Source organism: Dipodomys spectabilis, unplaced genomic scaffold, assembly GCF_019054845.1.
Source record: "Dipodomys spectabilis isolate Male_0828 unplaced genomic scaffold, ASM1905484v1 ptg000095l, whole genome shotgun sequence".
In the NCBI taxonomy this organism is placed as follows: domain Eukaryota; kingdom Metazoa; phylum Chordata; class Mammalia; order Rodentia; family Heteromyidae; genus Dipodomys; species Dipodomys spectabilis.
In genome coordinates this window covers 29,544,863-29,616,951 of record NW_024870772.1, presented here as the reverse complement: position 1 = coordinate 29,616,951, position 72,089 = coordinate 29,544,863, and the positions used below count along the sequence as shown (strand labels likewise).

The window sequence follows — 72,089 nt, the reverse complement described above, 5'->3', positions numbered from 1 at the left end:
ATTAGTTAAATTGTAACCTTGGAAATAGGAGCATTAGACTCCCAATTTGTCAGTTTGGCTTCCTTTATAAGAAACCACAAAGAAAGCCATGCTGCCTGAACCTAACTCTCAAGATGGCAAACGTGTCAGGAACCACTGAGGAATGCCCTTTATGTCATATAATTGCATGTGTAGCCAGGCACTGGAGACTCACACCTGTCATCCTAGCTACTTAGGAGGAGGAGTCTAGAGGACTAAGGTTAGACACCAGCCCAGGCAGGAGAATCTGTGAGACTCCACCTCCAGTTAACAAGCAAAAAACTAGATGTAGGCATGGCTCAAGTGATAGAGCACCAGCCATGAGCCAGCCATGAGCCAGAAAGCTGAGAACATGAGGCCCTGAGTTCAAGCCTCAATACAAGCACAAGAACAAAACAACCACCACCACAACAACCAACCACAACAAAAAAATCATGTAACTTCGAGTTGGGTACTGGTATTCACACATGTAATCGTAGCTAAGGTTCAAAGCCACCCAGGAACGCAAAGCCCATAAAACACTATCTCCAACAAATTAGCAAAATAACATGGCTGGTGGCATGGCAATCGAGTGCCAGTTGAGCAAGCCAGCAAATAGAATGGGTCTGAGGTCTGAATTAAAGCTCCAGAACATGCATACATACATACGTACATACATACATACATATGTATTTAAAAGTTAGGGTGGGCTGGGAAGATGGCTCAATGGTAGAGTGCTTGCTTTGCAAGCCCTGGGTTCGATTCCTCAGCACCACATAAGCAGAAAAAGCTAGAAGTGGTGCTGTGTCTCAAGTGGTAGATCACTCCCCTTGAGCTGAAGAGCTCAGGAACAGGGCCCAGGATCAGCTTTCAGGCCCTGCAACCAACAAAAAACAAACAAACATACGAACAAAAACCTTAGGGCAACATTGTGTGGACACACACAAAATATAACAGTTTCTAGACATGGATAAAAAGTAAATTAATAATCTTATAGAAAAGAGAAAGAAGGCCAAGACCAAGACTAACAACCATGGGATTTCACTCTTACACATCTGATGCTTAATTACTCTTAAATAAGTAAATAGTGAAAGCTAGCCAAAGAGAAAACTATGACCTCAATCTGGCTTCAAAGCAGAGAGATGGGTTTAGGCAGGGACACCGTGATACCAGAGTTCCCTCTTCTGTGTTCTCTGTCAGCATTGAGTTTAAACTTCTAAAAGTCATACTCCACATATTTTTTCAAACAGAAACAACTGAATTGTCAGAATCTAGCCATAGAAGAGCTGGTGGTGGTGCAGAGACTAATGTGGCTAGAAGTGTGTCTTGGCCCCTAGAGCAGGGTGCATGTGACTAAGCAGAACAATGATAGAAAAAGCATTTTCCAGAAACCACATGGAAAGGTAAAGGGGGAGAGAGCCACCCATCCAACATGAAGGAAACGAGATGATCAACATGATACCCACACAACAGGCCGGCTGCCTCTGTGAATCAATAGCTCTAGGGCTTGGGGAAGGCTCTTTTGGAAACAAAGAAATAAATTTTTCAAGGTCTTATGAATGCAAATCAGAGGCTCCTTGAGAGATGAGGTTTAAGCCCACCTTAAGAGAAAGGCTACAGAGATGTGAGGCTTCTATTAAACTCATCCTGTAACTTTTCATATTCATCTAGAGGGGGCAAAATCATTTCTAAGGAATAATTTTGAAAAATGCAATTTCTTCTCCTGATTCTCCTTTAAAACCTCAGCAAAATGTCAAAGCTGCAGGAATCCTCTGGGCTCAGGGTCCAGAGGCAACCAGGCCATGGGAAGCACTTTCTCCTTCTGAGTTGTAGAACTGTCACGTCCACACAATCCAAGGCTGTGGTCAGGATCGGAACTTGCTGGAATGCTAGTATAATAGATTGAGAGTCAAAAAGGTCAAGGATTTTCTTCCTCCATTCAAGCACACGAGATGGGAGAAGAGGACCTCTGACTCTCTAGGCTTTATTTTTCTCTGGAAATCAGTTCCTAAGTGTTCCTACATTGCTCTGAAGATCACAAGCTGCTGCTCAGCAAGAATGACCAGTGTTCTCCTAGAAGGAGAAATGGCAATCCTAATGACAGTGCCACACACTGTGTCTACATCGTGCATTTACTTTGTCTCAAATCTCTTCCATCCAAAGTCTCATCAGCCCTTTCTTCCTAACATCGTTTGGTTCAACAAGAAAACTTCCATACCCAAAGAAATGAGTGAGTTGGTCCCCTAGTGGAACATGGTTATACTAGAGATCCTAAGCTACTTTGCGTTCTATGCCCCAAGTTGTCTTCATGTGATCCAGATTTCATGTTAAGGTAAGGTAGGCCTTATACACATGGACATACACCAACTGCCTTTTCCAGTCACCCAGTGTAACAACCACCAATTAAAAAGCTTGCTTCCACAACAGAAATGTTATGAGGAAGCTTCAGGTTTCTTTTCCTAAAAAAACTAGCTTTGCACCTTGTTCAATACCCGTTGTGAAAATCCCCAAAGCAAGCACTTCATCTTTTTTTACAATTGTGGTTCAATAAATAATATCTTCCTTCCCACTCTGGTCTCTGTGGATAACAGTCCTCACCAAGCCAACTTCCTCAGGGGGTGAGAGGAAATGTGACAGTTCTGTCATCATGGGGGGTCGGGAAGGACTGTCACCAGGCAGCTTCTGGATCCAGATGGACAGATCAAAGGCACAGAATGTCTAAGGCCAAGTCATGGCCCAAGCACACCACTGCTGCTATATTAGAGCAAATTCACCTGTTCAAATGCAGGCCAGCCTAGACCCCAGTTCCCACCCCTCCCTAACACCCATTGGCCCAGTCCCCACACTCTATACCTAGGGACCGATGGATGTGCTAGCACTGGTAGCCAGGGATATGCCACAGAGGCTCTTTCCTTAGTGTTGTCTATTATCCACACCATGTACCTAGGAGCTACTCATGAAATGAATGAATAAATGAAGACACTTAAGAATCTGAACCTCTTCAACTGTAGCCCAACTTGGCCACAAAACTTCAGAGTACCTCAGCTCTGGGGGTCCACACACAGGAAAGAAGGAGAACAAACACCTAGGAGGGAAGGAGGGAATCCATGCATAGAGGCAGCTAAAAGTAAGAGGCAGAAAAGGTATGGAAGACATTGGCCACTGGCCAAGCCAACACTCCCAGAGAACATGGCACAATCCATGAGTATTAATCTGTTGCAAATTCTCAATGCTTTTTGTGGGAAGTAAATCAGCATTGAGTTTCCCCATGGGAAGACTTGGAATCAAACCACATAGTTACCGATAAGTTCTAAATCTTGGGAATCACACTCCAGGGCCCAAGGCTACACTTGACACATACTACACTACCTCTTCTGGGTACCCAGATTAAGGTGCAAAATCAGCACAGAAATCAATGTTCCAGCTAGGCACTGGTGGCTCACGCTTATCATCCTAGCTTCTCAGGAGGCAGAACTTGGGAGGATAACTATTCATAACCAGCCCAAGCAAAAATTGTGTGAGGTCTTGTCTCAACAGCTAGAGTAATTGTTCATGCCAGTCATCCGAGTTATGTGGGAATCTGGGAGAGGGAAGAGGATCACCGTTTCAGGACAGCCCAGAAAGGAAAGTTCAAGAGACCTCATCTCAACATTGAAAACTAAACATAGTAGTATGGGCCTACTCCCTAGCCATGGTGGGAAACAAAGAGAGGATCACAGTTGAGATCTACAGCAGAGGGGGGCGGTTGGGGGAATAAACAAGACCCTATCTTAAAGTTTCCACTTCAAAACAAAAGATAGATCGTCTGCCTAGCAAGTGTGAAACACTGAGTTCAAACCCTAGTACTACCAGAAATAAACAACAGGAGTTCAAAGGCAAAGCTGGAAATGGACAGGTGGAAAGTGCTTTCACAGTTAAACATGTCCCGGAGCTTTAATGAGCATTATGAATCTCCAGATGACCAGAGGACCTGCCATGAGAAGAAGCATTAGCCTGGCCAGGCTTTAGGCTGGCTGCAGGAAGGAGACAGGAGACCAGGGCAAAGTGGCAGAGGTCCATCCAGGAGCCTGCAGGGAAGAAATCTGGTCTACATTCACCCACCACTCCCTCCATCCCAGAAGCCTGCCTGACACTCTCTGCAGGAACACACTCTTCCTTATGGACTTTACACAAAGGAAGTCGGGCACCTGAGTTCATCATGGTTCTCTTCAATTTTGAACTCTTTCCATCTCTACTATGAGGTTTTAGCATTACATCAGTGCAACACAGACAAAATGTTAGACCCTAAACTCTGAAAGAAGCCCCTGAGAACCTGAAGCTGACAACTGGGGCACACCAATGACTCCCTCCGAGCCTCATTTTGGAGTCCAAGGTGAACACTTTGCTCTGATGACTGATGACTGACACTAACTAAGTGACAGCTCCATGAAACCCTGTTGTTCAATGTTCAGCAAAGGAACAGAGATTAATGACTGCCCAGTAATTAGCTGTGCCCACCCACACCCAAGACAGGCAAAACTTCAGGGCTCGTCAGAAGCGGAGCCATGCCTCTGACCACCTGTTACCACTACAGCCCAGGACTCCAACATGGTGGATGACAGGATGCAGAAGTGACCCCATCATCCTACAGGAGTGTGTCTGACACCTCTGGTCACACCTATTGAGTTACCAAACAAGATCCTCTAAAATTAAGCACCGTTATCATGTTACTTACCTGCTCAGAAACTTCCTGTGGCTCCCCAGAGCTAAGAAAATAGAGTGCAAACCTGGGAGACAGGTATGGAATACCCCTACATCCCGCCTCAGATGGCCTCTGTGACAGCACTAAACCAGAATGCCCCAGGCTGGGCCTTCCTTCCTCTTTTTTCTGCCCTGCTGTTCAACCCACAGCCCTCTGAAAGCCCCTGCACCCCAAAAGTAGGCCATCATTGAAACTCTTAATATGCTTTTCAGTTGAGGCCCCTGGCGGTATCTCATCATTTCTTAAGGTATTCATAACAGATCTACTTTTCAATTTTCAAGGGTGAGGCTCCCTCAATGTACCAGCTGCCACTCTCCAGAGAGAAAGCTTCTTACCTCAATTACATAACATGTGCTTTTCAACACTCCATTTCTGTCTAACCAAACAAAGGGGAGTAATCTGTCACACCCCAATCAGGAAAGGACAGCCACCTTCATGCCTCTCATCTCCAAAGAACATTAACACTAATAAAGAAGAGCTTTTGTGTTTGTTTGAAAGTCTTGAAGAAGAGAAAATGTGAGCCTATTACTCACCATCCCATTTCCCTCTCTACCTAAGGGAGAAAAAAACAACTAATCAATTCTGAGTAATTCTTGGTGAAATTGCTTTCCCAAGTAAGGGCCTTGTTAGGAGGGGTGCTGAGAAGGGTTCATTCAGCGGGTCTAGACAGGGAATTTGCTGTTCTGCATGGATGAGTACTTTTCATAAATGAAGGTTTAACTCTCAAAATCTTTTGGTTAAGCCAAGTACAGGAGCTTGTGCAGTGTTTCTACCTACTCAGCATATGGAGATTGGGAGGCCTGTTTCAAGCAACAAAAAGCTGGACACTACACTGTGTGTCTGTTACCTCAGCTAGTATGCATAACATATAAATCGGAGGATCATGGAACAGGCTGGCCTAGGCAAAAAGCCGGACCCTACTGGGGAGTGGGTAAGAGGAGGCAGAAAGGGTCATGAGCATGGCTCGAGAGATAGGACATCTGCTTAGCAGGCACATGTCTCTGAATTCAAATTGTACTACTGCCAAAAAAAAGTTGGCCATGTTTCATGGAAAATTACTAAATTATGGTTTCATATTGAGTTACTATAATGCTTAAGAGTTTTAAAGGAGTCCATCCTGAGAGACTAAGACATCTGTAGCCCAGATAGAGGAAAGCTCTCTTGTATATTCCTCCTCTTTCTCTGTCTCTGTTTCTCTCTCTCTCTCTTTCTCTCTCTCTGACACACACACACACACACACACACACACACACACACACACCACAGTGACTCCACCAGTCCAATCATGATTCTCTGCATGGTCCTACATCAGATCTATTAGCCTATCCTATCATTTGTGTGGACTGGTTTCTCTCCCTGCTCCTGCTCCTCACCCTGACCTGCTCTAGGGCAGGCATTCCAACAATTCTGCTCCCTTCTAGTAGCTGGCTGGGGCTGTGCAAACAGTGAGAGCTCCATGAATATCCATGAATGAATAGATAGGAGGAGGCAGGCAGGCATGAATAAGTAAAGCATTACACAACTTCCAGGCATATGATAAACTTGTAGGTGAAAATTTCACTATCAGCTTGGCAGGTAGGTCTGTTCAAAGCCCTTGTCTGTTGAAAGTGGCTGCAAGGCCCACTCTGGCCATGAGGGTTACAGATAGTGGGCAGGAGGAGTGTTTGTAAATCCAGGCACAGGTCTCTGAGACAGACCTCAAGATAAGGACAGCTGGAAACAGAAGGCAGAAAGGGCATGTTCCACAATTTCCAGTGCTTTCTTTAAAGTCAATCACCATAGCCAACACTCAAGCTGCACACGTTCCTAGAAGTACAAACCCTCCTAGACATGCTGTATAATAGTTTTCCTCTGGGTCAAAAGAGCTTTGGTACATACCTGGAATCCCAGGGATGTGTGGGGTCAGGGCTAACATGGCTCCAGAGGGAACAAAGACAAGAGGGAACAGATTCACTGTGGTTCTCCCTGAGTCTTACGTCACACACACATAAGGCCATGGTGAGTGATTTGCATCACTCAACTGGTCCTCTTCTTGCTGATGTACATGGACAGAGCCCTCACAGGACCAGACTTAACCCCATGCCATCAGGGCGCCAACCTTCAAGCAAGCTTCAGAAACCGTGAATAAGTAATTTAACACATGATATCAAAATGACCCTGAAAAACATCTTCCAGGAGTAGCCTTTTTTTTAAACAAAGAAAGCTTCATTTTTATGGTAACTTAGGCACAATAGAGTCCAGGAATAAAAGCGCTGGATATGGCCCACAATTCTTTTTTATTTTATTTATTTATTCATTTTTATTGTGAAAATACTGTACATAGTGGTTACAATTACATGGGCAAGATAATGAGTACATTTCTTATCAATCATTGTAGCCTCCTCCTTTGTTTCCCCTTCCCATCCTTTCCCATCTTCCCCCTGCCACCCAATCCTCTTTCCCCCCAAAGTTGTAAAGTTCATTTTGGACATAATGACTTGTACATCTCATTGTTGCAATGGGTCCACCTATATCCCTATTTAAAAGATTTGTTTTTCCCCTTCCCCTCCACAAATTATACCAACATCAAATACAGTGAAAGCAGGGGTTACACTGTGGGGGAGGGACATACAAAGCAACAAAGAAATAATCTTATAAATGTGTTAGAAACAATCACATGAAAGAAAAAAACATTTGAATACAGATCTTGGGGTAATTTCCCTAATATCACCTTATCTCACCTTTTCTGCTTGACTCAGACATACACTAGATATTGCAAATAAGGGAAACTATGGGACCTATGTTTCTTTGGGCCTGGCTTACTTCACTTAATATAACTTTTTCCAAGCCTCTCCATTTCCTAACAAATGGGCAATGTCATTCTTTCTGATGGAGGCATAGTATTCCATTGTGTATATATACCTTGATCCATTCATCTACTGAGAGGCATCTGGGTTGGTTCCATATCTTAGCTATAGTAAATAATGCTGCAATAAACATAGTCGTGCTGGTAGCTTTAGTGTGGTCTTGTTTGTAAACATTTGGGTAAATGCCCAAAAGTGGGATTGCTGGGTCATAGGGGAGCTCTATGTGGAGTCTTTTGAGGAACCTCCATACTGCTTTCCAAAGTGGTTGAACAAGTTTACACTCCCACCAACAATGCAGCAAGGTTCCCTTCTGTCCACATCCCCTCCAGCATCTGTTGTTATTAGAGTTCTTGATTTTAGCCATTCTAACTGGAGTGAGGTGGTATCTCAGAGTTGTTTTGATTTGCATTTCTTTTATGGCTAGGGAGGTTGAGCATTTCTTCATATGTCTATTTGACCCACAATTCCTTAGGTAAGTATGATAACCATTTTACTATTAAAACAATAAAATAGGCAATCAATCATAGTATTGGTCAGTTCAATTTTTTAATGGCTTAAATATATACTAGACACAATCTAGACAAATAACCAAGTTGAGAAAATAATTTCTACCATTCCACTCAATTGAGTCCCCACAGTCAAGCAAATAAGAGAGCTAGCTGGCCTTAGTGAGAGCTTGTCAGGAAAGAAAAGCAGGACAGCATTTCCCACAAACCAGACGGCAAGAAAAGTTACATCTGTTACCTTGGTCATAGGGCCTGTTGGCTTTCCAGTTCCTGAAATAACCACCCTACAAAAGCAAAAGCAGACAACAAACGCCTGGTTTCAGAAGGCTTCTCAGAGAACTGCCTACAAGCTTGCCTTTTCCTCCATTCCCCAAATACACAAAGTCAAACACGGCTTAGAATTCTTTGCCCAAGCAGGCATAAGCATACAACCCAAAAGATCAATGTATTTGTCACATTCCTATCTTTCAAACCGAATGAATTAAACCATTTCTCATCAACACAGAAGCAGCATCGCTCATCATGGTTTGACACTGATTCCCAGACACCTTCTCAGTGCAAGTGGAATTTACTATCAATTAGACCTCAGGTAATACCTGGCCACTCTCACTTGAAATTAAGCCTCTGTGTCTGTAACAGAGATAATCCAACTGTCACATTTCTTTCACAGGGTGACTCATATCTCCCCATGCACAGTTTCCCAGCACTCACTGGATCTAAACACAGAGGACCGTTCAAATGCTATAGGCATCCATAGCATGTTAATGATTTAATATTAATATCCCTTAATATTAGTGATTAATTACTATTAATTCTGCCAACTCAATTTTCCATTCTCTAGTGCCTTCATCCATTTCTTGAAGACTGTAATTGGATAAAGTAGGCCCCTCCAATTATTACTGAGGGTTATTCAGGGTATTGTGAATTGAAAAGCCTAATTTTTAAGTGAATATTAACTATAAGAAGTGGTATATGGATGATATTTGTCAGGTGCATACACTGAATTTTAATGAAAAACTTATTCCGTTGCTCTATTCTCCATTCCTCTGTGGTTTAAAAACCATTTTATTTGCTATCTTTTGATGTATTTACTCATCAATAGTCTTTTATCCATCTTTTCCTTTTGGATCTTTTCAAACCCCCCAAAGTGGCAAACAAGTTCTATGTGGGAGCACACACATAGACACACACATACAGTATATGTATGTATATATATGTATATTATGTGTATGTGTGTGTATATTTACATATATACATATATATGTCTTTAATGTACATATTTCACCAGTAAGTGAAAATGTGATATTTGCTCTTTGAGCTTGGTTTACCTCAGTCACCGTGATAATCTCCAGCCTTATCTGCTTTATTGTACATGATAGGATTTCAGTTTCTTTATAATGGAGTCATATTCTAAGGTATATTTGTTTTACAAGTCTTTACCTATTTTTCAGTTTCTAGGCACTTCAGCTGAATCCACCATTTGCCTGTGCTAAACAAAGCTGGAATAAACATGAGTATGCATGAGTCTTTTTTGTATATTGATTAGACTTCTTGAGATATATCCCCAATAGTAATGTGACAAGGTCATTTTTTATTTATATGTATTTTTATTGTAAAGATTCTGTACAGAGGGGTTACAGTTACATTGGCAAGGCAATGAGTTCATTTCCTATGGAGCAATGTTACCCGTCCTTTGTTTTTCCCCTAATATCCCTTTCTGCCCTACCTCCCCAACTCCTTCCCCACCCTACCCCCACCAAGTTGTACAGTTCATTTTCAACAAGGTGTTTTTTACATCTCATTGTTATAAAGGGCCAACCTGTATCCTTGTTTCAGCATTTTGTTATTTCCCTTCCCCTCCCCAGATAAAAAAATGTATATACAAGATGCAGGGCACCAGAATCAAATACAGTGAAAACAGGGGTTATACCATGGGAGAAGAACATACAAAAGAAAAAAATCACATAGTACATTAAAAACAATGGCAGGGTCTTAAGCTAAGTCTATTTGTAGTTATTTTTAGAACCTTCATACTTCACCAGTATATTTCACACATGCATACACTATGCTTGAATTAGATTGACCCGCCTTTTCTTACTCTTCCTCTACCTGGCATTTTTTCAACAGCATTTTTTTAGTGAGTCCATGCTGCTCTCTTCATTCACAGAGACAATGTGTTACAGGAACTTGCATCATCTAACACTCTCTTTTCTCACCTCCTGATTTCATAAAACAATCTGACAGAAATGTCGTATCTGTATGATCCCATGTATTTTATGCATATGTTTTCGCACATATGAGAGCAAACACATGACTTTTCCTTTGTGAACCTGGCCTGAAAACAATATAACTTCATCTTTATGGATGAGTACTACCCAAGAGTGTATATATGCTGCATTTCTCACTTCATTCAATGGTTTTGGGACAACTGTTTCTGTAGCTCAGCTCTTGTGAAAAGTGTTACAAGAATGTGGATTTGCAAGAGCCTCTATTATATGCTGATTTACATTCTTTCAGGTACACCCCCCAAAGTGTTATCACTGTATTGTGTGGTAAATCTATTTTCAGATTGTTTTTGTTTTTTGTCTGTTGTGGGGCTTGATCTCTGGGCTTGGGCACTATCCCTCAGTTCTTCAGCTCAAGGCCAGCACTCTACCACTTGAGCCATAACTCCACTTCCGGTTTTCTACTGGTTTATTGGAGATAAGAATCTCACAGAGTTTCCTGCCTGGGCTGGCTTTGAACCTCGATCCTCAGATCTCACCCTCATGGGTAGCTAGGATTACAGGCATCAGCCACCATTGCCCAGCACTATTTTCAGATTTTTGAGGAACCCCCATATCAATTTCCATAGTGCTTGTACTGGTTTAGATTCCCATTAACAGTGCATCCTTACCAGTATTGTGGTCATTTGTGTTCTAGGTGATGGCCATTCTGATTGAGGTTAGATGAAATCTCACCTGTTGGTTTGTATTTACTTAATGGCAATGGATTTTTGAATACTTCTTCATGCTCATACTTTTTTCAAGGTATGTCTCTTCAGTTTATTTGCCCATTTGTTCGGTTACTCAGATTGTCCCCCTTTCTAATATTTTTTTTTCTCGGTCATCTGGGCCTGGGCGCTATCCCTCAGCTCTTCAGCTCAAGGCTGAAGATATTACATCCATCTTTTGCCTGCCACTGGAGCTTGAGCTACAGCACCACTTCTGCTTTTCTAATGGTTTATTGGAAATAGGAGTCTCACGGTCTTTCTTGCCCGAGCTGGCTTTGAACCAAGATCCTCAGATCTCAGCCTCCTGAGTATCTAGGATTACAGGCGTGAGCCACTGTCGCTTGGCATTCTGGTAAATTTTTAATGGAAATCAGCAAGGAGGCATTTCTAGTGCGTTTTCAAAGTTTTATTTCATTAATTTTATTCTGAGTGGTATTCAAACATACATATGGGCAAGAGGGTTGTAAGTGTTAATTTACAAGGATTTCTTTGCTCTCATTTTTGGAGGGGGGCAGTTCATGCTTTGTGTCTGGTCCAGCTGAGCTTTGTGTACTACTGCTTCTATTTAATGCTTTGTTCACATCACTAGGTGTGAGAGATGTGCACCACCGATCCCAGCCATTGTGTTTCCCTTGTGGCTAATATAACACCTGTGTACTGCTTTATTCAGCAATTTGATGAAATAGACTTCCATGAACTTGTATTCCTGGGCTAACCTTGAACCATAGTCTCCAATCTGTTTCTTCATAGATAAGACAGCAAGCTTAAGCCACCATACCCAGCCCTATTTCCTCTCAATTCTCTGAAGTGATGGTTTGAATGATTCATCAATTTTCCCCAAGTCCTCTCTATCACTCTTGCCTTCTGGACCCAAATTTAGTATTCGTCAGAAAACATCCAGCCCCCTAGTCATTGTGTCCAACCTCCAGTGGCAGGCAAAAGATCCATGTAATCTCATTTATCAGAATATATACTATGTGATAAGAAGATTCTGAGATATCCAAAGTTAATGGCCATAGGATGGAGCACGAAAGAGAGAAGCAGAGTACAACCACAGCTTTAAGCTAAACTAAAGGGGAAAATGCTTCAATTGATTCCCTGAATCCTGGTTTAGTTACCAAGAACTTTGTGTTCCCCTTTATAACCAGTCAAGTAGGAGCAAATTTCTCTATGGACCACCATCTTGTTCAGGATTCCACCACGCCCCACCAGCCCTGGCTTTGTGTTATGCTCTCCTTTTTGTTTATACCTAATACAGGTTCAGTGTAAAATATTGTCCCCTGATACTCTGGTTCTCTCTCTTGGGTGGGCAACTTTCCTGTTACTTGTCACACTCTCAGTAGGGAATTTGAGCCAGTACCAACTCTTCTTTTTAGCTAGCATTTGTAAGAGCTTAGTCAAACCTTTTATTTCAGGGATCTTTTGTATCAAAAGGAAGGGCAAGGTAGTCTGTGTGCTGAGATGTATAATTATACTGTGGCATCTGACCTCAGTACGTCCTTCCCACTTTCAGTCTGCAGTCTTTAAGGAGAATAGTTATGCCTTTAATTTTCCAACATTCCATTCCTCATTCTAGAGTGATATAACGATTACCAGTACATTCTGTTTGGGGTTGCCATGGGAGTGAGCATAGGAATATTTTCAGTCTGAACGGATACAGACATAGGGTAAGGGTCTCAGCAAGAGCAGTCTTAGGGTGTGCCCTGTATGTCAGCTGGACATGTCCTCACATCTGTACCAGGGGTTAAAAAAAAAGAATGAGTTTTCTGAGGGAGGGCTTGTGAGATAATGTGAGGAGAAGAGTAGGCTGGTGGAGGGGATGTGGAGGAGTGAGGGCTGGCTGGGGCTTTATGAGGCTGCTAAATATGAAGGTTTTGCTTTGTGGTTAGCTAAGTGTGTGTGTGTGTGTGTGTGTGTGTGTGTGCTGGAAATGGAGCTTAAAGCCTGGGCCTGGGCACTGACCCTTAGTTTTTTTCCTCTCCAAGCTAGCACTCTGCCACAACCCCACGTAGAGCTTTTGGTGGTTCTTAGAGATTAGCGTCCCCTGGGTTTTTTTCAGCCTGGTTCTGAATGACTGTCTTCAGATCTCAGCACCTGAATAGTTGGGATTTCTGCTGACTTTGAACAGACCACCTGGAGCCCATTGACCTTCAAGATTAGTCTTAACCAGCTGGGTTTAGGGGGAATGAGGAACCAAAAAGAATGAAAAGTAAACAAAACCCAGAAACTTCTTAGCCTAAAAGACAGTAGGAGAAGCAGCTATGATCTAAATCTGTTCCACAGTTAGATCCTCCTCTGTGTCTAACCATACATAAGTTGAAAGATTGGAGACAGGCTGAGGCCTTTTGCCTAACCATTTCCGGCTATCCCCAGGCTCTTCCGTGTCACAGCTCCCACAGCAGAAGCAGGGCTGGCTGCCAATCTTCTTGCTCTTTCGTGGCCTCATCTAGCTCACATTTCTGGGCCACAAGTGCTGGACTGTGAGCACTGGGAGTTTTGGGTTAGCGGGATGCAATGCAATACACAAGTGTCTGCTCCAGGTCCAAAAGTCAGAATCAAAATTTTACCTAACTGTACTTATTTATATATTTTTACAAGAAGTATTTTCCTATTTATTTTCATATTACTTTTTTCTCTTGACGTGTGTAAGAACGTACTGCACATCTCTGGTGTCCTTGGTGTAGAAATCCCATAATTAATAAATTGCTTATGTATTTGGCAATGTGTGTGAGTGTGTGTGTGTGTGTGTGTGTGTGTGTGTGTGTGTGAGAGAGAGAAATGCTAGGCAATGTGTTTTTCCTTCCTGTCCTTTCCTTCCTGTTCTTACCTAACATATATCCATTCTGTGAAATATTGTAGAATGTGCCGCTTCCTCACTCATTCTTTTTATTTCTATTACAAAATGTTTCAAAATTGGACAAGCATACTTACCATGAGGTAAATTTAGCTTAACACTGGATTTCTTTAAATTTCTAGGTCCTATGCAGCAAATATATTTTCTCTTAAGGTGTCTTATATTCTAGTTAATGTCTGCTGAAGACTCAAAAATTCCTCTTCTGTTGTTTGTGTAACTGAATTATGAAAATAATTACAGAATGTATGTCTCACAGGATAGGTAAAATCTAAAGAATTGTAGATCTCATTCTTTCATAGATTTTACAAGGCTGAGTACTACCTAAAAAGTTCCAAGTGCATGTGACCTTCCCCCTAATGTTCAGTATATTAAGATTCTTCAACGCAATCAGCATGAAATTTTTATGTGTTTTCCTTCTCTTAGGTCAATTTACCCAGTAATTCAGTGTACAGATATCTCCGGATTATATTGTAGAAATACTGACACACAACAAATCTAATATATAAGTCACAGGATTCAAAGACGCTAAATAATAAGTAAAAGCGCCAAGCTTGGTTGACAAAATTGTGAATATACCTATACTTTGTTTATTAATAAATGAAAACTATATGGAAACTATAGGTAACACATTCACAAATTATAGACCTTGTATTGTACCGTGGTTTTTCTTTCTCTTTTTGAGGTCATGGTACTTAAAGTCAGGGCACTGGCACTGTGCCTGAGCTCCTTTGCTTCAGGCTCATGTTCTAATGCTTCGTCGCACCACATCTCCATTTCCACTTTCTTTTTCTTTTTTTATTGTGAAAATACTGTACAGAGATGTTACATGGGCAAGGTAATGAGTACATTTCTTTTCTTTTTCTTTTTCTTTTTTTATTGTGAGAATACCATACAGAGGGGTTACAATTACATTGGCAAGACAAGAGTACATTTCTTATCAAGCATTGTTGCCGCCTCCTCCGTTTCCCCTTCTGATCTCCACCCTGCCTCTCCCCCACCGCTCCCTCCTGCCCTGCCCAGCCAAAGATGAAAAGTTTGTTTTACAACATTACCACTTGTACATCTCATTGTTGCAATGGGCCCACCTGTATCCCTATTTAAATGATTTGTTTTTTCCCTTCCCTTCCACAAATTATACCAACATCGAATACACATTTTCACGTTTCTGTTTGTTCGTTGCAGAGACCTTCTAGCTGAGGCTAGAGCCAAGTCCGAATGTAAGATCTGCTGTACAGCAGCAAGGAATACAGACTTGTGCCATCACCCCCAGACTTCCTGCTGCTAATAGTACTACAGTTGGGACAGTGTGACGGGTGCGTCTGAGAACCTGTAAGTGGCTATCCAGCGGCAGCTGGTGATCCCAATATGAATAACTGGTGAGTTGATTTACTTGTCATCTGATTTACTTGTCATTTTGGAGTAACAATACACAGTATCTATGAGAGCCTAACAGTATAATTATTTAATTATTTCCAGTTTTGAAAATAAATACTCAAGAGAAGAGAACAAAGAAACTTGCTCAGACCCTGTTGTGAAGTGAATTACTAGAAATTAAAATGCTAAGACTGACCATGCAACTCCTAATAAGTACTTAGAAGTGAAGAGGATTTCAGATATAAAGTAGCTACGGGAGCTAATGAATGTTTCAATAAACCACTACTCTTCTACCTGAAATGCCCAACATCGTGTTGGATAGAAATCTTGCTTCCAAATTACAGATCATTTTCCCTATAAGAGAATCAGGACAGAAAGCCAACAATAGAGCAAGTGAACAGTAAATAGAGAAAAAAATGGAACCAAGAATTCATGTGCTATATCACCTTGAGTTTCCTTCTAATTTGTGAAATGGAAAAGAGTAAACATGGAAGCAGAAATTTAGATGGCACATCATCATACGTTCCTAAATAGCCAATGAATGCAAAATATGGAAAGCAATGAAATCACAGTAAACATGGCGAAGGTTCATTGAGAAATAGATTTTTCTCAATCTGGCATGAAAGCTGTGTTTGGAAGAGGATAACACTTGATTTGAGCAAACATACTCATATGCTAGCAAACCCAGGAAAGACATCCTTGCATATAAAGTGTATAAAGTTAGTGGCTGGCGAATTATACCTAATTTGGATAAAGTATTAATGTATCAATTCACACGGTCTTTTGTTGTGTAGCATTTAATGCTTCAGTGTTCACGACCAGGAGAACATAGGGCCCTAGTGAGAGCTGGACATGCAAGGAGAGATACCCACTTCAGATAGGTATCTGTACAAAGATGTCCAGAGACTTGGCACAAAGTGTGTGGGATCTCTTTGGAATGTCACAGGAGTGCAGTTTTTTCTGTGACATTCTGTCCTCCTGCAACTTGGCTGAATAAGACAGCAGTGAGGAGATGAGTTCTTGTGGTTCTAAAGAGCAGTAAAGAGGCCTCTTAAAAAACACTGATCAAAATGCCTGTGTGTGGGACTCTGCTCAAAAGGGTTGTTCACATTTCCTATTATTGAAGGAACACAAGATCACGGAGTAGCTTGTACACTAACAATATACCTCACAGCACTGGGGGATATGGGCCTCAAATCAAAATGGCCTGCAGCCATGTAGCTCTTGCCAGGGCTGTAGAAAATAACATCTCTGACAGTCATCTTTATCCTCTTTTCCTGGCTGTGGAAAAGTGTTTGGCCCTTACACTCATCCTCTAGATTTCTGCCTCATTGTGCACATGAAATTCTTTCTGTACACTTCATGCTAACTTTTTCAGAAATGTGAACCCAAGGTTTCTGACTTGATGAATATTGTACAGACAACATTTACCTTGGGTAAAGGTTTAAATTCATGGCATCAAGACATGATCGTTACTCCTGAAATGAGCAGTGATTGGGTTTTCTAATGAAATCACAATATCCATAAAAGAAATTACAGAGTGTATGTTCTGGTGGTGGTGGTGTTAGTGGTGGTGGTATGTGTGTGTGTGTGTGTTTCTGTGTGTGTGTGTGGTGGCAGGTGTGAGGGCTAGTAAATTGACATTGAGCACCTTCTGCTCTTGTCTTCCTGACTGATGCTTTCACTTTTGAGCTCTACATTTGTCGCCCATCATTTTTTTGGTGAATTGGAAATGGCCTTTCAAAGACATTCCTACTACGAGTGTCTTCCAATTCCTACCATCTAGTCTCAGCCCTCCCTGTGAATACCATCATCAAGGTGAGCCAGAGGCTCACCAGTCACTTCCTGGACATCTGAGAGTACAACACTATGAGCCAGCATAGTCAAAAGCACGACCTTTCTTAAGCAGCTTCATCTAGCCTTCTGTAGTCAAACCTCAGTACTGCACAGAGACATGGCAAGGATAGGAAAGGTGGACATGTAGCTCAGATAAGCAATTGTGTGCCTAGCACGCAGAAGGCCACGGTTACAATTACCAGCACACGAAACAAAAATTATGATTTTTTCCCTACAATCTGCAGAATAAAATTTGTGTTATGTGTCTAATTTCTCTACAGTGATGTCGGATGCGGTCTAGACCCAAAAACTTGGTGAGTCCACCTACTTGTCATCTGAGTGTTAAACAATTTAGAGACTTGGATCAATCAACAGTATCCATGACAGGCTATCGGTATCAGGATGTCCTTGTTTCCAGATTTGAAACTAATTAGGCAACATTGGAACAAGTCAAGAGACAATTGGTTCTGTTCACGCTCTCTCACTTCCTCTCTTTCTCTCTATCACTCTGTCTGTCTGTCTGCCTGTATGTCTTTCTGTCTGTCTCTCTCTGATTTTGCCATTCTTGGGACTTTACTCAAGGCCTGAGCACTGTTCCTGAGCATCCTTTTCTCAAGGCTACCACTTGAGCTACAGGACCACTTATGGCATTTTCTGTTTATGGGGTGATTAGGAATGAAACCCAGGGCTTGTTGCATGCTAGACAAGCATTCGACCAAGAGGCCACATTCCCAGCCCCAACTCCTGTTCTCTTTTCAAGTCAAGTAGTACGAACTACAAGGCTAAAGGAAGGTAGTGAACGTGCGTGTATGCAACTCACATTTGTTGGAGGTAGTTCAAGACATTTCTCATTAAAAATAGCTAAGGTAGCCTCCCTCACTTCTTCATTCCCCACATCTCTGGTACCTTGAAAACCCACCATCACAATGGATGGGAGTCCTCCTTGCAGCCTGCAGATCCTTTTCTCAATCAGAGAGGCAGGACACACAGCTAACAGGAGTGCCAGCAAGGAGTGAACACAGGAGACATGGAAGCAGGAATCCAGATGGCATAGCAGCTTGAGTTCCTATGGAGAGAGTACAGTGGAACATAAGAAACCTAACTAAACCACAGTAAACACTGGTGAAGTTTCACCAGGAAAGACTTCTTTGTCAGCCTTGCATAAAAGCTTTGTTTTGCACAGGTGAGCACTGAATTTGAGCAAGAATCCTCATTTCTAGGAAAAGGCAGGCATTACCATTTTGTGTACACAATATGAAAGATAGTGGTAGGTGATTTCTAACTAATTTGGCTGCAAATGTGAATGGATGGATTCACACCGTAATTTTCTGCATATCATTTAATCTTTCAGTGTTCATGACCAGGAGAAGAATACAGGGATTTTTGGAGAGGCCGGACATATAAGGTCAGACCCAACTTTACATAGGCATGTGTACAAAGATGTACAGAGACTAAGCACCAAGTTTGTGGGAACTCTTTGGAATGTCACAGTAGTGCAGTCATTTCTTTGCCATTCTGTCCTTCTGCGAGTTGGCTGAATGACTGAGACACCAGTGAGGAGATGGAGTTCTTGTAGTTCTGCTGAGCAGTGAAGAGGCCTCTTAGAATACAATGATCAGAATGATTGTGCATGTGACTCTGCTCACAGGGGTTGTTCACATTTTCATTGAGTGCAGGAACACGTGACACAAACAAAGTAGCTTCTGCACTAACAATTTACCTCATGGCACTGGGGGATATGGGCCTCAAATCAAAGCGCCTGCAGCCATTTAGCTCTTGCCAGGGCTGTAGTCACCTTTTTCCTCTTTTCCTGGCTGTGGAAAAGTGTTTGGCCCTTCCACTCACCGTCTAGATTTCTGCCTCATTTTGCACATGACCCTCTGTACACTTCATGGTAATTTTTTCAAAAATGTGAATCCAAGGTTTCAAACACCTTGGGTAAAGGTTTAAATTTATGGCATCAAGACAAGAGTGTTACTCCTGAAATGAGCAGTGATTGGATATTCTAATGAAAGCACAATATCCATCAAATAAATTACAGTGTATGTTCTGGTGGTGGTGGTGGTGGGGTGTGAATGTGTGTGTGTGTGGTGGCAGGTGTGAGGCCTGGTAAATTGGCATTGAGCACCACCTGCTCTTGCCTTCTTGACTGATGCTTTCACTTTTGAGCTCTATATTTGTTGCCCATCTTTTTTTGGTGAATTGGAAATGGCCTTTCAAAGACATTTCTATTACGAGTGTCTTCCAATTCCTACCATCTAGTCTCAGCCCTCCCTGTAAATATCATCATCAAGGTGAGCCAGAGGCTGGATGAAATCAGAGATGAAGGATATATCCAGAGCTTTGTGTGCCAGGTGCTCCAAACCCCACTTAATACAGAGTTCTGCTCCAGGGAGGCTGGCTTGTAACTCAAACCTTGAACACATTCTTCAGAGCCCCTGCTTCAGGCCTATATTTTCTGGCCATTGTATGAAGGGCATGAAAACTCTTAGAATGTAGAACCTACAAAGAATGCAAAAGGATTTATCTACATGCAGCTGGTTTTGGGATGAGGGATACGATGGCTTCATAGAGTTCAGTAGTTAACTTTCTCTTTCAATTTCATGGAAGGGTTAGAGGAGTAGTGGTGTGAGCTCTGCTCTAAAGGCCTTGTAGAATCCCATTGTAAAACCATCTGATCCTGGGCTGTACTTAGATGGGAGGTCTCTTATGGCTGTTTCTATTCCAATGCTTGATATGGGCCTGTAGAAAAATTCTTTATTTCTTTTTTATTTTGGGTCCGGTTGTGGGGCCTGAACTCTGGGCATGAGCGCTGTCCCTCAGCTCTTCAGCTCAAGGCCAGCGCTCTACCACTTGAGGAACAGCGCCACTTCCGGCTTTTTTCTTTTTGCTCATGTGATGCTGAGGAATTGCACCCAGGGATTCAGGCATAAAGGCAAGTGCTCTGCTACTGAGCCACCTTCCCAGCCCCGAAAAATTCTTTAATTGTGTAGAAAAGCTTTCTTTTGCAGAGGTAAAAATGCAATTACCTCAAGAAATTAATTTCATTTCTAGGGAAAAATGGAAATACCTTTCTTCATTTAGCTAGGTATATAAAATCTTTCCATTTCTACCCATTTATCTGAGGGAAACTGTAGCTAATTTGAATGAAAAACTGTTTATGAATGCACATGGTATTTGACTGTGTACCATTTAATCCTTTAGCATGGATCAAGGAAATGCAACAGAATGGATGACAGAAGGATCCTTCCCTAAAAGTTCAGATAACTGTATGTAGATAACCATATGGAAATGTACACAGAGATTAAGCATAGAGCTTCTAGGAACTATTTTCTAAGTATTGGCAGTGCAGCTTATGTCTGCAATATCACTCCTTTCCCACTCTTATTAGATAAATGAGAAATGAGTCTCAAGAAATTGTTTAATTCTTTTAGTGAGTTGTGAGGAAAAACTCCTAGAAAACTCCCACACAACCTGTGTATGAGCGCCTACTACAATTAGTTGTGTTCCTTTGGTATGACTGCAATGACACACAATCCCATTCGTTTTGTTCCTGCCATAACAGTTTTGTCTCAGGTTAAGAAATGGAAGTCTCATGGCAAACTGACTATAAGTTAGTTTCATTTTGAAGGGTGTAAAGGATCTTTTGTCTACCTCTTTTCCATAGTTTGCTGGTTATATACAGTTCTTTGATGGGTACACTGGTTGTCTAGGTCTTGAACTGAATTTATGCATAATCCTGTCATTGCACAAATTTTTAATAATGTGGTTCTAAGGTTTCTGACATTATGAATACTTTGTGGGCACCATTTATATTTAGTAAACAAAAATCCATGGCATGAGGACAAGTTCCTTACTTCTCACATCAGTAACAACGGAGTTCATTAATAAATTCACATTTCAAATGAAAGAAATTGGAGACAGAGAGAGGGTGTAGTATGTGTTGGGGGTTGCAGTGTCATTATGGCTTCAACTCAGGGCTTTGGGAATCTTCTGCTTTCTTGCTTATGACTGAAGCTCTGCTTCCTGAACCACACTCGCAGTATACTATTTTGCTGATTAATTGCAGATGGACTTCTGCAGAAATTTCCACCCTGGAGGCCTTCATATTGATACCCTCTGGTCTTTGCATCCTCTATTTATAGCATTATATCTAGAGCCAAAGGCATGCACATCCATCTAAAGTTATGGTGATAGCATACTCAGACGTATCATTGAATAGGCAAGCCTAGGCATAAAGGATCACCTTACCATGAGCATAGTAGCAGCATGTACAGAGCTCTGGGTTGAGAACTCAGTACTGGAGAGAGGGTGTGGCAGGGACAGAAGAGCTAGACATGTAGCCCAATTGGCAGAGCACCTGTATAGCATACATAAGCCCATAGTTACCTTGCCTACTAATGTCAGGAAAATGTGTAATTTCTTCCCACCTTGTCCACTTAATTTTTTCTATGCATTTGATATGTCCACAGGGAGGACAGCGACTTAATAGCCGTTACTGTTCAAGATAATGAAAACATCTCTAATTGGTGAGTTGAGGTTTTGGTCACCTGAGCAAGAAACCATTTTGGAGTTATGGTGACTATTCAGATACACAGGAATGCCTATCAATAGCTACACATCATCATGATCTGTTTTGAAGCTAAGTAGAAAATGAGAGAGGAGGTCAGAAGCCTTCCTGGTGTGCTGTGAACTCAAGTTCTAGCACCCAAAATCCTGGTCAGCTACTCAACATGAGCCAAGAGAGCTGGCAATCACTTTCTGAAACAAAAAGGAAGTCTCAGCACACTATAGAGTCCAGGAGAAAGGAGCTCATCAATCCTGAATTGATGCTACCTTCTCTTGAATACTTCCATCCTGAAAGGCTCCCAATCACACTGAGCGGGAGCCCTGCTTTTACACTGCTGTTCCTTGTCCCTATGTGGGAGACCAGAAAGACAAGAGGAAACAGACAGCATCTGCAGTGTGGAAACATACATGGTACAGAATTCTTGAGTTCCTATGAAGTGAGTTGAACTTAAATAGGAAGAGGTCATTATACACCAGGTTAGGTTAGACGTATTATGTCATATTATTCACTTTTAGAATGTAGTTCATGCTTATCATCAATATTTGATCACCAAGTGTATTACTTTAATGATATGAAAATGTAATGTTGCCATTATTCCAAGTCAAGGGTGAGAAGCGAACCAACAGTTATAGGGGAAAAAAACACAGTCCTCTATTGTATGACTGCAGAATAATTCCACCCAGAATATGAAATCTAGGAATTCATGTGATATCTGACTATATGTGTTTTTCATTCCTATAGCACATCAGCATATGAATTTTGTTCAGCACATGGTGATGGCAGTGCTACTGAAAGGTAAAATACAAATTAAGCCATAAAAATCTACGGATAGACAAGTATATAGGTAGAAGATTATGCTAATGATCATGTATACACATGCATATATTTGTATAGGAATAATCATGTACAGACACACGGACACATATGAATGCACATACACTTGCCAGGGACTGAACACTTGGACACAATTGAAGAAACACAATTAAAAGTCAGGTGGCGTGAGTGATAGAGTGCATGGCAGAAAGTGAAAAACGCTGTGTTGGAACAACAGTACTGCTAGGAAGATGAAAGAAATATGTATCAGGAAGGGGCTGTCTGCCACACATGCCTTTACCACGTAGCTATATGCTAAGTGGAAATTGAGTGTAATCTCATTTAGAAGCCAGCTTGGGAAACAAGTTATTGAGGCCCTTATCTCAACTAGTGATACTGATGAAGAAGCTCACAGCTGTATTCCTCCCTATCAGGAGCATAGGTAATCAGATCTTAGTCTGAGGTCACTTCCAGGCCTAAATGGAAGGAAGACCTTCCTGGAAGGATATCTAAAGCACAAAAGGACTTTGGCCACCACTCAGGTGGTAGAGCCTTTGCCTAGCTGGCAAACAGACAGTACTGGCTAATATAAAACCGTGAAGCATTTCAACAAGCTCTTCTCACTGGGAGGTGTAAAACATTAGGGGTTACTCCTTCTGTGGGACTCCACCACAAACTCCTGTACCTAATACACCACAAACACCTCACCCTATGACACCATTCTGTCTTATATTTCTGTATTATCAACTTGAGTTACCACATCAAAGTTAGTGTGCATCACAATAGCATCATTTGGTTTTTATTTGCTTCAAATAAGTTTAAAGTTCCTTATTGGTTATCAATCCTCTGATAGTTCAAGTGCCTATCAGTTAACTTTCATTCATTCCTATAATTTCTAAAGTCCTCTTTCTTTTTGTAGTTCTATTTCTTTGTAAAAATAAGATTGATTGATGAATAAAATTTCTTTCTCAGTGTCTTGGGACTTGGTTTGTGGCTTTCCCGATGATCTTCTGAAAGAAGATTTCTTTCTTTTTTTGGGGGGGGGGAGTCCAGTCCTGGGGCCTGAGCTCTGGGTTTGGGCACTGTCCCTCAGCTCTTCAGCTAAAGGCTAGCGCTCTACCACTTGAGCCACAGAACCACTTCCGTCTTTTTTCTTTTTGCTTATGTGGTGCTGAGGAATTGAACCCAGGGCCTCAGGCACCTTCCCAGCCCAAGAAGATTTATTTCTTTAGCTAGAAGATGAAATGTTTCTAAGTGTCTCCTTAACAAATTTGGATTGGAGTAAAAACACTGATGTTTTCTCATGGACATTTTTGTTTGAATGATCCTTCCTTGCTAGCAACGGATATGAATGTGCCTTACTTCTTGTGCTCAAGTGTATGTCACCTTATAGATTGAAGGATTTTGGTTTTACAGAAGAGTGTTTTCTGGTAGTATGTACCTATATCTTTAAAATTACTATTCCTGGTTTTTTTATTTGATACACTTGTCATAATTTTCTGCCCTTCTTGACATTTTTTCCAGTGTATGCTGCAGTCTGTTTTTCTTTCATAATCACAGCAGCTTGTCATCGCTTTTGGAATGTTTTCCAGTAAGAGATTTTTCCATTCCATCCTTACTGTTGAAATGGGTGTTTAGTAGACAGGATATACTGGGTCAGGGATTTTCAAATTTAATCCTCTAACAAAATCTGCATCTTTCACTGGAGAGAATAATCTATTTCACACTAAGCTTCTGATGGATCACCACAGGCATAATGCTCACATTCCCATTCGTTTCTTTTATATATCCTTGTTTCTTTTCTCTTTTCATGGGTCCTTGTTTCTGTCCTCCCTGGCCATTCCACAGCTGCCAATACTAGACTGGTTCTCTTCTTCTTTGTGCATCTCACTTAGAAATTTACGCTATATGACTGGCAATAACAAAACCGAATGAGTGACAGAAATGATCGTACTAAAAGGCTTGATAATCAGTCAAATATATGTAGTCCCAGTACCGACAAGCTAACTTTCAACTTGAAATTAATGCCATCATGAAGGTCTACTGTAATATTAAGGAAATGTTGTTAAATGGGGGACAGTTACACAGTCAGTACTAAACTATGTCATTTCATTTTAATCAAATTGATGACCTAACTTCATCTATCATCTGATTTTAACTACTAATATGCACACTGTCATATGAAGTAGCAATCTTCCATGAGTAGTGAAAATTGATCAGTTCAGGTATAATGTAGACAGCTATTTCACTGAAAATGTATGCTAAAAGCATTATCTCTGCCTATATATTCCAACACTTCCCTATCCTGTAAGACATGGCAGTAGCACCTAATGTGGGATCTAATATTGAAATGTGAGTCAAAAACCACAGATATTCTAAATGTATCTGTAAATACATACACATATACATTTTCACACATATTTCTAAGGCAGAATGAGGGAAAGAAATACATATGTGCATACACAAACAGATATCAAAATATTAAACAAAGAGGTAGGGGGAGCAATATGGCACAGGCATGTGATTCCGGCTACTGGGAGACATAGCTAGGGATATCATAGTCTGGTGCCACACCTGGTCAGTGCAGAAAACACTACTGAAAATACTATATCAAACACAGAAGGAATGAGATTTTTGCTTCAACATGAAAAACGTTGCCAGAAATCAGATTGACCACTGTTCAAACCCCTGTACTCACCAAAGGAAGGGAACAAAATAGGGGGAGAGAGGAAAAGGGAAGGAGATGTGTGATCACCTTTTGGAGTCCCTTGAGTCTTTGACACTATATCTCAATCTTTTTACTGAGAATTCTGTGGACATCTTTCTTCCTTCTATAGAGCAAAGAGGGTAAGAGAGGAATGGGTCATGAGCAGCATCTTTTTCTAGTCAGTAGGTTAGTTACTCTTCATCCCAACTCCTTACCAATGGAGTCAAACAACCAAAGGATATTTTGGAGCCAAGTAGTGGAGATCTAAATAGGAAGATCAAAGATCACACATGAGTTCTTCTTTATCCAGAGCTAGGTCATCTTGTGAGACTGGTGGCCTAATCCTCATTATGTGGAGCTCTTCTACCATAAGACATTGGTTATCAACTCAAACCCATCATCCATTGTTTAGAGCCCCTACATCAGCCTGTAGTTTCTTGATCTTGTGGTAGAGTTTGAAGACACCACAGATAGTGGTCTTCAGGAGTTGTTGCTTAAAATCAGTGTAGAAGGGATTTGTGTTTAAGACAATACCATTGAACTGGAAGAATAATCCAGAAAAGATGACAAATCTACTACGGTAGATAAAATGAGTCCATGATGTAACTAGATCACATAAAATGAAGTCTACGATGATACAGATATGTATTTATGTTCACAGATACATTTGAAATTAGAATCAAAACATTAGATACAAAGTCCATATCTTCATGTCTGTAAAATCAGGAATGATTTACATTGAGGAAGAGTGCTAGACCTGCATGGGGGCATAAATTCAGTTTTATTTGGAATACCTTGATATTACAAGATCTTTGACCTTGTATCTAAACCTAGAGAGTTTCTGTAGATTACTTACTGTAGACAATACAGTATGTGCACCTAGCTTGAATTTAGTTGTAAACACCTCCATAGAAAGTTAAGTACTTACTAAACCAAGCATGTCCATTCCAAGTCTCCAAAAATCACTCCTATGGGAAAGTGCTTTACAAGTTTCAGAATAATTTATTTGTACAAAAATAAAATTACAACTGTTTCTAAGCTATGTAGTAATTTGAATCAGAATGAGCAATCTAGGAAACCATGTGATGTCTGACTATATGCATCTGTTAATCTTATGGAGCCTTCCACTTATGCATTTTCAACAATACCTAGTGCTGGATCTACTAGTACAATGTGAGATATATAGTAGCCCACAGTCTATATAGAAACCAGGGTGCAGTAGCTCACACCTGTAATCCTACCTACCTGGGTGTCTAAGTTTGGGTTGAATGCGCATCTTGGGCAGTCCAGGGAGAAAAGTTCCCCAGACCCATGCTCAGTCAGGAGTTAGCACTGTAGTATGCATTTGTGAGAGTTGGATATTATATGGATTGTAGTTCCAGACCTGTGCACAGTAGAATGGTTTGCAAGACTTCATCTCAACAGAGCATGGAAACATGGTAATGCACATCTATCATCCATGGTAGACAAAGAACCCTCATTTGGGCAGACCATAGTCCATGCATGTATCAAGCAGGATGAAAGCTGCAATCTCAAAAATGTCTGGTAGAAGAGAGGGCTTGAGGCATGTCTCAGCCATAGAGTGCTTGTCTAGCAAGCACAAGACCCAGAGCATAGCCAAAAAGAAAAATGGGCGTCTCTCAAACTCATTTCTTTGGTTACCCACAGACCATGTTCCCTCCTGTTCTCTGTCTCCCGAGTACCTGGGATTACATGTGTGAATCATGGCTGCTCAGCAAAATAGTAATACTAACATTTGTTAGTTGTCTTCCTTAAGGCTGAGTGTAGTGCCACCTATGTCTTAGGCCTTCAGGTAGTGGAGATGGGCAAGATCAAGTTCTCTGGTTGCCTAAGTAAAAATTACACATGACCTGATAATTACAAACAGGCCAGCACATGGTGTGGTACAAGTGTGTAATCCCAGTTACAGGGGAGGTGTAGGTTGGAAGACTTCATTCTGAGGCAAACATGTAACTCTACTGGAGAAATAAAGAAAAGCAAAGAGGGAAGAGGACATGGCTCAAGTGTTAGTGCACTTTCAGTAGCAAACTCAAGGGCCTGAGATCAAGCTCCAGTACTGCCAGCATCTGAAACCTAATTTAGGTGGTTCATTTCCAAAATAAGCTACGTAATATTTCCACATGATAAATATTTGAATTTACACAAAACAGCCTGATGCTGCTAGCTCATGCCTCTAATCCTAGGTACTCAGGAGGCTGAGATCTGAAGACAATGGTTTGAAGCCAAGATTGGCAGAAAAGCCTTTCAGACTCTTCCTACAGTTAACTACAAAAAAAGATGAACATTGGTCTATGCTTCAAATGGTAGGGTGTTAGCCTTGAACAAAAACTTCAGGGACAGTGCCTAGGCTTTTAGCTCCAAGACCCAGCAGCAGCACTACAAACAAAACAACTAATTCTGTGTACACTGTGCCACCAGTATTCACAGGCATACTCAGTTTTAGAGTAGTTGCAAGGAGTCAGGGCTGAGGAACATCAAACACATTATCTTAAAGCATACATTCAAGACACATTGTTTCACTGTTCCTGAAGCCCTAACGAAGCCCGGACGTCATTCCTTTTGACGTGATTTTTACATTTGTCGAGGTGGCTACTGTCTGTAGCTTGCGTTCTTGCGCAGTGAGGTGATTAAAGGACTCGGCAGAGTATGGTGGCCTTCTTCTGTTTGTGTATTCGTCTGTTTCTTAGTGCATCTCTTAGAAAGCTACTGGGATTTCTGTGTGGAAACTTTGTTACACTGAGGCAAAAGAGAAGAAAATCTTCTTTGGAATGAGGAGGTAGCTATGAATGGAAAGCACTGAAGCCCTTAGTAGGAAGAGAATGGCAATAAAAGAGCCAGATGTGTCCCTAATCATCTGAGTTCTAGCACTATTTCAGGCCAATGTTGCAGATCCAAACCCATTGTTCCATTGGGGTGGAGCCTCTGCCTCAGGCCTGCAGCTAAAAGACTATTTGATATGTATAAAAAACAGCCAGGATGGGGGAACAGGAAGAGTTATCAGAGTGGGTGAAGAAGAAGCAAGCTCTCAGATGGAACTGAACGGCTAAGTGCTGACAAACTCAAGTGAATTTGAAATGAATTTACCCTGCAAAGCCTGTCACATACTGTGTCAGATTTAAGATTTTAAAAGAATTTAGCTGGGCCCCAGTGCCTTGCACCTGTTATTCTATCTACTTAGGAGCCTGAGATCTAAGGATGGAGATTTCAGAAAATAATGCCAAGACTTTGGTTTCACAACAAAGAGCTCAAAGTAAGCTATGGCTCAAGTGAATCTTTAATCATTCAGTTTTTTTATTAGACCAAAATACTCTTTACCACCACAAAAATCATCACTTGAAGAGAAAATGGCATATCAGACTCCAAATAACTAATTTCCACGTGAATGAATGAGGTCCATCAGTTTATAAAATGATGAGTAACTGATGAGAACTTTAAAAAGTACATTGCCTTACTACATATGCTTTTACAAAATAAGCACTTCTTTTATAAGTTGAATCCTGGAACAGGAGGGAGAGAGTCAAGTGATAGAGCACAAGCAAGGAGCTCAAGCTCAAGCAAGAGTGAGGCTCCTGGGTTTCAGGCCTTTTGGTAGTGTGCATACACACACACCAGTTAAAATTGAAAGCCTCCAGTAATATCCCTCAATCAATGTTAGATAAAAATGAATGATGTACGTACACACACACACACACACACACACACACACACACACACACACTTACACATAAACATATGTGTATATAACTTCATTTACCCACATAGCACTCAGAGACTGGGATTTGGTTTCTTCTTAAACCAGAATTCTCTTTAAAATGATAGGCTTTAAAATTATGAGTCACTGTATAGGATGTAGTTGTCTTCTTTTAACATATAGTAGAAAGAACAAGTCACTGAGGGAAGTATTCTTAAACCTGATGTTTTCACCCCTAGCTGGCACATAGAGATGTCAGGTACAGTTAACAAAAAAGGGAAGATTTCTGTTGGGAACCAGGGGGAGGTAGCCATGGGACAGAGCAGAGGAGACATCAGCAGAAAACAATGAAGCTCTCACTTCCAAGACAGCTTGCCACTATGTGAGGCTGAGGCTAGTCTCCCAGCCTGGTCCCCTCATTACCTTAGAAGGAGCCCCTACCTCAGCACCATAGCTTCTTCACCATATTCCTTTGAGGGAAATGAAACTATGATAGATGAATGTGGAATTGGCAGAGAAAATAGGGAATCAGGCATTAAGAAGGATGTGACCTTCAGATGAAAATGGAAGTTAAATAAATGCTACTACACAAAGAGTATTAAAATACTTTAATACTCTAAACACATTACTATTTTCTGAGATACTCATTACTAGCCTGTAAAGTGCCACATCTAATAAAAAAAGATGTGTGTGTTACTAGATTTCATGATTATAGTCATTCTAGCTAGGGTGAGATGGAATCTCAATGTCTTGATTTGCATTTCTGTTATGGCTAGAGAAGTTAATAGCTATAATCAAGAAATCTAGTAATGACAAATGCTGGAGCAGAGGTGGCCAAAGGGGAACCCTATTGCATGGTTGGTGGGAGTATAAAGTTGTTCATTCACTTTGGAAAGCAGTATGGAGGTTCCTCAAATGACTCCATATAGAGCTCCCCTATTACTTAGCAACCCCACTTTTGGGCATTTACCCAAATGATCACAAACAAGGTCATACCAAAGCACAACCATGTTTATCACAGCATTATTCACCATGGCTAAGATATGGAACCAACCTAGATGCCCCTCAGCATCAAGAAGTGTTATATACGTACGTACGTATGTACGTGTGTATGTATGTATGTATTTATGTATGTACATATACTGGAATTCTATGCCTCCATCAGAAAGAATGACATTGCCTCAAAAAATTATATTTTGTGAAATAAGCCACACCCAAAGAAACATAGGTCTCATGGTTTCCTTTGTTTGCAATGACTAGTACATGTCTAGGCAAGCAGAGAAGTTCAAAGGCCATGTACATATGACCATAAAAGATGATTTTTACTGAAATGTATCCCAATCACAAGTATTTTTTTCTTACTTGCTATTGCTTTTAACGTAATTCTAATGCACTATGTGCTTCTTTTGTTTGTTCTTTCCTCATGGTATCACCCCTGTATTCACTGTACTTCACCCCAATATTCTGCATTTTGAACATACATTTTTTTTTTTTTGTAATCTGGGGAGGGAGGGATATAACAGAATGCTTAAATGGGGATGCAAGTTGACCCATTGTGATGATGAGGTGTACAGGACACTAGGTTGAAAACAAACTTGACAATGTTGGGGGAGGAGGAGTTGGGGAGTTGGGGAGGGAAGGGATGGTAGGGGAAAAACAAAGGAGGAGGTAACAATCCTTGACAGCTAATGTACTCATTCCCCTACTCATAAAACTATAACCCCTCTGTACTATATTTTTTACAAATATATATGTATATATAAATGTATGTATGTATGTATATATATATATATATATATATATATATATATATGATTTTGTGTCTGGTTACCCGTAACTTAAGACAGTAATTCTAACTACTAACTACTCAAAAGGCTGAGATCTGAGGATAGAGTTTCAAAGCCAGCCTGGGCAGGAAAGTCATTGAGACTCTTATCTCCAATTTAACTACCAGAAATCCAGAAGTGGGGCTATGGCTCAAGTGATAGAGCGCTCATCTTGATTTAAAAAGCTCAGGGACACCACCTAGACCCAGAGTTCAAGCCCCATGACCGAACCTTCAAAAACATTGAGTGTGATCAATCTTTAGGCATTTCCTTGTGATTGTAAATGCACAGTCTCAATGTACTACAAGCTCTCTGCAAATGGTTTTCCTTCCCCAGCATTCAGCATGCAGGAAATATAGGCATGCAGAATTATAATCAGCTTGAAATGTTGCTTTCACAGAATTAATATGGCCTATTAGAATCATATTCTAGGAAAAGGACAGGTTGGATTCCCACTGAATGAGTTATATGTGTAAGTTTTAAAGTTTTAAAGATTAACTTGTCTGTTAGAGTAATTATAAATAATTTGACATGAGTAATTATAACTAATTTGAACCCTAACTGACATACTTTCTTTTGCATTTCTTTTAATCCTTTAGCAAAACTGCAATGGAAACAAAACAAGTACCTCTAAGTGGATTAACAATTAAAATGTAAGATAAAATTTACATTGTGTGTGTTTGTGTGTGTGTGTGTGTGTGTGTGTGTGTGTTTGACATGAGCAAACAGAGAACACTGCAGTGGCATCCAAGTGAACACAGATTTCCTTCAATACTGTTCAGACAGGAAATATGTAACAACTCAATTAGGTGTCTAGCACAGGCAAGGTCCAATCCCCAAAACAGTGAAGGAGAAAGAGAAAGGGAAAAGAAAAGGGAAGATGTGGAAGAAGAAGGAAAAGAAGAAAAGAAGGTGGAAGACGCGGAGGAAGGAGTAGAAGGCCAGTGCAGGAAGAGGACAAGAGGGAGGAGGGAAGAGGGGAAGCAGATATTGGTGAATCATCATTCCTACAATTTGCCACTTAGTTACGGCATGTGGACTCTCTGAGGGAGAAGATTATTTTGGAAAAACATTTCATTCTCTTTACCTGTACAAAGAGGTCTCAATTCAGTTACATTATTCAGAGGTAACAGGATGTAGGAAGAAACAGTTTTCTGAAAGCCTTCAGCAGAAAACAATGAAACTAAGACTCCTAGGAGTCATTATCCCACCAAACTGCTTCTCCCATGGTGCTTCTACCACACCACGTGAGAGCCTCAATTCTACCCTCTTCAGCAGATTGGATGGAGCTCCTGCCTCACAGCTATGGTTTCTGAACCCTAACTGAGAGCAGAAAGGAGAAGTTTAAGGTGATGGTGAGGAATGGAGGAATGATGAAAGAATCAGGAATCTAGGCAGATTGAGAGGGGTCACACCTCCAAAGTGCAGCTGATCGAAAGGACTAATCACTGTTGCCACTGTCCTTTGATTTGGTTGTGAACACCACAAGCGTGAGTCTTGAGTTTTCTTACTTTATCATTAATAGTTTTTTTAATTAAAAATAACAAGTTTCAAACCAGGTGGAGGTTGAGATGTAAGTATTGTGTTTTAAAGCCAGACCTGCCTACGAAGTTCATGAGCCTCCTATCTCCAATTAACCTGCAAAGTCTGGGAAATGGAACTGTGGCTTGTATGGTAGAGCTTGAGCCTCGAGCAAAGAATTCAGAGACAGTGCCAGGGCCCTGAATTCAAGCCGTCTCTGGGAAGACATTCTCAAGAGACCAGCTCTGAGACCAGCTCCATCAAGACTGAGGAAGGGACTGAGGCTTGGGACACCTGCCTCACACAGTGGCATTACTGTGTTACAGTGAGGAACACTTGTAGCATTCAGTTTTCTGCTGGAAGTCACCTCTGCTTCCTGCGTACTGATACCTTATGCTCGCTTCAATGGGATTGTCTTTCTTGAGCCAACTCTAGGACAGTCTCATATCAAATCAAGTGATAAAAGTCGAGGAGATAGGAGGTTTACACAATGACTCCTTTTATTGTTTGTTTGGTTTTGCCCCTATATATTTTTGGCCACTAGTTTGCTCGTGCATACTAGACACCTCAATGAGCTGTTACTTCTTTTCTCACTCAAGTAAGGAGACAGACTGTGGGCATTAGTGTCTCATGCCTATAATTCTAAGTACTCTTGAGATCTGAAGGTCATGGTTCAAACCTAGCCTCGGCAGGAAAGTCAAGGAAATTCTTATTTCCGGTTAACTTCCAGCCTTGATTGGAGAAGCTAAGAGAGAGCAGCCAGGCCTTAAAATCAAGCCTCAGTAGCACCAACACAAAAACACAAAAAGAAAAGACGTATGCCTCCCTAGCACAAAGACAAACACAGGTTTTAAGTGCAAGGATGGAAAAAGAAATTCCAAGAATGCAACCCAAATGTAAGAAGATGTCAAGGTACTCCTATCTTTCAAGGACAACTTGAAGATCAGATGACATAAAAGTTACTTCATGTTGCCAAAGGACAATGTAATGATAGAAAACAAAAAGGTCCCTAAGCATCAATGCACCCAATTTCATGCAACAAACACAACTGAACATAAATGAGTAGATGGACCCCAATCATTTTAGACCCTTCCTAAATCCACAAGGAAATCAAAATCTAAAATCAACAAGGAAACCTGATTTCAGTAATGACATAGAACAAATGGAAGAAGACACCTGCAGGATATTTCACTCAACACGCACAGAATAAATATCATCTAGCAACCCATGAAGCGTTTTCCAAAAGAAATAGTATGGACATAGGGGCAGTAGTGTCCTCTTTTTTCATTTTCTTTTCTTTCTCTATTAGTACTATAGAGTAATTATACAAAAGAGTTTCTTTGTAGAGTATAAAGGAAGTCTTAATAAGTACGCATAAGAAAAGATTCTATTACTGCATGTCATCATACCACAGTGGAATTCAACTAGAAATAGACAGCAAGATAAACTACAGAAAAAGTTGAAATACGTGGAGATCGAGCAAAACACTTTTGAATGATTCGTGTGTTAGTGAAGAAAGGGGGAATATGTAATCAAGTCTAGAAAATCTTGAAGATGTCTGACAATATGCTTTGTTTTCATCCTTTAGTGATATATCATTTGATCCCACAACAGGACTTGAGGAAGGAAACAGCAATGAAAGGTGAGCTCTAAATACACATACACTCTCACCTATGTGATTTATACGTAGTTACATGTATGCCAATACAGACACACAAGAAAGCATATTCAAAAGAAAAGAAAGTGATTGAGATTAAAGAACTTCATTGGAAGTATTGATGACAATGCAGGGTCTTTGTGATTTTTTTCTAAGATTCTTTTGCTGTAATATCTCTATTTTAGCTGTCTGAAAAGAGAACTGTTAAGAATGCATGTTACTCCTAACTTATTGTAGTACCCAAAACAATGTGGTGCTTTGATGGAAGCCTCAGCAGAGTAAGAAACTGCTCTCCAGTGGCTCCACCTATAGGATAAAACAAGGTATTACTTGCCAGGCTCTTTCTCTTTTGATAAATGAGAAAAGGCTGGATATTAGGGGATTTTTTTTTTTTTCTGGAACTGGGGCTTGAACTCAGGGCCTGAGGCACTGTTCTTGAGCTTCTTTTTGCTCAAGGCTAGCATTCTACTACTTGAGCCACAGTGCTACTTCCAGCTTTTTCTGTTTCTCTGGCACTGAGGAATCCAACCCAGGGTGTCATGCATGCTAGGCAAGCACTCTAGCACTGAAACCATGTTCTCAGCCCAGACTTTTTAACTTGAAATATGTTTCACTAAAATATCTTACCTCTAAGGTGTGTTTGCAGCCTGCAACAAAATTCTGTCTAATTATATGCTGGATGTCAATGTCAAGAGATGATTATTAAAAGACACGAAATTTACTTCCCATGTTCATCCCTGATGTCTCTCATTTTATTGCTGTGAGAACTAGGCTGGCCAAGCTATAATGACTTAATAGAGTGTATAGGATACACTCTATTAAGTCCCTTTAACATGTAATTAATTCTGGAACATGCTACTTAGGCTTCCTCTCTACATGAGAAAACGATTTTATATTGTGCTTAACACTACTAAAAATTAATAATATTTTAATTTGACTTTCTAACAATACCTTGAAACCTATTCAATTCATTCCTTGATTATATAGTAAATACTACAATCAGCTAATTTGAAGTTTGCTTAACATACGTGAGAGAAAGACTTCAAAGTGCTTAAGAGTGCAATTCCATAAATATTTATGGAACTGAATTCTTTTTCCTGTGCCCATTCCTGTATGTAGAAATATATAATCACCTACTAGTTGAAAACCTCATCAACAAAAGTCTTACACTCAAAGTGGAGTTTAGTAGGTTTGTGGCCTCAAGATTGCTGGACAAGCGCTCTACTACCACAATCAGTCTTCTAACCCTTCTTACTTTGGTTATTTTTGAGATAAAGTTCCACTCTTTGCTCTGACTGGCCTGGCCTTTAATCCTTGGAAGTCACCTCACTGAGCTAGCAGAAAGAACAGGCACAGATCATCACACCTGGCTTGTCTTGTTGAAATAGGCTTTGAGAATTTCTTTACTTGGGCTAGCTTTGACCTGTGATCCTCCTAAGTCTCATGAGTAGCTACCATTACAGCCGTGCAGCACCGCACCCATCCCAAGTGGTCCTTCAGGGACTTAGGTCAGTCATGCCTTCACTGAGGTTTAACTATTACATTCTGAAGCAATTACTGATTCATGCATCTTGAGAAATTCTCAAAGTTAAAGCGATTACACTGACAGGCTTGTCATTTTATTTCCATTTTGTTCTAACTTGCAGTGTTATTTGGAGGTACCTATATAACATGAAGTATATTGATTTGGTGGGAATGTTAGTCACTCATCAATGCTTTTGTTGGATAAAAACCAAGTCATTTTTGGACATTCCTATGTACTATCCTCCTTCCTACCACTGGCCATCATAATCTTAAATAATAACATTTTCCCATCTGACCTGGCTTTAATAATTGTGAAACTGTAAGGAAAACTCTATTTATGTCTCTATTTACTTCAGGCTCTTGGGACTATTGCTCATTTTTGTTGATCTTGCATTGATGGTTACGGATATTGCAGTCACTTCAAGCAAGCTTTATATTCCTTTGGAATATAGAAGCATCTCCTTTGTGATTGCTCTCTATTTTCTTGTGGACATTCTTCTTCAAGTCTATGTAAAAGGGTAAGTTTTATTCTTTTCTTGAGCTTAAATCCAAATTGTGCTCTTATAACCCTAGGCTGTTTCTTCAACCAAGTAGCTCAGGACCACTCTTCCCCTTAACTGTGTTCTGTAAACTCCTATTAAACTCCTTGCTTTAACACTAAAAATATTAAAAATACTACAGTAATTAGCAGGTCCACCCAACCAAATGTGCACCTTTTCAACATTATTCTTGGAGTCATGGTCCAAATCCAGATTCTCATTGACCAGCTTTAATCTGGTTTATATTGCAACAGACTCTCCCCTGGTGTATTTTAGAAAGTACCCAACAGTTAAAGCTTAAAGGATTTTGAAAGGGGCTAAGAAATTAATTAATGTGTCAACCTGTACCCTAAGAAGAAGGAACATGTATGTGAGGTCTCTTTATTCGTAACTTCATTGTGACTTGAAATTCCACTAAGATTGGATGGTATATGAAATACTAGATACTAGATCCTGCATAATCCTAAATTCATTAAAAGGCAAACTTTTGAAAACATCTAGAGGTGATCTGGGGAATGCTTATCTCATTAGTGAGATGTGGTATAGCAGGACAGTAATTGCTTTTTCCCTTTCCTGCTTGCTGGATTTCTGAGAAGGTGGGGATGTGAGACAAGCCTTAGAGATAGGCTGCTGTGGGAGTAAGGGACCTCCTAGCCTTCCTTTCTCCAGATCTTTTCAGAAGGCAGTTTGTGTTCTTTCCCTGATGACTTGTTCTCCTTATGCTTTTGAGCTAAGGAAAGTGATTCAGTGCCAGGATAGTCAGAGCCTGCAAAAGGCTGCCGCAAAGTGAGAGGATGCTTTCCCTGGAGGACTATGCTCACCTGTGCAGGAGCCAGTCTTGGAAAGGAGCATGTGGTAGATGCAAGTCTGTCTTTCTTCCAGTAGGCCTTGGGAATGCAGGATGGGTGCAAGGCCAGATCATGAGTTCACAAGAGCTGCTCCTACCCCTCTCATAAGCTCCTCATATACTCAGAGCCTACTGCTCTAAGGATATTATGAGGAACTGAGCTCAACAGAAATGTACACTTGCACTTTTCTTCTCCCAACTACATAGGAGAAGGCAGTGCATGTCTCTTGTCCAGTACTGTGGGTAGATCACTTACTTACTAAGTTTCAATTGCCATGCTCTAGGCAAGTGTGTAATAAATACAAATTTACTACTTGAAAACTTTCCACAAATATTATATTTTACCATCATCTAATCTAGACAATGTATTTGAAGAATCTACTAGAGTACCGATTTTAATGAAGTGGAATCCAGGAAATTTTTTGTTCCTAAGATTTTCCTTTATCCTCTTGGAGAAGATAACCATTTTCATTCTCTTTTACAGGAGCAAGCATTATTTTTCTGACATACTTAACATCTTAGATGCCGTCATCATAGGAATCATTCTACTTATCGATGTCACATACATATTCTTTTATGCTGGATTTTTTAAAGATATTCAAAGGTAGGGAACATAACTGCTAGTTTTACTTTCTTAAATTTGTTTCTTTATTTTTATTTTTCTTGTCTTTAATTCTGTATATTGAACAGTTTTCTGCTTAAGTTCGGTACTTAATAACCTCTTTGAAATGAAATATTTAGAGACGGTACATAGATTGAATGGTAGAGGCCTGCTTAGCAAGTGTGAGGACCTGAGTTCAAATGTGAGTACCACAAAACATGAAAAAAAAGGAAAATGTTGTTACATTTTCATACCCTAGGAAACCTAAGGATGACAGCATTTAGTTTACGGCCAGGAAAAGATGTATTCACTAAAGTACCTTCACTTGGATACTGAAGATGGAGCATCATTTTGAAACTCTCCCAAAATTCCCCTTTGTGTTTCAACTACAAACTCATTACTCTTGAAGCTCTACCAGTCTGAGCATTTCCATAATCATGAGTGTATTGACATGAACATGTGTAAAGTTTGAGTGACTCCAGTCTTAATTCTCTAAAAAGTAGCAACTGGAAACCAGGAAAGTGACGTATACGGCAACCCAAAGTATGAATTTTGCAGTGTGATTCTGGTTAAAAATGAAGAATTTTAAGGCAAAGTTAAAGCAGGAAGGGATTAGATAGTGAAATTTTAGTGGATGAAGGGTTGATGTCTGCCTGCCCGTCTCTCTGTCTCTGTCACTGTCTCTCTAGAAATGAGATAGAAAAGTACAAATGTATATTTGTAGATTGATGTTAGGGGTCTTTTAGCTGTATCAGTAGAAGTCAAAGAAGTAGATTCCTTTTTACCTTACTTTCCCAGAGCTCCAATGTGATCCCCAAGTAAATATGTAATGTGATAGGCTTGAGAGCTTGAAAATAACCTCAGTCATTAGGGTTCTCCAATGGGCCACCTCAACATCACTTGTCATACAAGAAAGCACTCTGGGCTCCACCCTTGGCCACTGGGTCTTGCAACCTGTGGTTTAACCACTCCTCCCAGATGACTCTTGTTTGTACATGTCCACACCAGCCAATATGCTCGGGAACTATCTCAGTCTGCTGCCTGCCTGATATGCATGGAGTAGCTGTAGGGAAGCTACTGATGTTACTGAAGGAGTAACACAAGTATACAAGAAACTAGTTCATTTGGGGGGAAAAATAAAATGTGCTCATCTTAAACTCGTATATTTAGTCTACAAATTCCAATGGGTTTATTACTGTTTCTCTAGATTGTAATTTCTCAACTTGAGTATATTTGTATTTTAGAGAAGACAAATGTTTACTGCGGCAACGGACAGGAGGGAAAAAATTCTCAAAATCTTCCTCAATTTCCATTAGCAGCATTCCTAGATCTGATTAGCATCTGCATCCACTTGGTTGTAACAACTAAAAGTATGTCCACATGTTACCAAATGTCCTCTGGGCATAGGAGTAGAGCTGACTTGTAGAGCACTAGTGTAGCCTGCGAAAGCCATGGTGTGGATGAATAGCAACACATACAGACATAAGTATTTAACTTCCACATGGAGGAACTCTTCTATTTCTGAACTAAAAAGGAATCTTTTCAACTTTATCTATAAATTTATTTAGAATGTCTGTGTTCTTTCGACTACTGAGGCTTGTAACACTTATGCGAATATTCCATCTTGCCAATCAGAAAAGACATCTAGAAAGAGTAATCAGAAGACTGGTAAGTGGGCAGAACATGGTTTCTTCCTATACATGTAAGACTTTTCCATAGCAAAGTAAGAAACCCTAGGTCTCCTTGGCTCAGGCTGAAATTTTCTTAATAGAGACCCAGAAACACAACAAATGAATGAAAGGTTGGACAAATGGGATTGCATGAAGTTGCAGAGCTTCTGCATGGCAAAGGACATAGCTAGCAAGATCAATTGAAAGCCCACAGATTGGGAGAAGATCTTCACTAGCCATACAACGGACAAGGGTCTCATATCTAAAATATACCTGGAACTCAAAAAATTAAATCCCCCAACAACAAATCCTCAAAGAAACAACTGCCCAATAATTAAGGGGGCAATGACTTAAAGAGAAACTTCTCTGAAGAAGAAAGAAGGATGGCCAATAGACACATGAAGAAATGCTCAACCTGCCTAGCCATAAAAGAAATGCAAATCAAAACAACATTGAGATACCACCTCACCCCAGTTAGATTGGCAAAAATCAAGAACTCTAATAACAACAGATGCTGGAGGGGATGTGGACAGAAGGGAACCTTACTTCATTGTTGGTGGGAGTGTGAACTTGTTCAACCACTTTGGATAGTAGTGTGGAGGTTCCTCAAAAGACTCCACATAGAGCTCCCCTATGACCCAGCAATCCCACTTTTGGGTATTTACCCAAATGCTTACAAACAAGACCACACTAAAGCTACCAGCACAACTATGTTTACTGCAGCATTATTTAATATAGCTAAGATATGGAACCAACCCATATGCTCCTCAGTAGATAAATGGATCAAGAAAATGTGGTATATGCCTCCATCAGAAAGAATGACATTGCCCCATTTGTGAGGAAATGGAAAGACTTGGAAAAAATTATATTAAGTGAAGTAAACCATAAGGTCCCATGGTTTCCCTTATTTGCAATATCTAGTATATATATGAGTCAAGCAGAAAAGTTCAGATAAGGTGATGTTAGGAAAATGAACCCTAAGATATGTATTTAAATGTTTTTTTCTTTCATGCATTTGTTTTTAAAGCATTTATAAGATTATTTCTTTGTTGCTTTGTATGTCCTTCTTGCACAGTATAACCCCTGCTTTCACTGTATTTGATGTCAGTATAATTTGTGGAGGGGAAGGGGAAAAACAAGTCGTTTAAATAAGCATACAGGTGGACCCGTTGCAACAATGAGAAGTACAAGTTGTCAAGTTGAAAATGAACTTTACAACTTTGGTGGGGGTGTTGGGAGGATTGGGTGGGAGGATGGGGGGAGGCTGGGAAGGGATGGGAAGGGTAAACAAAGGAGGAGGCTACAATGCTTGATAAGAAATGTACTCACTATCTTGCCCATGTAATTGTAACTCCTCTGTACAGTATTTTCACAATAAAAAAATCTTTCTGGTTATATTTCTATTTTTACAGATTAATCATTTTTGTTTTAATTACCAGGTGTCTGGTAACAAGGGTCGATATGAAAAGGATGGATTTGATCTAGATCTCACCTATATCACTGGTTTGTGAAACTTTAACTGTTGATTTACTTATATTAAGTATATTACTAGATTTTGAAGTTTAACACATGATTGATTTACATTCATTTCACATTTTTCTTAGAAGTAATTATATTCTTTTCGAAAGTTGTCCCAAACTACAATATTTATATCTAAGCCCTGTTGGTTTGTGCTTTTTGTTTTTGATTTGTTATTGCTTTTTTTTTTGGTGGTACTGGGTAGTGAACTCAGAGCCTTGTGCTTGCCAGAAAGGTACTCTACCACTCAGGACACACTACTAGTAATGGTTATTGCTTTATGTCCCAGCTTTTCTAAGCAAAATTCTTCTACTCCTATGCCATTAATTGAGATGAAGTCTGCAACATTCTCCTGATTTTTGCCTCCCAAGTAATTGAACTTTCAAGCCTCAGCCAACATGCCTACACTTTTTCCATTCACTATATGCCCTTCTTGTGCTTTCTCTTCCTTTCTTTGCCTTTTTTTCTTTCTTTCTTTCTCTCTCATCTCTCTCTTCTTTCCTTCCTTTCTTTTCTTCTCTCCTTCCTTCCTTCCCATTCTCTTTCTAAATAGTCTTTCTCTATGATGACACAGACTACTGTGTTAGGGTAATATATCGGTAAGTTACCTCTGGACACAAAAATCTCATGCATTTCTAAACAAGACTACTTGGTGTCTACAGAAGAGGTGGCACAGATTTTTCAGGTGGCTCCATTGGCATTTCATTTAGAATTTCTTCCATTTCAAGCATCCAATAGAGGCCTTGTCTTCTCATATCCTAGAGAATGCGGTCACTACTCATCAGCTCAGGTTTGCTGAGCTAAGAGGGCTACAAAGCACTAAGCACCAGTTGACCCCAAGGAATAACGGGCCAGCTTTAACTTCTATTCTATTGCATAATTGAATACATCATCTAGTTTATGTCAGCTTTTATCCTCAAAATTCTTTTTGTCCTTAGAGAAAAGAATTTGGGTAGATGTAGATTAATTTCTGTGATATTTTCCATCTATAATGTCATTTATATTAGTGATTCTTTTGATTTTCAGAACGGCTAATTGCTATGTCGTTTCCATCCTCTGGGAAACACTCATTCTATAGGAATCCCATGGAGGTAAGCCTATTCATGCAACAAGTACAGAACACTATGAACTCAAGAGCTTAGTGTTGACCCAGGCGGGGCAGTATTCTGCAAGCTTATTCTTTCAGCTGAAAAATCATACTAGCTAGCACGGTACCAACTTGCTTTTGCTTATGCAAACCACTGCCAACCTACTGATTGGTAAGAGTAGGCCTTTTCTGTTTCTTATACCTTTTTGAATATTCTCCCACTCCACAGGTCATGTCTTTGCTCAGCTGATTACCTACTTTTCTGTGCAGAAGCATCGTGCTTTCATGCAGTGTCAGGTATTTTTTACTTTGACGGTCTCCATTTGTTGACTTCTAGTCAAAAATTATCTGTGCCAAACCAGTGTTACAAAGCAATTTCCCATTTTGGGGGGAGTTGGAAGAATAATCCTTCCTCTCCAATCATTTGGAGTGTTGTGTATTTCATCGTTGGGCTCCTGTATGTTCATTTGTACCAGTATCATTTATTGAACAGATTGTCCTTTCCCATTATGTGTTCTGTGAACATCTGTTCAAGATTGGTTACTTAGAAATTCATCAATTTATTTCTTCGTTCTCTATTCTATTCTACTGGTCTAAATTAGCTCTAGATTCTATTCCACTTGTCTCTATTTCTTTTTGCTCCATTAGTATTTAAGGTTATTTTTAAACTTGGTGAGAAACTTAAGGTTATGGAAGCCAAGAAAGATAGCATTTTCCAAATTACCACAGGAATAGTAAGTAAAATAACTTTTTTATTTTTTAATCCTTTTAAATTTTAATTTCATTTTATTGTATAGATGCTGTATAGAGGGGTTATACAGTTACATGAGTAAGGCAATGAGTACATTCCTTGGCCAGCATTGTTACCCCTGCCCTTGCTGTTCACCCATATGCCTTCCCCCCCCACCTACCTCACTCCTCTCTCACCCACCAACCGAAGTTGTAAAGTTCAGATCCAACATACTGTCTTGTGGGTATCATTGCTGCAATGGATTGTCCTGTATCCTTGTTTCGGTGTTTGATACTCCCCTTCCCCTCCCCAAATTAGACAAGATGCAGGGTACCAAAATCAAGTACAGTGACAACAGGAGATATACCATAAGGGGTAGAACAAGTGAAATCACAGACTACATTAAAAACCACAACAACAAAGAAAGACCTCTTGTGTCCATTTCTGGGGTTCCTTTCACTTAGCATCATCTTATATGGTCATATGTACGTAGCTTTTGAGCTTTTCTGCTCATCTGATAAAATTATCCTAGATCTATACTACCTATTGCAAATGAGGGAAACCAGGGGACCTATATATCTTTGAGTCTGGCTTACTTCACTTAATGTTTTGTCCATGTCTTTTCATTTCCTAATAAATGGGGCGGTATCATTCTTTCCGATGGAAGCATAGAATGCCATTGTGTAGATATATATATGTATACCACACATTTTCTTGATCCATTCATCTACTGAAGGGCATCTGTGTTGATTCCATATGTTAGCTATGGTGAATAATGCTGTGATAAACATAGTTGTGCTGGTAGCTTTAGCATGGCCTTGTTTGTGATCATTTGGAACCTCCATACTTCTTTCCAGAGAGTAAAATAACTTCTAAAATATTTATTATTTGCTCATTGCCAGTATTTTAATAAAGCTAATATAAGTGCCTGTAGGTTATCTTCCACTTAGCTTAGTGCTTACAATAGTCATCTCTGTGCATTTTGCAATTTTTAACAAAAATGAGCAATTACATTTTGGGCAGGTTTTTTTTAATACAGTGAATTTCAAGAAAACATAACAGTTAAAACTGTCATATATTGCAGTAGAGTCAAATTTTAGCACATTAGTTAAAAGCAGGTTTTGTGTTCATAGGTGGAAATATTCTGAACCATGGAAATGTTTACAGGACCATGGCAAAATGAAGACAATTGCTATGGTTTGGAACTAGCATGTTCTCAAAGTCCTGTGTATTAAAAGTTGGGTCCTTGGCCCATGGTACTGGTGTAATCTTTAGAAGATGGGGCCTCAAAGAAGGATGCTGGATTCCTGGACTCGAGAGTCTGAAAGGGGTATTGGGACCCTTCTTTGTTTCCTCGACACTTATGAAATGAGCAGCTTCTTCCATTATGTGTCCCACTCTGATGCCCCGTGTGTCTCAGGTCCCAAAGCAACAGGACAACTGACCCAGACCGCAAGCAGGCTCTGCCACCGTGAGCTAGCATAAACCTTTTCTGCTTTTGATTAGCTTAGGTATTTTATCACTGTGGCAGAAGCTGGCCTAAATATGTGAGTTGAGCCATATGAAACTGCCAGAGTTTCATCTTTTTGTTTGCCTATATGTTGTATGGCTCAGCCTAAAGCAACATGAAGCAAGAAGTTGGATTCAGTTTCTTCATTAATGCTAATCAGATTCTGGAAGTCTTCATTTCACCTTTTTACTTTGCTGATCAGAGGGGATTTGCATGATCCTGTGTTCACATGTCTTTCAATAAGTTTTCTTCTGGGTTGTTTGTAAGGGTTAGTTTTTATCTTTTTTGTTCCCAAACAGAGCAGTTGCTTTTTCCAAGTGTAAATTCATCCTGTCTTGCTGTCTTCCTGTGGACTGCTGCCTTGATTTTGCCACTGTCGCATGACAGTCAAGATGTTTTGTTATTGTTTTATACTAGTTCTTTAAAGATTGGAGTGACAGTATGGGGAAATAGTATAGACTGCAAATATCTTTCACACTGTGCAGTCTTTCACATTTCATTGCCCATTTTGTCCAATGTAGTATATTGTAAGGTTTTTGTTGTGTAGGGTATTTTGTTTATAATTTTGGATGTTGTGAATTTTGTGTACGGGCGCGCACTCTGTGTGTGTATGTGTGTGTGTGTCTGTGTTTCCTACATTTTATTATGTTTAAGGAATTTACAGGAGGCACTGGTAGCTCACACCTGTAATTATAGCTTCTCAAAATGCTGAGATTTGGGTGGTTGTTGCTCTAAGTACAGTGAATTACGTTTTCTAAAGTGGCAGTCATTAGCAATTTAATTAAACCCACTTACTTCAACCAATTACTCCATAAATTCTTTTGGACTTTGTGGTTGCTAACGAGATCATGTGAAAATAAGAAGTTGTGCTTTTTTTTAACCTTTTAAATCCTTTTTAAACCCCCCACCTCCATTGTTGACCAGACTCTTCATTACAGTTGAATTAGAAATTCAGATAATGACAGATTTCATTGTTGTTTTTTTCTGGTCATAAAGGAAAAGCTGTCATCATGTCACCTGTTATTTCAGGTGGCAGTCTGGGGCTTTAGATCTAAAGCGATGTTTTTTTTAAATCAAGGATGAATGTTGGATTCTATTAGAGGCTTTTCCTGAGTCTTTGAGTTGGTAATATGTTCTTTCCTTTTTTGTAAATTAGTGTAATTAGTTGCACTAATTACTAAGTGATAAAGTAACTTAGATTTGTGAAACCGGTGTAGTTTTACTGTATTAATATTTCGTCCATTCCTGGGGTACTTCTAATGCATTAACACTTAATCCATTGCTGGATTCCAGTTGTTAAGAATTTTTTTTATCAATGTCTTAAGTGAAATTGGCTGTAATTCTTCCTTTCTCACATTAATCTTTTTCACTTTCAACTTCATAAGACCATGTTTTTCCTGTTAATACTCTGGGTGAATCTGTGTAACTTAGTATTATTCTTTCTCAAAGCTATGAGAATTAAGTCTTAGCCAGGCACTGGTGGCAAAATACCTGTAACTTATACAACCTGCTGAGTAACTAGGATTAGAAGTATGAGCCACCAGTGTCTGTGGTAAAATCCTTTGTGTGTGTGTGTGTGTGTGTGTGTGTGTGTGTGTCCAGTCATGGCACCTGAACTCTGGGCCAGGGCGCTGTCCCTCAGCTCTTTAGCTCAAGGCTAGCGCTCTACAACTTGAGCCACAGCGCCACTTCTGGCTTTTTTCTTTTTGCTTATGTGGTGCTGAGGAATCGAACCCAGGGCCTCAGGCATGCAAGGCAAGCGCTCTACCTATGAGCTACCTCCCCAGCCCTTTGTTAAAATTCTTAAACATAATAATAGCTATGAACCCCTACCCCCACACACACAATTTCCTACACCCAAAATTACAAACAAAATAATCTATTTTATAAGTTACATTGTAACTTATAAGGCCTATAAGAGTTACAACAGCCAGGCAGTGGTGGCTCACACCTGTAATCCTAGCTACTAAGGAGGCTGAGATCTGAGGATCTCAGCTCAAATCCAGCCTGAGCAGGAAAGTCTATTAGACTCATCTCCAATTCACTACCAGATAACCGGAACTGGCACTGTGGCTCAAGTGGCAGAGTGCTTGCCTTGAGCTGAAGAGCACAGGGACAGCGCCCAGGACCAGAGTTTAGGCCTTATGATCAACAAAAACAAAAACAAAAAAATAACACAAAGCAAATCTATGCTTAGTGTTTTGAAGAACAATCTCCATACTGATTTCCACAGCGGATGGACTAATTTAAATCCCACCAACAGGATACCAAAGTTACTTCTTGCCTTTCCCCTCCATCCTTGCCAGACTTTGCTGCTGTTTTCTCATGCTTGCTCATCTGATTTGGTTGATGCAACCTTAGTGCAGATTTTATTTATATTATCTTTATGGCTAACGAACTTGCAAACTTCATTTATCTAATGGCCATTTTTACTTCTGAGAACTGTCTCAGTCTGAGTCTCACTTGACATTTAAGATATTTTGTTTTTGACTATGTATACATCCCAGCCAGGTATGCTGGTGGCTCATTCGTATAACTTTAACTACTCAAAGAAGGTGAGATTTGTGGCTCATGGTGCAGTAGCAACCAAGGCAACAAATGCATGAGACAGTTGCCTCCAGTTAACAAGCAAAAAGCAAGAAGTGGAGGTATGACTGAAGTGGTAGAACACCTTCTCTGAACAGAAGCATTCAATGAAGTTCATGAGTTGCAGCCCCTATACCAGCATGAGTGAGTGCCACACCTCTCTGAAACTGATAGAACCTCAGTTTTTCTTCCTAATGCCAGCATACATTCCTCACAGACCTATAAAGATTATGTGGTCTATGACTCAGTAGGTAAGTGTTAGCTGTTTTCTCTAGGGACTGCTATTTATATTTGTTACTATAATTATATCAAGCAATCAAATACTATATCAATCTGAACAGAATGAATTTTAATGTCATGAAGACCAAGTTGAGTGTTTCAGGAAGATTCCATGAAGTTGACTGATGGTATATATTATCACAGCTAAATCCAATTCAAGGAAGACCACTAGCAAACAGTGAGGGAAAGCTTCCAGGAAGAAAAGTGTAGGATTCTGTACCTCGATTTCTCTGGCCAATTGGAAATGACAGGTTGTTGATGATATGATAATCTTTATACTACAGGCCTGACTTTTCCAGAAAGAACTCCACCTGGGAGAGGCTTAGTGATAGATGCTTGACAAATGATTGAAGAACAGCTTCTTCATGGCTTCTTGTTTCACCTGGCTGAGAGGACACATAGTGATGCTGAAGCTGTACTTACCCACAGCACAGGCACATGCATCTGCCCCGTATGGTGTATAGAGACTTGGAAAAAGAGCTTTTTACAAGTTTCCTTTCAGTGGGAAAAGATCATTCTTTTGGAGACCCAGAGCTGTTCTCCAGAACTGACAAGTTTACAGTCAATGAAGCTGAGAAGCAATAGCCAGCATTCTTATTTAGCAGGAAGTAGCTTTGTCTCATCTTCATAGCTACAAGTGGCATTAACTTCCCTTTGGAAGTACTTGGTTAGAATACTGTTCTTTAAACTTGGTGGAGAAGTTGAGTTCATTATAAAATGTTTAAGAGATAGGTCAAAAATGTTATGCTTCTCAGGAAGAAGGGTATGTTAGGAATTGAATAAAAGCAACTAAGCTAAACTCTACAGATGATTATAGAAAGAGAAAAGACAACATTTTTTCAAACCTAAATACATCCGTCGCGCAAGGAAGGCAACATACGAGATTTTTGAGGATGAGTGATTTGAAGCAGGAAGGAAGTCAAGGGTGAGCTTTAAAACACTATAACACACACACACACACACACACACACAAGTAGAGGCAGATGCAGACACACACACACACACACACACACACACACACACACACACAAGTAGAGGCAGATGCAGAGAGACAGAGAGAGAAGAGAGGAGAGAGGAGAAAGAAAGGCAGGCAGGCAACCCAAAGCAGAAATTAAGCAAGTACAGTATAGCAAAATACTGAGAATTACAGAACCTGAGGAATATAGGCCCAAGAGTATTCATTATAGATTCCTCTCTACATTCTTATCTTTCAAAAATGTTTGCCCTACAATTCAAATAATACAATCAAGTAGGAACTACAAGTGCTAGTTGCTATTTTGGGTTCCTACCTGATTTGAACTCAGCACCTCACACCTGCTTGGCAAATACTCTACCAGTTAAGCCATATGCCCAGCCCTGTTTTGCTTCAATAATTTTTTTAGATAAGGCTCATATTTTTTCCTGAGCTGGCCACAGACTAAAATCCTCTTTTATGGATATAAACCACCCTGCCCACTTTGTTGGTTGAGAAGGAGGTTTTGCCTGAGTTGGCCTGGAACCACAAACCTCCTAATCACTTCAACCTGAGTATCAGGGATTGTAGGTGTGAATTGCCATTCATGGCCTAGTTTATCTTTTCCTTACTTTCATTACAAATGAGGTGTTTCTTTTCTCAATTGAAAATCTTGAGATAGGCACACTGAGAAGGAATCAGAACCAATACCAAAAGCACACTTTGGAGTATTTCTGAGTGTACTGTTATACTGGAACAAAGGTTTCTTTTTTATTTTTAAATGTTATTTTTATCATTAAGTAGTTGTACAAAGGACTTGTTAATCAACAAAGTAAGTATATGAATACAACAAATCTTGATCAATGTCACCTCTTTCAACAGTCTCCCCCATCCCTCCCAGCAAAATCACTTAAATACTTAACATTTAGCAAAAAGAATCCCAAGAGTACTTTCTATGTGTAAAAGGGTTTTTTTTTGGAGAAGGTATTTTAACTTTCTTCATAGGGCTATAAATAATTTCCAGGCACTTATAAATTTTATTGCACTTAGACGTGAGGACCAATGGAATAGAACTGAAGACTCAGAAGTGAGTCTTCTCATAGCCACCTAATCTTTGATAAGGGAGCTAAAAAAATAGAATGGAAGAAAGAGAGCCTCTTCAGTAAGTGCTGCTGGCAAAATTGTTTAAACACCTGTAGAAAACTAAAGCTAGATCCCCATGTATCACCCTGCACCATAATCAACTCCAAATGGATCAAAGACCTCAAAGTCAAAGTAGACACCTGAAAACATTGCAGGAAGGAATAGGAGAAATGCTAGGTCTCCTTGGCACAGGCTGAAATTTTCTTAATAGAGATCTAGAAACATAACAAATCAAAGAAAGGTAGGACAAATGGGATTGCATGAAACTGCAGAGCTTCTGCATGGCAAAGGACATAGCTAACAAGATCAATAGAAAGCCCACCAATTGGGAGAAGATCTTCACTAGCCATACCAAAGAGAAGTGTCTCATGTCTAAAATATACTTAGAACTCAAAAAATTAAATCCCCCAACAATAAATCCTCAAAGAAACAACCGCCCGATCAATAAGTGGGCTAAAGACTTCTCTTCTAAACAGAGACTTCTCTGAAGACGAAAGAAGGATGGCCAATAGACACACGAAAAAATGCTCAACTTCTCTGGCCATAAAAGAAATGCAAATCAAAACAACATTGAGATTCCACCTCACCCCAGATAGAAAGGCTATATACAACAAATCTAATATCAACAGATGCTGGAGGAGATGTGACCAAAAGGGAACACTACTGCATTGTTGGTGGGGGAGTAAACTTGTCCAATGACTTTCGAAAGCAGTATGGAAATTCCTCAAAAGACTACACATGGAACACAGGTTTCTTGAACTAATTTTGGCTCTTTTCTAGGGCGCACGGGGACCATGATTTGTGTCTGCCTAATTGCAACTGGCACATTTTTAACCGCCAAGGTAGGAAAAAGGTTATTATACTCTGTCTTATATTCACTGAATGTGCTGGTTCTGAAACATCACTGGTAAAATGATAAGAAATGTCTTACCTCGTGGTGATTCACTGAAAACCGAGATTCGTGCTGTCTTGCTTAATTTAAGTGGCCTGGAACCCTTGTTCTGGGCAAGGACAACAGTGACAGCAGTGATGCGCAATTGGAAGGGAATGGCAAAATTGAGACTAAGATACACAGCATTTTTAAGGCATACTTCTACTATCTGTGCATAGCTGCCATTCAACAAAGCAGTTTGTAAATACAGCACCCTGAGAGCAATGTCACTCTTTTATCATTCTTCTCCATCCCTCCCAGCCCCACTCCTCCCTTCAATTTAATTTTGGAGGATATGTATTGAATTTTATGATGGTGTAATTCAATACTAAAAAAATCTGACATTGTCTAAAAAGGAATGTACTCATACCTGACTTCTGGAACTGTAACCCCTTCTTTACAGAAACTTTATAAAGAATTTGTAAGGGTATTAATAAGCCGGGCACTGGTGGCTTACGCCTATTATCCTAGCTACTCACAAGGCTGAGGTCTGAGGACTGTGGTTCAAAGCCAGCCTGGGCAGGAAAGTCCATTAGCCTCTTATCTACAATAAATCTTCAGAAAACTGGAAATGGCTCAAGTTGAAGAGTGCTTACCTTGCGATGAAGAGCTGAGCGACAAAAGACCAAAAGACAAAAGACCAAAAGACAAAAGACCAAAGAAAGAAAAAAGACTAACAGGGAAATAAATTTTTTTAAAGAATCAAGGAAAAGCTGTGCATTAGTGACTCACACTTATAATATTAATTACTTGAGAATCTGAGAAGAGGGGAATTGTGGTTTAATATTAACATGGATGTTATTCTCCTTCACCTCCCCAAATTAGATGTATATAAATATGATTTTGATCCCACATATGATATATATATTTATATATTTACACACACACACATATATATATGTAAACATATGAGGAAGCTAGGAGGAGGGGACAGAATCAGAAGGAAATGAGTGAAAAATACATCAGCTGCACTGGACATTGATGATAGTGAACTAAGCAGCTCAAGGGCAGAGATGGGAGAGAGAGACTAAGAGAGAAAGAGGGAACAGCTTCCATTAAGCACCCTATTTGGAAGATAGAGTTGTATTGTCAAAGTTTATAGAGATCACAAGCTTTATAAACCATGATAATGAAAACTATGAAGGCTAAAATGTGTTTGTGAATTTGGCTAAGTAGCACTTTCCCACAATTTTGTGAAGTTTTTGTAATCACTTAATCTCAATTAGAAAATTAAAAAACAAAAGAGCAGCCCAGGCAGAAAAGCTCATGAGACCCCTTCTTAACTGCTGGATGCACCTATCATCCCACCCTATGTGAGAAGCTGGGATTAAGGGGATCTCATACCCAGCTACCCTGGGTACAAGAGTCCATAAGACTCCAGCTCCACAGAGGGAAGCCTGATAGGGTGCCAAGCAGCTGTCTTCCCAGTGATGATGAAGAAACCTGTAGTAGGCAGATCATGGCTTAGGTGCATGCCCGAGTAGTAAGAAAGAGCTAATCATAAAAATAACCAGCAAAAAACAGGCTTGAGAGCCTCGATTAGCAGAATCACACCAGCCTCGCAAACATGAGACTCAGAGTTTTAAAAAGATGAACAGTACTACCAGGAAAACCAACAAACAATCTAATGTCAGCTTCTGTGTGTATGTAGCATTAGGATGTGAACTCAGGACCTCCTGCTTCCTACCCAGGTGCTCTCTCATAAGCCATGTCTCCAACTCTTTTCTACACTGGCTATTTTTGAGATAGGCTGTCATTTGCCAATGGTCTGCTTTCTTTCTCTCCTACCTAAGATGACATATACATCAAACCATAATCCTCTAGTTCTCAGCCTTTCAAGTATATAGGCACTAGCAACTGGCAGATGTCATCATTTTCTTTCTTTTTCAAATTTTTATTTATTTTTATTGTGAAAATACTGTACAGAAGGGTTACAATTACATGGACAAGATAATGAGTACATTTCCTATCAAGCATTGTAGTCTCCTCTGGTTCCCCTTCCCATCCCTTCCCATCCTCCCTCCGCTCTCCACCCAATCCTCCTCCCAACCCCACCAAAGTTGTAAAGTTCATTTTTGACATAACGACTTGTACTTCTCATTGTTGCAACGGGTCCACCTGTATCCTTATTTAAACGATTTATTTTTCCCCTTCCCCTCCACAAATTATACCGACATCAAATACAGTCAAAGCAGGGGTTATACTGTGGGGGAGGGGCATACAAAGCAGCAAAGAAATAATCTTATAAATGCATTAGAAACAATTACATAAAAGAAAAAAAAACATTTGAATACATATCTTAGGGTTCATTTCCCTAACATCACCTTATCTGACCTTTTCTGCTTGAGATGTCATCATTTTCAATAAAGACAGGAACAGTAGTTGCAGTTTGAAGGTAAAATGAGTAAAGCCAACTTGAGCCAGTGCAAAATAAATTTTGTCTGGCCATAGTGCTGCATGCTAGGATCCCAGCACTCAGGAGAAAGAATCTACCAGTAGGGTGTAGGTTGGTCTACACAAAGAGAAAACAAAACCCTCAGTAATCAGATGCTTCTGAAACCTTCCCAATAATGTGACCACTTCTTTCCTCAAAATAAGATGTTGATGAACTAGAATTTGATACAAGTTGCCATATTTCTTTTTTTTTTAATTTAATTTTATTTTATTTGAGAACATACTGTACAGAGGGGTTACAATTACATGGGCAAGATAATGCATACATTTCTTACCAAGCATTGCAGCCTCTTCTATTTTCTTATCTTTGATAGCCAATAAATGGGGGATCTGTGGCCTTTATGAATTTCTGCAGAGACATGGTGGGTTGTTACGAACTTGTAAAGGAGGGTACAGTCCTACTGACATGCTCCTCCTGGGGGCCTACCACCTGTAGGACACAGAGCCCTGCTCACTTCTGGGCCTACAGTCTAGACAAAAGAAGAAATGGATTTAGCACTATATCCAGCTCTGTAGTCCAATCCTTCTGTTTTCCTAACTTGGGACACACAGACTTGGAAAATGGGTGTTCTACCCCTGTTCCCCATGCTCTCAGGGGCTAATGGGAAATACCATATCTACCTTCAGGCTGGGCTGGTTAGACTAGTACCTAGGGCCCAAGGACCTGGGGAGAAGAAAAAACAAAATGACTGTTCTAGGACAATGTTTCCCAAACTATAACCAGTGACTTATAAAATCAGCTTACTAAATTGTGACTAGAATTTTTTAATGGAAAGGAATAGAACAGAAGAGAAAACATGAAAAGTTTTGGGTGTATTAGTATAGATACTAGTCCCAAACACAAAATGCAAGACCTCTGCTTCAGGCTGTGTGCCTCTCACTGGCTATACTGCAGGTCTCTGGGTTCTCTTTGGATTTCAGTCTTCTCATATCTAAAATGGAAGATAGGAAGAAGAGTTGGACCAGATGTCCCAAACACAAAATGCAAGACCTCTGCTTCAGGCTGTGTGCCTCTCACTGGCTATACTGCAGGTCTCTGGGTTCTCTTTGGATTTCAGTCTTCTCATATCTAAAATGGAAGATAGGAAGAAGAGTTGGACCAGATGATTTCTAAGGTTGTTCTAGCTCTTAAATTCCATGTCTTTATGAATCTTGAACTAGGAAAAGTCCTTGACATGGCTTTCTTCTCTTTCTTGTTTTGAGTAGTTCTGTCCAAAGATTGCTGATGTGAAGGTTGTATCATCTCCTTTTCTGTAGGAAAGCCTGAAGTACTTTGGGGATAGAAGAACCGACACAAGTTTCAGCAAGAAATTTCAAGGTGTTGAAACTCCTTCCCAAGTAAGTTTTCGCTCTTCACCAGGAGTTTGTTGGTAGGGGAAATTAGTGGCCGCATTGGCTGCATTTGAAATCCTTCTCTAACACTCAATTAATTCAGTAAGAGCACTTGTGATTTGTAACACTTCCCTGATCTCTATAGAGGCTCAACTCTGTAGGCTCTAGGGTTGCCTAGGCTTGGTTCAGGCCAGAGCATTCTACTTTCCATTTCATATTCCTTATTGCTTGTGCAGCTTCAGGAGTTGTTTCCCCTCCACAAGAAGGAAGGTCTTTTGCCTGAGGTTTTCCTCACTCCTGAGGATGATCTCAAATCTACTAGCCCTTGATTTCCCTGAAAAGAGGGATTGGATCTTTCAGGAACCCCTGAAAGACAATGAGCAATTCAATCTCTCTAGATCACCACCAGGATTGTTTCTTGATCACTCTCCCCTGTGTGGCTAAAAAGAGGTCAGAAAGGGGAAAGAATGAGAGAGACACACCAAGAGTTAGAAATAAATATACACTGAGACAGGAAATGAATGAAAGAGAAGGAAATGGGAAAAGGAATATTTTTAGAATCCTGTCAGGGCAGACATTAGCATACTCATGTTTCTTATTCCATACTTGAAACCTTCATGTGAACAATATACTATTATCCTACTTTTCCTCTGAAAATTTCCAAACATACTGCATTAGACTATTGGTCACTGTGACAAATACCTGACAAAAGAAATTCAAGTGGGGAAAAATTTACTTGGGCTCACAGTTTCAGGTTTTACTTCTTGGCCACTTGATCCTATTGCTTTGGGCCTAAGGTGAGACTTTCAACTCCTATCAAGGAGGGTGTTGTAGAGCAAGGCTTCTCAGTTCCAGGTAGCCAGGAAGCTGAGTAGCAGGAAGTGGCAGGGAAAAGATACATCCTTCCAGTGACTTCCTTTCTCCAATGAGGCCCCACCTCCTAATGTTTTTCCCACCTCCTAATGTTTTTCCCACCTCCTACTAATATGAAGTCCTCAATGGATTAGGCTACTGCTGAAGTCAAAAGACTCATGAAACAATTACTTCCCAACACCTTACCTCTGAATTCTGGTACACTAGGAATCAAGCCTTTTACATATGAGCCTTTGAAGAGCACATTTCATATCCAAGCTCTAACACACAAGATGGAATTACACAGTCTATTCTTCAATCATCCTCTCAACCTATAGCCAATCATGCTACATGCATTCCTTCCCTACTCTCCTCCTGGGTACCCCTTCCTACCCTTTCTTTCCTAAGCCAGGATTACTTTGAAGGAAATTCTACACATCCAATGCTTTTATCTCACAAGTATTTTGGCATGACACCCAACATACATACTCTCAAAAAATAAGCCAACAAAACACCTAGCCAGGAACAAGTGCTTCACACTTGTTTGTATTCCTAGATGCTCAGGAGTCTCAGATTTGAGGATGGCTGTGCTTGCAGGAAAGCCTGTGAGACACTTCTCTCCAATCAAGTACCAAAACAGCTGGGGATGGAGTTGTGATTGAAGTGGTAGAGCATTAGCCTTGAACAAAACAGAAAAAGAAAACAACAAATCCAACTACAGGTTGCCTCTAGCTCATATCTGAGGATCATGGTTCGAAGCCAGCCTAGGCAGGAAAATTCTTGACACTCTTATCGCTAATTTATTACAAAAAGCCAGATGTGGAGCTGTGGTCCACATTACCCTTATGGACAAGGCTCAGGGATAGTACATAAGCCCAGAGTTCATATCCCAGAATGCATGCACACACACACACACACACACACACACACACACACACATAAATAAAATGCTGATATTATTGATTATATTCACAAATATTATAGTTTAATATTGCCTATTTAGCATTAATTTCCATTCTACATATAACTCTCAAATACTAAACAAAATTACACATTTCATTCATAATCACAACAATTCTGTTAAAGTTTGTTGGTTTCTTTTTTTTTTTCATAAATTACTTGCTGAAGAAACCAAGGTATTTATATCATAGAGTTTACATTCCAAACTTTCTTAAGCCATCTGAGGACTTCCTATTCATTGTCTCCTTTATTATTGTGGACCACTATGGGAGAGCACTTTTATGCAAATTGGGTAGTTAAGGTTAGTTGAGAGAAATTAACATTTTGAACCAAGCACTCAAATCTGGATCTGTTGGAGTCACAGTCCATCATTTCCCATGCTGTGCATAGCTGCTCATCCACACAGTCTTGTCTGCTTTTCCCTTCAAACCATGTAGGAGCTTGTGGGGAATGCCTAGAGATTGGGTGAGGCGGTGAATGGAAGTTTTCGATGGCAGAAGTTGATAGATTTGAACAGCATTTTGGCCTTGTGAACAGTCCACTAACTACTGGTCTCCAGTTTGGCCAACAAAACTTCAGCCTTATCCATGGATATACTTTCCCCTTGTCCAAGCGACCCCACCAAAAAAGAGAAAAAAATGTAGCTATGGAGCCTAAACCTATGAACTTAGCAAACCCCATTGCTAATGATGCCATTTCTGCTAACATCCACAATGGCTTCTTTCTGCAACCAACTAAACGACCTGAGCTGAATTTACACTCTTCTACAATGTGGTATTTCCACATGCTAACATCCATAATGGCTCGCTTCTAAAACAAACTAAGTATCTTGAACTGAACTTAGTTTTCTACAATGTGATTTTCCCACACCTTTCTCTCATTCTGCGCATTTATACATCCCACAGTCTACTACAGAGAAGGTTTACTGCTTCCCGACATGCCAATACTTCGTCCCTTCAAGCCTTTGTTCACACAGGCCCCTTAGCCTACAGTCCCTTTCCATTCCCAGCATATAGTAGTCTCTGCCCATTTCAGGTCTTGCAGCCCTTTGAGGGCTTGTGAGGAACTATGCCATTCATTCTGTAGCCATTTCAAGTGCAGTATATGGATCCCCTTAAAGGCAATTCCCATGTCTTGCTGAAATTCCCACCCTTTGCATCCCAAAGTACTTTGCCAGGTGGCAGAGTGTCTTCCTTAACTGAATATGTGCTCACTAGGTGTCAGTTGTCTTAATATATAAGGAACCCTCTGTTGCTTTAAGCTGCGTCAGGAGAAGGAAGAGTGAGAGCCAAAGCAACTTGAAGGACTCCATGTATAGAAGTGGAGAATCTGATGGCAGAAGCCAAGGGAATTGTACGGCATCTCCTTCTTATGTCTCCATATATCTCCCTTCCTCACATCTGCAGTCACACAGTTTCCATGACTTCAGTCCAGACCTGACCATAGCATGGGCTACAGCTCTTCTGTTTCACTGGGAAAGCAAGGCAGGTGTTGGCAAGGCTGCAGCACTGAGTCCCCTTGGTTTGGAGGTCCTTATTACACAATGCCACATTCTGCCCTCCATTGTGACATTCTTTTTGTCACAGTGCATGCAACTGAAAGGCAAGAATTTTCAGGAGTCTTTCTCACCACGCCCTTTCATCTGTTGAATTCTGGGACCTTGTGCTCGGTAGCCTTTACTTGCTCATAACAAACACTTTACCACATCTCTGGCCCAACTTTTGCCTACTGGTTACATATGATTCTCCCAAACTTTTCAGTCCTGGCTGGCTTTGGTCCTCAATCCTCTCAGCCTCAGCCTCCTGAGTAACTAGGATTACAGACATGAGTCACTAGCATCCAGCAAACCTACTTTTGATAAGTGGAGCTGTGGCAGCTCACTCCATCAGCTCTTCCCTGTTGGTTTATCACCAGGACTCTTCAGTTGCACCACGAGAATTCCAAAGAAAGCCCTTGTAAGCAACTTGCTATCGAGGGGAATAGGAGACTAAGAGAATTGCAGGGTTCTCTTGCAAAAATATATTTGAGAAAAGGGAAGATGAAGAAACACTTATCTCTTAGGAACCCCTCAAAAGTGACATATAATCATCTACTGCGGCTCTGTGTGGCAGTCTCATTCCCCTTGAGAAGCAAACATAGTCCTTTCTCTAACCCATGGCATCAGACTCTGCCATAGCTGTTTTAGCACCTTTATTATTCTCATGGTCAAAAGCAAGCCTATAAGCAAGGACTAGCTCCTTCCATGGTACTCCCTGCAGGTCAGAGGCCAGTGCTTTCTCCATAGAGCTCATTACTCATGGGGAGACAAATAAAAAAGACTCTTGATTATGTAATGGCACACTTATCAATGTTTTCTTCATTTCTTATTGCTCTGAACATGGTGTAACAGAGAGAGACTAGAATACTGACTTTAACCTTGCATTCCAATGCAATTGAGGCTTCTGGTTGCTTTACAGAGTCGATATGTTGGTTATTTTGAAACCATCCGAAATGTATGTAATTGGCAGCTACCATTGAAGAAAATACTCAAAATTACCAAGATTGTCATTTACTCCATTCAAGGTAAGCACTTTAATTTAAAATGAAAGGATGGGTTGAGAGATGAATGTTCTACTACTTGAGAGCGGTTTGCTCATGGTTATGTACATAGACGATCCTAACTCACAGCTGTGTGAGTTTCTCCACGGGAGAACTCCTCCCTCCGGAGCTGCCATGACAGCTACTCTCAGATGCCTCCCTTCTTCCCTTGCCCATTTCCACTTGAGGGGAGGGCTCCATCTCCTTGCCTTCCCTTCTCATTGTTCCTGGTCTCAACTTAGGTTACACTTTTCAAGGTGGAGCCTTTACAGGAGAGAAGCCTCAAGAACGCTATCGACTGCTTTTTTCTCAGACCAACTTCTCATTCCTGGTTCATCTCAGCAATGCAGGCCCTGTATCATTTTGTCCTGTAGTCCTTCCAGAGAAGATTTTTTCTAAGCACTCCGATCTTTCTTTTCTCTCTTTCCTCTGCCTCCAGACATCTTCTCCCTAACACGTCCATCAAGACGCTTTACTTTATTTGTTGCCACATATGGCCAGGATATATCCTAGCATTCACCATGGGTTGTCAGCAGAAAAGAGAAATAAGTGCATAGATTCAAAACGCCAACTACAAGCTAGGTGTTCCTAAGACTCAAGCCTAAAGTCCTAGTTATTCAGAAGGCTGACATCTTCAGGATCACAGATTAAAGCCAGCCCAGGCAGAAAAATCTGAGTTTCCATTTCCAAGCAAAGGAAGTAGAGTTGGAGATATAACTCATGTGAAAGAGTGTCAGCTACGCAAGCTGAGCAAGCTCAAAGCCTTGACTTCAAACTCTGGCAACAGGAAATGGAAAAGTCAGACATCATTTCCAAGCACACAATTAGGTATACTGCAGAGAAGCTTCCTAAGGGGCAGCACTTGTACTCACCCCCTTTCCACACCAGAATCTCCATGAATATGGAAAGAGTTGGGAGAAAGTGGTGTTTTACTAGAGTCCTTTACCTACCAACAAGTTACTGCCTACTTTCAAAAACATGAGGCTGCCTGGTTTAGGCATCTCATTATTCCTGGAATGATAGGCACTTAGCACCATATCCACAAGGTTGTTCCACTGCCCTAGCTCAAATAATCTTCCCAAACTCAACCTTCCAAGCAACTAGGGTTACAGGCATGAGCCACTGATACTTATCCACTCTAGCTATTGTTGAGATCAAGTCTCACATTGCCCCTGCTGGCCTAGAAAACAGTGAGAAAGGTTATTGCTTTGGGGACAAAGACCTAAACAGGTAGAAGATGGGTGAGACACAGAATTTTCACTTCATTTTTTTTCTTCTACTTTTTACATGATGAAATACATCTATGTGGTTTAAAATTGTTTACAGATAGGGGAAATTAAGAGCTTAAATCCATGTTCTTATTATGCAATAAGAATTGGATTTAGTTCTACCTTTGATTCATTGGTAGTAGACATGGATAGAAAGAAGTTATGCAACCAAACAGGAGCGAGGGAAATGCAACATAAAACCTTGCTTTCTCCCAAAACTCATTCACATAATGGTATACAAATAAAATTAACAGAAACCAAAACAAGACAAAATGAGAAGAGCAATCAAGCATGGTTAATGGGCCTTTTTGTGTCAAGGTGAAATTGGCAGGGTTGAAAGGAAAAAGTGAATTGTGGGATCTGAAACCAGGTCTTGGAGGAAATCCTAAAGGAAGCGGGGCCATCTGAACTGAGGAAAAAGGCATAGGTTGAACACTGTTGGCTCAAGCTGGTTATCCTAGCTACTCAGGAGGCTGAGATCTGAGGACTGTGATTTAAAGCCAACCCATATAGACACCACTCTTATGACCAGTTAATCAGTAAACAGTCCAAAGTGGAGGTAGAACTGGTAAAGTTCCACCTTTTCACAAACAGCCACAAAAGAAAACATGAGGCCCTGAGCTCAAGTCCTATTCAAGGGAAGTAAGTCAGGTCTAAAGAGAAATTATGTATGTTTTCTCTCACATGGAGAAGCTAGATCTCTTATAAATCAACAGTAAATGCATATGAGGTTGTTTATATGTGCACACAAACATATTAAGGGAAGTATGGTATTTGCATGACAGTACCCAAATGGTGTAATTTCTTAGAAAAATGAGCTCATGGCACAACAAAGTGAATGCCAGGAAATACCAGTTTCTTGAAAAGCATGTGGTGGGAGGGAGGTAGAAAGGAGGAGAGTAGAGGAATGAGGACAGGTAGAGGGGAAGACAGTCCTAATATTTCATGTGTGCCCTATGAAACTAGTAAACTTGAGAGAAGGATGGGTTGGGAGGGATTTGAGACAATGATGAAGTGGTTGATATCCATCAAGATGCATTGCACTAATAAACTGATTTGGTAATGGTAACCCCTTTGCACAACCGCTTCAAGATAATAAAAATACAAGTGAAAAAAGAAAGAAAGGGCCATAAGACTATTGCTCTGAATACTTGCCCTCCGTTTTTCTAGAGATGAATTTAGAAAGTGGACTTAAATTAGGAAAGTGGAACTTACATTACTATCATACAAGTCTCAAGAAAGCATCCCATTAGCGAGAATCTTTGTAATTCCCTTATATGTTTTTCCTTTTTTCGGGAAAGCTGAAACAGTAAGAATTTATCTTTCAGAAACTGAACATGCAACATGTATGTTTTTGTCTCTTTCTCTCTCATCTTATATACTGCTTTAGGACATAGAAAACATTTTTAAGGAGAAAATCTATGCAAGATCAGATGATTAAATATTGTCACAATGTGAGCTGGCATTGTTTTCTCTCTTTTTAGTCCATACTGTTAACTGGCAAGACAATTTGCTCTGTACTCTAACAGGTCTATTTTTTTTAACCTTTTATTCAGGGATAGGAGAAGGAGACGGGAGGGACCTGAATATTGAAATAATACTTCAGCACAGGACTGTGCTTACTTGCACTCAACAAACCTGCACAGTGAGCAAAAGCACATAAACTGAGAAGTCTAGTGTTTGTTTCAAAACGCCCAGTCCAACAGGCATGCTGACCATCACTCACCACAAACAGACCCATGCTGCCTTCTGGTCACCATCCAACTAGTAGTTGCTTAGTTCAGATGCAAAGCAGATCCTTGTTCCAAATAGTTCTTGTAAGACATTTCTCAAACTATGCTTCCATTTAGTGCTCCTTTGTTTTCATTTGCCCACAAATGCTAAGAATGTCCCCAGGAATCAATCGAGGTTTTAAATACCTACATCTGGTCAGTATTTGCCTAATTATCTTCCTTTTCATCTTTTTTTTTTTTTATCATTTCTTAGATATCTCTGATTCTCCAATTTAGGGTTCTTGAAGATCACCTTGGCACTTGTAAAAGTGGAATGTTGTAACTCCAAAGTAGGATGCAGAAACTCTCCACTCAGTAATGTATGTCATCAGGGACTCTAACTCAGATGTTCTGTAGGATGTCGCCTTGAGACATAGGGAGACAGCATATGGACTGAGGAGATACCTCTTTACCTCCAGAAGTAAGGGGAAACCTTGTTTAACTGAAATGTTGGAGAAATGATCAAGACTGTAGACCTTTCCTGGAAGAAATTAGCAAGTTTCCTTTGGACCCAAAAGTTCTTAAAATGATTCCCAGGTTCTTTTTATAAGGTCTCTACGTACACACACACACACACACACACACACACACACACACACACACACACACACACACACACACACACACACACCCATACCCACATACACACAAAGACCTGGAGCTTGAACTCAGAGCATAACTGCTGTCCCTGAGCTCTTGTGCTCAAGGCTTGTGCTTTACCACTTGAACAACTCCTCCATTTCTGGCTTTCTGGAGCTTAATTGGAAGTAAGAATCTAATAGACTATTTTGTCTAGGCTGGCTTTGAATCTTGACACTCAGATGTCAGCCTCCTGAGTAGCTGGCATTGCAGGCATGAGCCTGGTATCTGGCTTCATAGGCACTTTTAAAACTGTTATTGATTCCTGTTTGACTTCAGTTAGAGTACAGCATTGTCCCATTTGTTAGGAAATGGAAAGACTTGGAAAAACTTACATTAAGTGAAGTAATCCAGGCCCAAAGAAACATAGGTCCCATGGTTTCCCTTATTTGCAATAACTAGTATATGTCTGAGACAGAAACTGTCAGAGAAGTTGATGTTAGGCAAAATGAACCCCAAGATAAGAATTCAAATGTTTTTTTTTCTTTCTTGCATTTGTTTCCAACGTATTTATAAGATGATTTCTTTGTTGCTTTGTATGTCCCTCCCCCAGGGTATAAGCCCTGCTTTCACTGTATTTGATGTTGATATAATTTGTGGAGGGGAAGGGAAAAAACAAACTCTTTAAATAGGGTTGCAGATGGACCCATTACAACAATGAGATGTACAAGATGTTATGTGGAAAAACGAACTTTACAACTTTGGCCGAGTGAGGGGTACGGGGAAGGGGGGTGGTAGAGTGGTGTAGGGGTGGAGGGTGGAAAGGGGAAGGGAGAGTATGGAGAAACAAAGGAGGAGGCAACAATGCTTGATAAGAAATGTACTCACTATCTTGCCCCTCTAATTGTAAGCCCTCTGTATGGGATTTTCACAATAAGAAGAAGAAGAAAAAAGAAAAAATATAATCCTTCCTATTGAACATAAAAGTGCCTTCTTGAAAGAAGGTAAAATCCAATGATTCACAGTCAACTGTAATGTTCACTAGGTAAAACCCCCAGCAGAAAAACTTCTCAGCTGTGCTCTAATATAACTCTCAGACATTTTGAGTTCATGCCAACAATAGTTTTACAATGTCAGAAAAAATCATTACCACTTATTTCTATAGGAAATGACTGGGCTGTGAAACAGAGTATATATTGGTTTTAGGATGCTTGGATGAGGGTAAATGAATAGTTATCAACAGCTGCATTGATCATTCCTAATTCCATGTATTCGTTCATAGGTTTCACATGATCCTGAAAAAAACAGGGCAATATTTATTGTCCCCAACTGCCCGGACTTACAAAATGATGTCAAAGTGAGGTTTCTGTCAACGGTGAGTCATCAAGAATTCTCTATGATTCTCTTGTCGCATGGTCTTTTGAATGATTTTGGTTCAAGATTGCCTTTGCTGCAGTTCTGGACAATCCATTTCTAGAGAAGGGGAGGAAAACAAAATCAAAACTATCACCATTTCTACTACACATAAATACTTTTCTTCACTTTTTTCTGAAGTATATGTAATTGATATCTAAGTTTCAAAACCAAGATGCTAAAACAAGAAGATATTTTTTCCACTGCCCAGCAATATGAACAGTTATACTGTGTATCTTTTAAACACATTGTGATCAAAGTGTGCACACATCCCCCAAAGTGACAGACATTTTACTTTCCTGTGAGTTGATATGTGCTATCATTATCTATTAGTATCATTACTATAACAGTGTGCAATTTCTATTGATCACAAGTAAAATGCCATGACTGTTCTTCTGTTTGTACTGACTCTCTAGGAAGTCATCTGTCACAACTAACAGTAAGAAACTTAAATTTCATTCTCAATGCCTCCTTCATTACCTGCTTACCCACTACTGAAGGGTATTGAGATGGCAAATATGCGGAAGCAGGTGACCACTGGGGTAGTCACTCTACTGGAATGCTGTCCCTTGGATAAGAGAACCACTGTGAAATCTTGCTCAGATAGTGGTCTCTAAGCAGAAACTGTGATTTCTTCCCTGGCTCAGGGATCCTTGGGAAGAACTAGTTTTAGTGATGATCAAGGGTTAAGATGTAAAGGCACATTTGTAACAATTGAGAAAATTTTTGGCTCACCGGTGTGTTTTGGGCCATCCTGAGGTATGAACTCAGAGCCTCGCACTTTGGCTCCATTGGCTTGCTTGGCCAATCTCTATCGCTTGAGCCATGCCTCCAGCCCTGCTTTTTACTGGTAATTTTGGAAACAATGTATGAGTTTTCTGCCCAAGCTGTCTTGGACCCTCCAGAACTCAGCCTCTTGAGTAGCTAGCTATCATCAATATCGATGGTTCATTATTCAAAGTAGCTGTTGGTTAGAGAAATAGATGTGTCTTCTATTTCTTTGAGCATAGTCTCAAGGACTGTCTCTGGACAACGATCTTAAATTCTAGCTTTGTTCTGATGGGGCTCCAGGTGAGATGGTTGTGGATGCTGTAGAGGTGTCTTTCATAGGATGGTTGTTTACCCTGGTGGCGAGTAGTTTAATGCCTAAGTGCCCCACTGGTGGTGACCATTCGACTTTCTCACAGGAAATTGGTTTGTGCTGGCAGATGACCTGTGGCTGTTTTCTGCCTTGTTGTGTTTTTACTTTCTTTCTAACAAAGTGATCACTCTAGAAAACTCCTGAAAACAGGACAGGTGTGCATGCTGGTCAGATAAGGCACCAATAAAACAGCACAACAAAACACAGGAAATAAGAGAAACAGTTTATGACAGAGAAAAGACAGGACAGCACATCTCCCATGGCCAGTGGAAAGAGGGGAGCCATGCAGGACAAACTGATACCTGACCAGTGGTGGGGAGACCTTGGTTAGTGCTGTAAACACAGGTAGTCACTAGGATAAACCTTCCCAGGTCCCTGGGAACATGGGGTCACTACAGCAAGTACATTGTATCTGCTGTCACATGGAGAGCTGTTCACCAGAAGATGGGTGCATAGGCCAGATATGTGGGTCAGAAATGGTTGGGGGTGCTGTGTCCTGCTTCTGCAATGCCAGTCTATCATACATTCAAAATGAATGCAGAGGAAATAGAATCGATGAAGAATTGACCAGTATATGTTTGGGTGTGTCCAGGTACAGGTCTTTATTTGGTGCTTAGGACTGTGCAGTCAGATTGGAAGATCCTTGTCTATATTTTCATGGGGAAAACATTTAACAAGTGGACTGGGTGCCGTATGGTAATTCTATGTTGAATTTCCTGAGGAACCACCAGACCCTTTTCCACCATGACTTGGGTTGTTTTTTTTTTTGCATTTGGTAAGCAAGGCTTGAGGGACTCCAGTGCTCGGTGGTTTACTTTAATTTTCCTGGTGATCCTAATACGTGTGACATTATAAGTCAATCTTGCCACCACTTGGATATATTCTCTGAGGAAATGAAATGTTCATTCAAATCCTTGGAGTTGTTTGGTCTGCTTATGTTTTTATGTGGCTTTGGTTTTTGAATCGAAAGGGTTGTGAATTCAAGATGCTCACCAGATACAAGATTTTCAAATATTTCCTTCCATTCTGATGCTCTTTTTTCACTCTGATCATGTCTTTTATGAAATAGAAGTGAGCATGTTTTATATTTCACGACACTAATTTTGACACTTCCTATTTTTTGTGAAAAGATTTCTCCTATAGCCTCTGAGTGCTTTGTAACACAATGCTGCAATTGACATATACATAAAGGAATAAGGAGGGAACTTCAATACCTTTGTAATCATTAGTTGGTGGTATCCATTTTGTTATAAAAATCACCTTTATCTTTAACCATGTGTTTTTAAGAATCTTCCTAACCACTACGACGAATGCGCCTTCTTTTTCTGGTTCCACGCTTCCATGATAGAGGGAAACAGGTAAGGCTATAATGTAATCCAATAGAAACTGTTTCACTCTCATGTCTGTTTCTAAGGTATATTGGCAAATCTTTTTGCCCACTGTCCTCAGTTCATTTTCTACAAACATAACTCCTGAGCAACCACCTCAAAGCCCCTACAATAGGACAATGTGTCACTTAAAATGCAGTTACTCTAACTGTAGGGATGATCAATTTCTCTCAGGCAAGTGCACATCTGCTCAGTTCCGGGAATATGGCAGGTCCTCAGAAGGTGCCAACTGACTGGGACATGATTGGTATGATTGGCCTAGGGAGGCATTAGCTGGTTTCAAGCTGCTATTGGCATATTTCCATCTAGGACAGAAGTTTTAAGACCTGATAGGCATTAACAAGGCACAAAAGCCTTCATCAGATAGCCTCTCATAGAAATCCATTCTCTAATAATTGAATTGATTCATTCTTGCTAAGAACCTACTACCTTACCTAGAAACTCATGTCTGAACTTGCAAGTTCTCAGCTTCTCAGGAGGATTTGTCTTGTGGTGATAAAAAGAAAAACACTTTCAAGATCATTCAGATCTTGTCATTCTGCCTGTCACTCTGTCCTCATCTATGTGTGAATGATACTACTTGTTACATCCAGTGTCACTCTGCTCTTCAAATCGACACTGGGCCTAATAATACTTCAAGTCTAGTAAGACAACACCAAGAAAGTCTCACTTCTACAGATTTGCAACTTACAAACAAGTTGGCTTGGCAAAAAGTAAACTCTGAACTTATGGGAACATTTTTTTAAACCAATTTCTCTAGTTGTACACAAAGTGTGTGAGGAGCTAAGACCTCAACAAAGGTAGGGCTTTACTTGTTGCTACCTGTCAAACTGCTTCTTGTTAAAGCATAACTTTGTCCTTTCCACCACCATGATCCCCGTAGAGATTATAAGAACATTTGATTTAACTTTTGTATATGTTTCTGGAAAAACTAGTATCATTTCATACCTTGCTTTTGTAAAGCTGTTTCACAATGATGAGGTGGTTGTTTAGACAAAAATAGCAACTTCATCACATAAGGGAGATATAGCCAGACACCACTGGCTCAATGGCCAGTTATCCTAGCTATAAAGGAGGCTGAGATCTGAGGATCATAATATGAAGCTAGCCCGGACAGAAAAGTTTGTGAGACTCTCATCTCCCATGAGCCAGTGAAAAAGCCAGAAATGCAACTGGAGCTCAAGTGATAAAGGGCCAGCTTGAGCAGTAAAAGCCAAGTGAGACCACAAGGCCCACTAACCCCTACCCTCACTACCCATACAAAAGAAAGAAACAAAACAGTATTTAATTACTGGCTGTCATCATATGCCCAATGTATTTCGTGGTGGTAACTTTTTCAATTATAAACACTTCGTTTGCTCAAACTAGTGTCACTAATTCCTTAAGAGGCATGTTGTGACTGATATGTTTGTTCCTGAAGATTAACGTATTGTAGGTCATACCAAAGAGGTAGAATGGGCCAAGTAATAAAACAAGTGGGGCTTAGATCCTGGTTGCAGCCAGCAAGTCTCTTTCTAAACAAGAGTGTTCTATTGAATGACTTTTCTGTAAGCCCTAAACTAAAACGTAACGCTTTTTCTTCCTATCCTTAGACTTTATTTAACAAGGAATGAGTTGGATAATCCTCATAACAAAAACACCTGGAGTATATATCCTCCAGATTTTGCTGTCGAAATCATCTTTGAAGAAGTATTTTCATAAGAAACCACCTCTATATGCCCCTATTAGTTTAAGTCTTGTATATATTAAATAAATTACGTATTGTTAAGTTATCTGCACATGTGTGTGTGTGTGTGTGCACGCATGCTTGCTCTGCAACTTGAACTCTGACCCTTAATTTCAGCTGATGCTCTACCACCTGAACCATGCTTCTACTTCCAGCATTTTGCTAGTTTATTCACGAAGACAGTCCGGAGTATCTTTCTTCCCTGGTTGGCACTGAACCGCTGGCCTCCAGACCTCAGCCCCCTGAGTAGCTTGGATTATAGGTATGAATGAGCAGGGCCCAGCTTCCCTGTTGTCTTTCTTGAAGTCATGCGCTTCACACTGTCACTGTCTACTATTGAGATCATTTGGGAACACACCATATATAGGAACAGTGCGGAACAAGTTTTAAGAACTTTGAAACAGCTTATAGCTCTCTGAAATTTATGATGCTACCACTACGCGTGCACTCCTCTGTTTTTACACACCTAATTTTCTTTGCTCTGGTTTATATTTGCCATGTCTGATTTACGACCAGATTAACTGTGTGATTCACAAACAACCTCTTCACCTACATCAGATTAGCAGGAAAGTTTTAAAGCCAAAGGACAGAGATGTTTTACACCCTTTTCACTCAACCCCAACATCAGGCACCACACAAGGGATTTATGTGGCAAGCCTTCATTGGTTACACATGACACAGACATGGGAGGGCAAAGGGGTTTTTGAGACACAAGAATACATTTCAATTATTTAAGCTTTTTTGTAATATCAGAAATCAATTCAAAGAAATATGGAGTCATCTAGATTCATTATGGGAAACACGATCAACTCTGCTGGCAGCCAACTGCACACAGGCCTCAGAAACACTGTAAAGAACTAATGTATAAACTGTGCTTAACCATGTGGACACACACAGTCTTCATTATTTTCTGTAGATTGGCACTTTAAGTCCCTTCACAGGGCCACTATTTGAAGCCCATGATTCCCCTTGAAAACAGTTCTATGTTAATGTGACTGGAATGATATTCTTACTTGAATCGATTTGCTTTCATTAACATTGCTTCACCAGGGCACCTTCTAAGTCCCAATAACAACTAGGTGATTCCATCGCTGTGCAAACATCAGGATGGGTTTGCATAAATGACCTCGGCTACGGTGTCACAAGGCAATAAATCCCACAGGACCACCATCGTGCACGGCCCCCCACTGACAGAAACCCATGTAAGCAAGCCACTTAATCCTGAAACCTCAGCACTGCAGAAAGTACACTCTATAAAGAATTCATGAGGATAATGGAACTACGTAGATAAGAGCAGCTGCCTGGCAGTCATGTAGGTCTCCATCAGAGCAGTGCCGCACAGCCTGCTTAGCCTCTGTGCAACTTCCTCAATCCACAGCATAGGGCAGTGAAGATCTTTGGAGGAGGAACAAGAAAGGAAGCTGGTGAGGGCTAGCCTGCCTTGCAAAGACCACATGGCTGGGCCACAGCCTGCAATCCAGTCAAGACTGCAGACTCCATTCAGAATGCATCTACAAGATGAATCATACTACTTTGAAGAGTACAAAATCTGGAGAAAATCCGTACGCCTACCATGAAACTTTGTCAAGAATCTAGAAGCCACACCAAGGGTACAGACACAATCTCTGAAAAATCTAGATGCCTATTTTACTTCCATTATAAAAACAGTAACCTGTTGGTACATGGTTCAGGAGAATTTTTAAAAAGGACCTTACTTCTAGAATTGATAAAGCAATCATTTATAACCATTTGCATGAAAAACGGTCACTTCTGGGTTTTCGGCTACTATTTCTGTTGACAATGACAACAATGAACCCGAGGTGTTTCGCTCAGTCCATACCTATGCAAACTGCATGGGTTTATAATATACCTTGATTCAGAAATCCCACCCTGTTAGAAGTGTATCTGGCCCTTCAGGTATGTATGTATCAGGCCATCATCCACATTGTTTATTACATCAAGGGCAACAAAATGTGGCGGTTTCTCTTGCAGTACAGTTATTCGTACAAGTTTTATTATGTAACATAGAGGTTCTTGCCAAAACTTTTAAGATTTAGGGCAGAAGAAGGGAGGACATAGGCAAAATTCCTAAGAAATCAAGTTAATTCTACGTTATTACTGTGCTCTGTGAAACCAGGAAATGAACAGTACTTCTCAAATGACTGTACATGAATCTAGGCAACCCAAGATTCCTCAGTGTGCTTCCGACTGACTCATCATCAATGTCCTTCTATATTCATAGGCCAAAATACAGTGAGCGATTGGCAGAGATTCCTTGAATCATAGTGGGCTTCAATCCAGAACATAACCTTATTCCTAGAAGACAAAAGACCCTGACATTCTCCTTCTCAGTGGGGATAGCTACACAGAGTAGAAAGATTTGTCCTTACAAATCCAGATAACAGCAGTACAAAACCCAACAAGTGATGGAAGAATTTACTTCCAGGGATCCTTAAGTCAACTAGCCAAAACAAGATAATATCAGACCTCCTGGAAAAGCTGATCCTTGCTCAGCTAGCAAACAGTTTCCATGCCTAGTAAACTCCTGGGATATGGACTGAGCAGTGCCAGAGCCTGACATGGCCAGAAAGAGGGAACTGTGTAGCCAGAGGTTACAGCCAGAACACCAACAATGGAGGCAGGGCCATTTCTAGTATAATTGCTGCCCAGCTGGCTATGAGGATGAATTGGAGAAGGGAAGCATGCACACTTCGTAAAACTACAAATTGTATTGCAAATTTATCGATGTCAAGAGTTAGTAATAATACAAAGATGTTTGTGTGGTATTGGGGATATGAATAAAGCAACTTTGTCTCTGCTCTGTGCTTTCTTGAAACCAAAAAACAAAGGTTGCTAACCCAAGTGTTTGGGGGCAGGGGAGGGGTTGTGCTTTTTCTTTGTTTTGTTTTTGCCAGTACTAGGAATTGAACTCAGTTCCTGGTTGCTATCTCAGAGCTTTTGTGCTAGAGGTTTGGGTTCTTCCACCTAGAGCCACAGCGCCAGTTCCAGGTTTTTGCCAGGAAAATAGAGATAAGATTCTCACAACCTTTCCTATCCAGACTGGCTTTGAACCACATGCCTCAGATCTCAGCCTCCTAAGTGATGATTACAGAGGCAATATAGATGTGCTGGGCCCTAACCTAAGATTTTCAGTGGCTGCTAGAAGGATCATTTTTTTTTTCTCTGATTCCATAGGGTGGGCTCCTAACAAGCATCACTTAAAAGTCAACATCCTCCTGTCAAACTCTAAACATCAGTAGCAAGTCACCTTCAGAAGCTGCTTGCTCATTTCTGACTCCAGGAATGTCCTCAGTACAGGTGTTTTATGTTCTTTAGAGCCAATAGGACCCTTTAGAGAGATTCAGTATTTCCTCAGAACAGGTGAGGCTACCTTTAAACCATGTATTTCCCTGGATGAAGTCCACATCTTCAAAAATCCTTTTAGGCTCCTTAGAACAAAGGGTCATACAAGGCACCTGGCCAACAGATGAGGGCTTAGTTAAGAAGAACAACAACAAAATAACCAGTGAACTGTGTGTACCTAGTGTGCTTCTGCACTCAGCACACTCACATTCAGGTTTCAAAACACTGAGAAAGCTTGCAACAAATCGGGCCTGAATGCACCTGAATTCGACATTTGATACAATCCACTAAGTAGTCAGCCAGTCATAGGCAAATTCCACCCATTTTACCACATAGCATGGAAGAACAGGATCTACAGGAGAGAAATGTCAAAAATTATTTTAGCTTAAGGGACATTTTCAGAGGTCAATGGAGCAATGACTGCAGGCAACCAAAACAGTAAAGCTGAAGAACATAATTCCTTGAGAAAACTGTTGAAGGACACAAGTTCTATGTGGAAGGTAGTTGGGGGTCTATCTTCAGCCTCACCAAGACGAAAAAGCATTTCTTCATGCTGTCTTCACACACACACACACACACACACACACACACACACACACACACACACACACACACGGTTACAACTCTAGAAGTTAGGTTCTAAGTACAATTCATGTTGGTCAATGCCACCCTTTACACTATTGTCCCCTTTCATTCTCCTCCCATCCCTACCCTTGTTACTTAATTACATTGCTACATAATGTACATTCAGTATGTTGACCACATTTGCTTACCCTTATACCCTCCATTCCATTTATGTTCACACACATTTCTCTTCCTCCTCCCCCAAATAAGTTTCAGCTTCCCGATACTCATTTTGTTGAATACTTTGTTATTACCTGACACTTTGTAACTGAGATTTTAGCCTGTAATCCTAGCTATCTTGGAGCCTGCATCTGAGGACTAAGGATTGAAGCAGCGCTTGCAAACCCGTAACACTCTTATCTCCAACTCACCAGTAAAAGCTTTGAAGTGAGGCTGTGGCTCTAGTGGTAGAGCACCACCAAGGGAATATATCAAGCAAACCAAGTATCACCCATACCCAACAAACACACACTAATACTTTAGATATCTCCACCCTATTCTTTTCATCATCCCACCTAGGCAAATACAAATCCTGCCTCCTTCCAGAACTATCCTTTAGGAAATACTGCAGCCTTTTGAACAAAAACATACAAGACAGCAATGCTACTAGCACCACAGTCATGTGGAAATCAGGTGTTTATCCACTTCACTCATTTCATATATAGTAAATACCTAATAGCCATGTGGTAGGTACATAACTTGGGCAAAACCAGAGAAAGCTTCCTGCCTCTGGAGCTGACATGATGTCTCTGTACTCAAGCCTGTGTGTCA

The 72,089-nt window shown here is 40.4% G+C and overlaps 1 protein-coding gene across 1 annotated transcript; it reads left to right on the top strand.

Annotated features, from left to right (window-relative positions):
• Positions 1 to 33,157: 33,157 nt before the first annotated feature.
• Positions 33,158 to 67,306, top strand: LOC122112651 (phosphatidylinositol 3,4,5-trisphosphate 3-phosphatase TPTE2-like). Its single transcript, XM_042685509.1, has 15 exons — positions 33,158 to 33,207; positions 33,884 to 33,937; positions 35,833 to 35,994; positions 37,347 to 37,466; positions 39,032 to 39,131; positions 40,573 to 40,636; positions 41,678 to 41,742; positions 46,782 to 46,815; positions 49,719 to 49,780; positions 53,581 to 53,661; positions 57,924 to 58,029; positions 58,287 to 58,399; positions 62,946 to 63,038; positions 65,505 to 65,575; positions 67,198 to 67,306. The coding sequence occupies exons 1-15, from the start codon at positions 33,158 to 33,160 to the stop codon at positions 67,304 to 67,306; spliced, it is 1,284 nt and encodes a 427-aa protein (XP_042541443.1).
• The last annotated feature ends 4,783 nt before the right edge of the window (positions 67,307 to 72,089 follow it).

What these genes read in the sequence shown, in the direction of transcription:
- LOC122112651 (XM_042685509.1), top strand. Translation starts at nt 33,158, where the DNA reads ATGGAAAAAGAAATTCCAAGAATGCAACCCAAATGTAAGAAGATGTCA. An exon ending in AGATCTCACCTATATCACTG is followed by an intron (nt 40,637 to 41,677) that starts GTTTGTGAAACT and finishes TTTGATTTTCAG; the next exon opens with AACGGCTAATTGCTATGTCG. An exon ending in TCTATAGGAATCCCATGGAG is followed by an intron (nt 41,743 to 46,781) that starts GTAAGCCTATTC and finishes CATTCCTCACAG; the next exon opens with ACCTATAAAGATTATGTGGT.